Source organism: Triticum urartu, chromosome 3 (genome assembly GCF_003073215.2).
Source record: "Triticum urartu cultivar G1812 chromosome 3, Tu2.1, whole genome shotgun sequence".
NCBI classification, from domain to species: domain Eukaryota; kingdom Viridiplantae; phylum Streptophyta; class Magnoliopsida; order Poales; family Poaceae; genus Triticum; species Triticum urartu.
The window spans coordinates 1,270,716-1,342,804 of record NC_053024.1 but is presented as its reverse complement, the minus strand read 5'-3'; the positions used below and the strand labels follow the sequence as shown (position 1 = coordinate 1,342,804).

The 72,089-nt window shown below is 42.7% G+C and overlaps 2 protein-coding genes across 2 annotated transcripts; one reads left to right on the top strand and one right to left on the bottom strand.

Moving 5' to 3' along the window:
- The first annotated feature begins 20,045 nt into the window (after positions 1 to 20,045).
- LOC125542236 (RING-box protein 1) lies at positions 20,046 to 22,707 on the top strand. Its single transcript, XM_048705190.1, has 5 exons — positions 20,046 to 20,267; positions 20,364 to 20,414; positions 20,509 to 20,568; positions 22,308 to 22,379; positions 22,469 to 22,707. The coding sequence occupies exons 1-5, from the start codon at positions 20,129 to 20,131 to the stop codon at positions 22,504 to 22,506; spliced, it is 360 nt and encodes a 119-aa protein (XP_048561147.1). The 5' UTR covers positions 20,046 to 20,128; the 3' UTR covers positions 22,507 to 22,707.
- Positions 22,708 to 28,950: 6,243 nt separating this feature from the next.
- On the bottom strand, positions 28,951 to 33,954 carry LOC125542235 (1-deoxy-D-xylulose 5-phosphate reductoisomerase, chloroplastic). The gene is made up of 12 exons (XM_048705188.1): positions 33,662 to 33,954; positions 32,144 to 32,322; positions 31,924 to 32,010; positions 31,669 to 31,794; positions 31,518 to 31,580; positions 30,973 to 31,122; positions 30,795 to 30,862; positions 30,595 to 30,706; positions 30,394 to 30,498; positions 30,013 to 30,134; positions 29,767 to 29,913; positions 28,951 to 29,341 (listed from the first exon to the last, which is right to left on the bottom strand). The coding sequence occupies exons 1-12, from the start codon at positions 33,906 to 33,908 to the stop codon at positions 29,170 to 29,172; spliced, it is 1,578 nt and encodes a 525-aa protein (XP_048561145.1). The 5' UTR covers positions 33,909 to 33,954; the 3' UTR covers positions 28,951 to 29,169.
- Between the last annotated feature and the right edge of the window lie 38,135 nt (positions 33,955 to 72,089).

Below are 72,089 nucleotides of genomic sequence, written 5' to 3'. Positions count from 1 at the left end.
AAATCAACTTAGATGTCATGTCACATCTGGATGTGCCCTATACACACCCAAAGAAAAAAGGAAAAGGAAATGATATGTTTGATTCAATCCCGAGGCAGACCTTAAGATAAGTTTTAACAACACAACAGAATATTGCAGCTTCTGACGACTCAAGACAACAACAACAACAACAACAACATGTCTAGCATACTGTTGAAGCAAATGGGACAAATTCTTCTTCTTCTTCACCTTTGCCTTGAGGACTTGAATGCTCTCTCCTAGCTCACATAGCCTTTAAGCTGCAATAAAACATATATCAATGCAATCAGGGCCCCCGCAATGGATAACATGGTTTTGTAAAACCACACACACACACATAAAAAACCCTAGTAGCTTGATATACTTCACCTGAGATTGATATACTACTACAATGCAAGTACAGTACCAACAGCCACAAAGAGATAAGTAATAGCATTAGCCTCATTGAATCCACGCCGAACGGTTCCAGCTATATCCTGCAGCAGAATTGACTTGCCAAGCATCCATCCCTCGACTCCACATTTCTGGGCTGGCCCATTCATATCTTCTTCTTTTTCCTCTCGAAAAAAACTCATCAACATTTTTTTTCAAACCACAAACATTTTCTTAATTTACCAATGTTTTTAGTAATTCACTAACATTTCTTAATCCACAATATTTTCTGAATGCACCAACATTTCCTCGAATTCATGGATATTTTAAAAAATTTGTGAACGTTTTTTGAACCTCGGTTATTTTTAACATTCACGATTTTTTTTGTTGAATCGACAAACATTTTTTGAATCCACAAACATTTCTTGAATTCACAAAAAGAATTAAAATTCATGAATGTTTTTTGAATCCACAAACTTTTTTTCAAATGCGTTCAATGGCACCAACACTAGCCACTCGACCCAAACACAAACAAAAGCGTGTGAAAGGCCAACCATGGACTTGGTTGCATGAAGGAGCCCAAAGGCATGGATATATTTCATGTAGATCATTTTGATGCGCGGCAGCGGGTTAGATCCGATATCCCCGTTGTAGAACCCTATCCTCCACCCATCATATAAGGTGGAGGCTAGGGGGCTCTCAAAATCATCTACTCGTGTAGATTAGACCACCGGTAGCTCAACATACACTCCATTGTAATCCCTCACACGAGACATACCCACTATGAATAACAACAAGCACTCATCATCAGAGCCTCGAACTTTGGTAAAACCTTTGTGTGATTTCCAATCTGAGACTTGCAGCCGCGTCAGCAACCCTATCGAGGGTACTAACCGGATTATGCATCGTCAGATGGTGCTGCAACCGTGAGGCGGCAGCACAACGATCGACCACTACAGATCCTACAAAGCCAAGCCTCTAGTGACTCTGGTGCTCGGGTAAAGCGGTGTAGGGTGGTCGTGTTGCAACCTGCGCGGTACGGTATGACACCGCATCTGGCGAGGCTCCTTTGACTGCTTGACCCAAAATATTTTGCCGGTGGTTTTCTTGTTGTAACAGAAGTGGCGATACAATTGTAACCGAAACATGCGCAACACCTGGTTTTATTCTCATAAGAGATCCTGGTGTGCCCAATGCCCCAACATTTACCGCAGAATAGATAATTAGTTTTTTTTGAGGGGCGGTAATCTATACCTAGTAATAAAGTAAGGTACATTTCGCCCATTTTTTCATCCGTGCATCATCAAAAAGAATTTTTTCTATCCGAGGTGGTACTAAATTCTTATGTGTGTTCATCTGTTAGAAAAAAACGCTTCTTTAGAATTTGGTACGTGGGTGCGCGTTGTGTCCTAACGAAGCCAGCCCACTTATTTTTCTGCCCACGCAGCTATGAAATTCTATTTTCCGTATAGGGCAACAAATAGTCGGAGCTTCACACAGCACAACCAATAATGGGCTGGCCCGTTTTTTTCTATTTTTATTCTCCTTCCCTTATTTCTTTTCAAAACTCTCAAAAAACGTTCAGATTTTTTTTTAAAAAAATCAAATTATAGAAAATATTCAGAACTCCAAAATTTGTTGCTATTTCGAAAAATATTCGGAACTTGAAAAAAGTTTCCCATTTTTTGAAAACTTTTATTTTTTTCAAAATTGTTTGATATTTCTAAAAATAAAATGGCAATTTAGAAAATGCTTCAAATTCAAAAAATATTCTTGTTTTAGTGATTTTTTCACAATTCAAATAATGTTGAAAGATACACATTTTTGAAAAATGTTATGAATTTTCAACACATGTTCCTATTCTAAAAAATGTTCAAAAATTCAAATTCATGTTTTCATAAAAAAATTGATGTTTAAAAATATATTTGTGCATTTTAAAAGTTGTTCCTGTGTCAATTTTTGTTCACGTTTTTTTTTCTGAAAGTGTACATAGTTTTCAAAAAATCGTTCAGGATATAAAAAATGGTTCATGTATCCTACAATATTTAGAAAGTTTATACGTTAAAATCTCCTCGATTGAAAGGAAAAGTAGATTGAATAATTCATAGGCCTTCTCTGGCATACGATGACGTAATAAAACTCTTAAATGCCCTCGATCAATGAATGAAAATAATAGCAGATTGATTACTTCACACCCGGCGAAACGGAGAAGCTGAATGTTCATTTTTCACGCGCGCGCAGGGTATTTCTTGCACATATAATTCTCACTGATTTTAAATGCATACTAATTCTTCCCCCGTTGCAATGCATGGACATATGTGCTAGTGGATAATTAGTTGATTAGCTGGGCATAGACACTCCACATTCCACGGGATTGGGTTGCTGAGTAGGTGTTGGGTGGTCGGCCCAAGTTCCGATCCTAAATTTGAAATGCCGTTGGGCTCGGCCGATGGCGATCTGCTATGCATGGGTGTAATTCACGATCACTGCACTATGCGTGGATTTGACGATTATAGATCACAAAGGGATCGAGTTGGCCCCCTTCAAGACTTGCACATTTGTGTTGATTGCATGATGGATCATTGTGGCCTTGATCTTGAGTAGGCTCGACCTGGTCAACAGAGATTTAAATCATGATAACGTGCCTTTCTTGCAGGCCCGGACCCCCAAAATTCAGGGGCTCCTTTCTCCTAATTTCCTTCCTAATCTCAGTCGCCGGTTCGCTGTCTTCCTGATATCTATTTCCAGCGAATCAACCTGTGGTTGAGTTGGTTAGGTGGACAGTGTGTGCGTTCATAAGGGTGAGTGTATGCGCGTGTATATGAGCGATTGTGTCTGTACTGATGCTAAAAAAAAAGATATCTATTTCCAGGGTACCGGATGGCGAGACGCTAGTCAGAATAGTACGCGCCGCCGCTTTGCTCTCTGCCTTCAGGCGCTGGACATGCACACACACATGACAGATTCGCCGGCCTAATTTCAGACGAGTCCATATTGCGTCATTGGAACATCGCTCAACACCCTAGCACCAGAGCCAATCCGATCATCCAAGGTATATTATAGTAGTGTTCTCTGATCCCTACTCCGTATACGTTTACTACTGATTAAGAATTTATCCGTCACTATTTATTTATTTATTTTTCCAGCACAGTTAAAAATGATACAATGGGTGGATGATGCAATCACAGGAGCGTTCTTGATACAAAAAAACAAGTCGTTGAACCCAAATGGTAAATTGGCGAATGTTGTTGTGGAGGAAGACGAACAAATTGATGGATATTCCAAATCTGATCAAGAGGGAAATGTTAAAACTAACATCCATGATAAAAGTGTAAGTGGTTCTGAGAGTGCAATTATTTCAATAGGTTCACATTTTTTGCCGGAAATTTCAATAGGTTCACATGCACAATCTACTAGCGTCGATGATTGTTCAGTTTTGCTTTTTTTTTTCTGAATTAAAAATTATTAATTGACTTTGCCAGATGGTGTAATGTCTTCTATGATGATTTTCAGTATGTAAGGAAGTCGATTTTCAACCAATGCGATAGTTAAAAGTATTGAATAGCTATTTGAGATAAACGGTGACTCACGACAGTTTAAATGGTTTGACAACAAGATGCATTGAGCAGAAATTATCGGATAAGATTTACATCAACCCCATCATAAGTGAGTTTGCATCAAAGAATGTTATTTCTTAAACGGTAACATGTACAATTATTTCGTATGTATATTGTTTTTGATGAATTTAAATGATTATGGTAATGTTTCATATATTCATAATTATTACTATATTGTCTATATTAAGGGCCTCAAATTTTGGTTTCGCCCCGCCCCCCCAAAATCTCAGGACCGGCCCTGATTGTCGTACCTCGTCCAACTTATCTGACTGTTCTTTGGCTCGCTGAAATGGCACCTCTGCCTACCTTGCTATAAACAAATAAAGCTGTTATACCTGATTACTTAGTATCCAATACTGATCTTGACTAGCAGCCCATTAGTACCTAATCCTTTTCAATTTACGCTTAAAAACCCATTAGTACCTAATCATTTGTGCATACGGAAATAATCCATCAGTATGTAATCCTGGATTTGATTTCCGTGCCCCTGAAATTTGGAGGCCATGTGTGTGTCAAATAGTCTCTATTTCACATAGGGAAACGATCGAGGTAAAGTGAGACAGGTCGGCCTATTCTGCGTTATACAGTTCCCGGTTTTGACTCTTTAACCGGTTTTGGGAACCTTCTGGAAGGTTTTGGTTCCGTCTTTTCTTGTTTTGGGATCCATCTAAATTTCTAAAGGATTATGGTCAGGTTTTTGTGTTATTTTTCTCTTTACAGATTTTTTTGTTATTTATTTTTCGTTTTTTTCATAAATTTTCAAAATTTCATTTTTTGAAAACTTTCGGAATATAATTTGTTTTGCATTTTTAAAATTATGTTGAAAACATAAAAATTGTTTGCATTCTATTTATTTTTTCTGAAATTTTAAAACATTTTTGCAGTTGTTACAAAAATGTTCTCAACTTTTTTCAAATCGCACTTTTCCAAAAGATATTCTCGTTTTCAAAAAGATCATTTTTAAAGAAATGTCATGAAAATTCTAAAAATCTTCTTAAATTTTCAAAATATTTTTATATTTTTAAAAATTCACTTTTCCATGCCTAATAATAGTAAAGCAAGTTGGTTCTAATTTTTGTGCGTCCTCTGTTTGAAAAGCAAATAGTTTTGTCCCGAATTTTGTACGTGGGCCGCGCATGCTGCGGCCCAGCAAAGCAATCCCATTGGTTTCCTGCCCATGCATATGAGAAACATTATTTACCGCATGCACCGGCAGATAATCAAAATATCGCACATGGCAACAAAATTGGACCGGCCCGTTTCCATTTTTTTTCTATATTCTGTTTCTATTTTTGTTTTATCCTACTTTTTATTTTTTATCTTACAACTTTATTTTTCATTTTTCTTTTTCATAAAGTCTAGTATGTCTCAATTTTTCAGAGTTCCATTTTTTGTTTCCTTTTTTGAAAAATCGGCAGAATTTCAAAACAAATCCAATTGTCAAATATGTTTCAAACTTTAATTTTTTCTTCTCTTTCCAATTATTTTTCAAAACTAAAAAATGTTCTCATTTTTTAACATATGTTTATGTTTTCCAAAGGTGTTTGAGATTTTCGAAATAAATTGTATTTTATATAATGATACAAATTCTAAAAATATTCATATTTATTGAAATGTTCACAAATTTAAAGTATGGTTTGTGTTGAAAAAACACCTTAAAACTTGTTTTCAATGTTCAAAACATGTTTCCATTTTCACAAATTGTTCACAAATTAAAAAAACATGTTTTCTTAAAAAGAGGTTCATGTTTTCAAAAACCATTTGTGAATCATTAAAACAACATTTCAAATTTTGTTTGTCTTTTCCCAAAATTAATGAAATTTAAAAAAAAATGCTCGCATGTTTTAGAAAAAGAATCAGGATTTCAAAAATTGTTCACATTTTGAAGAATATTCAGAATCGTAGCCATTACTTTATTTTTTGAAAAGCTCAAAGAAAAACCAGAAAAATGATTAAAAAAATATCGAATGCTACGGTACATTATGTTCTTAAACATTCGTGTTGGCCATTTTTTAGCAGGAGTTGTTTGTTTGAATGGCTATCAGCATATGGTGGAGATATTGAGGTCATGAATCTAATCCTTCAACTGAGTGGTTGTTTTGGATTTTTATTCGTGTCTTACAAACACACGTCGTTTTGGTAACTGCGAGTGGCCTAACCCAGACGCGAACTGTTGTGCATCCCACATGCCATTTGACGATAAAATAGAATATGTTGGTTGGCTATAATTAAAAGAAATTGTAGGCACATGCCAATAAAAGAGGATATGCTGGTTTGGCTCTGATTAAAAAAATGTCGGCAAGTAAGCTCTAAAATAATTAAAGAGAATAAACCCTGGTAAAGCAGGGACTACGTGGTTATGCGCTGATTATGGCAATGAAATGAGATTCACTGAATTAGTAATCCATCGGGTTACGCCATCGTAGGAGAGAGTGGTCGAAGCAACTATGCCAACCATAACCTAGACACAGAGACGGACCCGGACAAAAGGCACGAGTTGAGTGGTGGCCACCACACCTTCCAACCCCTACAGTATCAAGATCTCGCGGGCCAAATATGACCCGTGAGAACACTGCAACTCCTCGCGCTGTCACCCACCGCTGCGGAGACCGTTTTGATGGACACATCAATTACCTCTCCCGATGCTGGTCACAAAAAAACCTCCCATTACAATGCACGGGCATATGTGCTAGTAAATACTAACTGTCCATGTTTTCCAGGAAATGGAAAAAGAAATAGAAAAACTGAAAAACGGAGTTGTTACTGTATCCCCAAGCCGAGTTGCTACAATATCCATCGCTCAGGTGCATGATAAATGGGCTAACACAGTTATGGCCTCCTCTGTTGTCCCTATTATGTGATCAGGGATGGAGACACTGCGAGGAAGGGGGGCGGGGTGGAGGATCAGGGCCTGCACCCCCCCCCCCCTTTATAGATCGAGACTTTGCTTTACCTTTTGCAAAGGTCACTCCAACCTCCTCAGGCGCTAAAAAATGGCGCACTGCATGTGCACCACTTATCTCACTGCGGGAGATCCGTTTGTTCAAAAAAAGATCATCTCTTGAACCTTGCTTCTAAATCGTGAATCGCTTTCATCATCATTTCTCGAGTCAAGATGTTCAAAATTAGATTCCATGTTAATAGGTTTCAACGAACTTTTTTGTCACAGAAATCCAAAAGAAGGGAAAAAATAATAAAATCTTATAATAAAATGAAAACCAGAAAACCAGCGATCGAAAGAAAATGAATGTAAAAAAAGTAGAGCCCAGAAGTAAGTCGCATTTTTCACTCTTTTCCCTTTTTTCCAGAAGCACAACTGTGCTCCTGGCGATAGAAAATGTGTGTTTCTTACGGAAACAAATATGTGTCTTCACAAAAAGCAAATTTGTGCTTTCCGTGGTAGCACAATTTGTTTTCCTTTCAAAGAAGAGAGCAATTCTGTGCTTCTCGGGGAAGCATAATCTATTTCCGTGCAAAAAACTAAAATTCCGTGCAATTGTTTTCTCCAAAATCTTGAGAAAACCGGAAAACCAAAAAACCTACAAAAAATCATCTAAAACCCAAAATCATGTCGAGAAAAGTAAAATAAAATAAAATCCAAAAGAAGCACGTCCAACATGCGACATGTGCCGGCAGCTAGATGCACCACTTGACGTGTTCCTAGGCCATGAAAAGTGACCCATGGAGGTTCCCCTCCAGGGGTAACATCCATTTAGTTACTCCCTATTGATTAGTGATAAATTCTGCTGGGCTGAGAAAATGGCCATACAAATGCTCACTCAAGGCCTACTCTGCTCCCAGGCCCTCATGTTAAGTGCCCTTTCCCATAATTAGGGATGAGATTAGTGAAATCACTAGTTGAGGAGTACTCGTTGCAAATATCACTTCAACTTCTCAGGTTGTGACAAGTGGCGCACATGCAGCACTCCACTTGTCGCAACCGGGAGTTTTCCCTTTTTTTTCGTAGATTCGTTTATTCAATACGTTTTATCTCTCCAACCGCGCGTCCAAATTTCGAACCACTTTCATCGTTGGATTCCTCGCGTCGAGATCTTCAAAACTAGAATACATGTTGATAAGTTTTGATGAACTTTTTTTCCACGGAAAAAACCGGACGAGAAAACCGAATCAGGAGCACGGGTTTTTTCCTTCCGCGAGAGGCATGGTCGTGATGCCTCTCGCGGAAGCAAAAGCGTGACTCTCACGGAAGAAAAAAAAAGAAGAAAAAATGCGTTTTTTCTGTTTCCGTGGAGGCACGGCTGTGACTCTCGCGAAAGCACACCCGTGCCTCTCGCAGAAGCAAAACCGTGACTCTCGCGAAAGAAAAAACAGAAGATGTGTTTTTTTTTCATTTTCGAGAGGCACAGCCGTGACTCTCGCGAAAACACAACCGTGCCTCTCGCCGAAGCAAAACCGTGACTCTCGCGAAAGGAACAAAAAAAAGCAAAAAACGCATTTTTTTTCGTTTCTGAGAGGCATGGCCGTGACTTTCGCGAAAGCACAACCATGCCTCTCGCGGAAGCAAAACCGTGACTCTCGCGAAAGGAAAAAACAAAAAATAGCATTTTTTCTATTTCCGAGAGGCACGGCCGTGACTCTTGCAAAAGCAAAACCGTGCCTCTCGCGCAAGCAAAACCGTGACTCTCGCGAAAGGAAAAAAACACGTTTTTTCACGCAAATTATTTTTTTCAATTTTTTTATGATCGAAAAGCTAAGGAAGACCGGTGGAAAACCCAAAAACCCGGAAAAATACCATTTTAAAAGCCGAAAACATGTGCGGAAAAATAAAAAAAAATCCGATGGGAGCGCCTAGAGCGTGACACATGGCGAATGGCCGAGAGCGTGTCAAGTGGTGCTGATCGTTGTGAGGCTCCCGAAGGAGCGCTCGTTAATTAGTTGCTCTCTGAGATTAGCGTTGATGGTGTCCATGTGGTTTCTCCCGATCAGTTGAGATCTGAGATGGCGCCGCCGCGACTCACCAAATCAATTCTCCAGACCGCGGTGAGCATTACTGACTGCTTACTATCCTCTAAAATTTGCTTATAAATTGGTGCTTCTTCATGGAAGCATTGTTTTATTTCAAGAAGCAGGGTTGTGCTTTGCGAAGAGAAATAATTCTTCAAAGCCTAGGGATAGCCATGGGAAAACCGAAAAGCAAAAAAAAAAAAAAATACCGACCTAACTCTCGAAAATGTTTACAGCTAAAATAAAAAGAAATTCAGAGGGAGCGCCCAGCACGTGATATTTGGCAGCGTCTGGACGCACCACTTGGCGTGCTCTAGTAATTAGTGATAAACTCTGGTACATGGGTTGATGGCCCTCCCAAGTCCCAATGTAAACTCTGTAAACAGATAGAAAATGGCCATACAAAGGCCCACTCAAGGCCTACTCTGCTCCCAGGCCCGCAGGTTAAGTGCCATTTCCCTTAATTAGGGATGAGATTTGTCTCAAAAAAAAGTAAGGATGAGATTAGCTTTGACGATATCCCGCTGTCGCCTGACCTCCATGAGATCAGATTGAGATCTGAGGCGGCGCCGCGCATTACTGACTACCAATTGAGGCCTTGTTGCTGCCTGCTGTGCATTGCGGCTGTACTGTACCATCTGATCGCTTAGTCATGAAATCACAGTAGTAGTATTGCTTGTGTGATGGACTAATGTGTGAAGCTAGCTTGTTAATTACGTACTATAGTACACTACAGTATATTCCTCAAAAGAAAAATTACTTTAGTACTACGAGCATGCATAGCTGACATTTTGACCTTGAGCATACGAGCATAGTGTACACTACAGTATATCCCTGCAAATTTTGAACTGTCTACTTCTACTTGTCAAAATTACAAATTACAACTCTTTTGATTGTATGATCTATGATGCTAAATAAGTAAATATACAAGTCTTCAAGTAAAATAGAAGACGACTTGCCTTGACATTGCATGATAATCTGCACTAAAAACGAATTGACGCCAAAGAACTCCTTGGTTGAAATTATTAATATATATGGTGTTATTGGTAATCATAGAGCAAACTAGAAATAAAAAAATTCAACTCTATTTTCATTGTATTAATATTATAATACTCCCTCCGTCCCAAAATAAGTGACTCAACTTTGTGCTAACTTTATACTAAACCTAGTACAAAGTTGAGTCACTTATTTTAGGACGGAGGGAGTAGTATTCTTTTTCACTAGAATTCTTTTAATCAACTAAGCTAGCTCCCGTCTACCCAAATCCCAGCCTCGTCACTGGTTATGATGAGTTGGACAAGAGGTGGAGTAGATAGAAGATAAGTGGGTTGGAAACCTGCAACATGAACTCCAAGAAATAACACTCTGAGAGTATGAGATTAGGCAGATATCAATGGGTTATGTATTTGTAGCTAACTATTATATGGATGTGCTTTTATTAGATTAACTATAGACGACATGACAATAAGATGCAACCAGGAGTTGGCTCTATAATCATCCTTACTTTAACTAGTAATTTCCATGAATAATGAATGATACTAGCTTCATCAAGGTTGAAGATTGCTAATGCCACCCGGTTGAGCCAACGTTAGTGGAGGAGATACCCGAGTTGCATGTTAAAAAACCTCGTATTGATTTGCTCCATGTAATGAGACACTCTGGAATTTACGAACAATAGGTCATCAGCATGAAGGTATGTATTTCTATTTCAAATATGTCAATTTGACCACCGAGGCGCCTGGGGTGTGAAGTTAAAGACAAGATCTTGATCCCCTTTTGCTAGTTGAATATTGTGGTTAGGTCTCGGCTGCTTGCTTGCTTTACCTGCTTCGTTGTCACTCGATTCGAGGCACACACATGCGAGTGCCACCCAAACGACTCGATCTATGCGATGATTGGATGCGTCCTTGTCGTTAGATGGCCAACATAAAACTAGGATTAATTAGCCTAAAGATACCTCTGGCAACTAGCAACTTAGTTTAAGAGATGTGGGTTTACACTGACTACACATGGGGAGTGTGCCTGCCAAAGAGAAGGCCTGTAAGAGATGCATCTTCCTTAATTTTGTCACTGGCAACGTCATGGATGCATCAAGTAATAAACTGGTTTAGTTGGAATCTGGATCGGAGTGGGCAGCTACACGAGGAATCCAGCAGAAACAAACAAAACTGAAAACAAAAGGCGACAGCTGCAAACGAAGCTAATGGAAATTGACAAAAGCAAATCCCATGTGGAGGAGATTGATGCTTTCCGCTGCGCAATTTGGACAAATCGCAATAAAGTTTGCTTTGAGAAAAAAAAATCAAGTAATATCCGAAATATTGGAGCAGATCAGTTTTTATATGTGCCGTTCTTCATCTTTGGGCACGTTTGCAGAAACATGTGGACAAGAGGAAGCTGCTGGAGAGATCATTTATGCTACAACGGTTGGTTCTGAGAGCACATGATGCTGCTACTGCGACGATGTAGGGAGGCTTTACCGCACGTACATGAGATTGGAGAGCCCGGGTCTGGTGAAGATCGTCGAACGTTGTCTGGGCCGTGTGAGTTAATGTTGAGCTAGTAGCATAGATACCAGTTCTTGTGTTGAATATGTACGTGATTACGCCATCTTTTGGTTTCTTTGTTATTTGGTGTTATTGTTCTACAAAGAGTAAATTATTTTAACTTAAAATGAATCATCAATGGGATATAAACATAATGAACACATAAATGCTCAAACGACTCGATCTCCTCTATGGTGATCAGATTGGAAGCAATCTTGTCATCATATTACTCGTGTAGTACACAAAATGCCTAATGCTCCTCAAACTAGCTTCTTAGTCTGATGGGTTATACATGTGGGTGCCTATGTCTTATTGGATGGAGGTTCATTTTGATTCGATTCATAATGGTGATCACTTGTAAGTACTAAATTTCGATGTCGCTCAGATTTTCGACGTGAGCTATTTTTGTTGGACAACCAATGCCTACAAGATCTCAACCCACTTTGACCAAAGTACCAGGAGCCTAAGTTCCTTTCCTTGTGCCTTGCTCGACTCTGTCGATGCTGGTGGGGGCGACATTTGCGAGCATTGCTCCCCTCCTTTGATGTGCCACCGTGTGTGCTGGCTCTGGGTGAAAACTTGGGTCTGGTCTTCTAGACAGAGCGGTGGTGGCGGCATGTTGGCATCACTCCCTTCTTGGAGGTGTCTTTCCAAGAGCGTAGGTCTATTTTTTTGACTTGTTGTGAGCGGTTTGTGGTTGGTGGCGGTGCTGCATGCTTGTGGCGTATTGTTGCCTCTTCCTAGATCAGAGAGCATTTCAATGGTCGACGGCCTCTGCGGTGTCAAGCTTGGTGCTTTTCTGTTCGTAGTCTTTGTTAGCTGTTCTACTTGGCACCTTGTATCTTGTTCACTTGTTCAGGGTTATGTCCCTGGCTCCTTCTTTGTAATGTGTGTTGTGCTTTATTATTATTTATAAAGCAAGGTGAAAGTCTATTTCAAGTAGCGGGGAGAAAACAACGGGAAGGCCGCTCGTAAGATGCGGATCGAACGGCAGACGAATAATTTGGACATATGACTAAAAACATAACATTGGCCAAATAATTCTTACCCTGAACTACTGTTCTGTTATGAAAAAAATATTGGAATCCACCTCTCATTCCGGAGGTATATGAAAGGAAACAAGTGGCATCTAGATCAAGCTTTACTCTGGAGTCTTAACGACAAGTGAGGGACATATATAGTCGGAGGCAAAAGACAAGTGGCAAGTTGGAATCTAAACCACCATTGTTTATGTGATTTCTTGTTGGAAGCCTTGTTGCATGTGATGGTTAGGTGGGCAAATTTCAATGTCCTCTGGGTTACTAAGCTACTACTTATCGATGAGGTATAAATAGGCGTGTCCTCCGAGATAGCTGGGTGTGTTTGGTTCTCTAGCTAAGCATGCCCAGCCAGTCTAGCTCACCCGAGGCATAGCTTATACAAGCAAGGCTACTGTTTTGGTTTATTTGCCTGGCCTCCACTAAAGCGAGGCTAGAGTCAGGCTTGCTTGCGATCCAAACGCACCCAGAGTATACACTGACACACTATAGCACACACTAAGCAAAACCGCCTATGGTGGCAATGCAGTCATCGAGTTCCTTGAGCAACGGCGGCAGTATGGCGGATCCATCGATGCAACATGGCATGTACTTGATGCTAACCCATCTGCAGCATATCAGCATGATAAGAATGGTTTGTTACCTGTACATGCCGCTGCCTTGATGGATAAGAAGGTCCCCATCCGTATTCTCCTCAAAGGTTGCATTGCTCTTCCTGATAGGCAGGGGAGATCCTTTCTGAATGCGGTCACGAAGTGGTTGAGGCGAGCCATAAGAAAAGAGAGAAAAAAATCTGATGCGGTGACTGAATCGAGCCGGACACTTGGAATTTTATCAGTACTCATCACAACGGTGACATTCGCTGTACCGGCGGCAGTCAAAGAAGGAGAGAATAGCAAGGGTGGCTTACCAAGAGTTTACAGTGCCTGGTATTTCAGTGTGTTGATGACCGCCAACGGGTTTGCTTTTGTCTACTCCTCAATAGCCACTCTTTTGTCTCATGATCTCCGGCACGTCCATGCTTAAACTGCATATCCGCCAAGCTTGCTTCCTGGTATCCGCGTTCCTTGCCTCACATTCGCTCACATACTTGACTATTGCATTTGCCCTTGGTGTACATATAGTACTGGTTCCAGGAGGTCGTACAATTTCCACTGGCATATACATCATGAGTTCTCTTTTGGTCCTCTGCCAGAATGCAGGTTTTGTCGGTGAAATGTTGAATACTTACAAACCGTTGTCTGTCCCTTTGTTATGCTGGTTATTTATACTTACAAAATGTTGAATACTTACAATCGGTGAAATGTCCAAAATGTTAAATTCGTATGCTGGTTATTTATACGCCGTATCTCTGTGTGGGTTATATTGTTATCTTTAGCGCGAAGTCAAGGAAACCTGTGACTTGATGAAGCAGCATCAAATAGAGATCTAGGATAGTGGTTAATTGCTGTCTGAAGCCCAATGCAGAATGGCAACTAGTTTCGAGGAGCAGGCGGGTCGTGCCTCGGGCCGTTGTAATAAGGCAGATTTGCCATATCTTCTACTCCGTATCAATCAACCATGCCTTCATATTCTCAAGTTTCTTTAGCGAACTATCTTTTCCCTTTTGATGAAAAGAAACGGCGTTGTATTTTATCCATGAATGAATGAGATGAGAACTGTTTACATAGCTCACGGCGAGCACACCTAGCAGCTAATTAACCTTCTCGAGATCGATGAGACAACAACAAGAACATATATAGAAAAAAGGGAAAAGAACCAAACGCGCAGCACAAAACGTTAGACAATATTCCCATCTTATAATTCCCAAAAAGCCATATTATCCCCATCTTACAGGACATATGGATAAAGCACAGGCTGCACACAGGTTGCTTCTTTGACCATCAATCGATAGCTATGAAGACAAACAAAAAGACAAGTGGCATGTGGATCAAACTGGAATCTAACCCACTTGATCTGTGTAGTACTATGATAATTGGTTATCTTTGTCATAGCATGAAATGTGATCGTTAGGTTGGCAATATGAAAGTCTCAGATTTTCGTTGATAAAGAGCAACTATATATTACAACAGAAAAATACATGCACGCAAGTTAGCAACAACTTATACAACAACGCATACATGTCATTTAACAGTGTGTGGGCCCCATAGTCATCCACATCTGGCGCCACGCCTCGGCCCACCTGTCAGACAATGGCTCAGAACGAGGCTGCTATGTCCCCCAAGCCCAAGGTTGGTTGGTGCATGCCTTTGTGGTGGTCGTTCTGGCGTCCTCACACATTTTTTTTAGAAAAGGAGGAGGACCCTCGGCCTCTGCATCTGGGTGATGCATACGGCCACTTTATTAATTATTCTCGTAAGACCTTACAAAGTGGTACAACAGTAAGACTAAAGCCATCGTCTATGCAACAACTAAGACCGGTTCAGGGGGCTACTGACGGTGTCCTGGACTAGGGGGTACTCACCACGTCGTCTCCCGATCTGTTAGATTGGGCCGAGGACCCCCATGGCCGTATACTCACGGGCCAGTTCGGACAGCTGCCGCATACAAGGAAGATTCCACAAGACTTGGCGATCAAGACAAGGACTCCTCCCCACCGGCGTATTCGGCTAGGACTCTTGTTATCCTAGGCCTCTGGTGCATTATATAAACCGAGGCTAGGCTAGTCGATATAACATACACATCAACTCCATATACAATAATCATACCACAGGCTAGCTTCTAGGGTTTAGCCTCCTTGATCTCGTGGTAGATCTACTCTTGTACTACCCATATCATCAATATTAATCAAGCAGGACGTAGGGTTTTACCTCCATCAAGAGGGCCCGAACCTGGGTAAAACATCGTGTCCCCTGCCTCCTGTTACCATTGATCCTAGACGCATAGTTCGGGACCCCCTACCCGAGATCCGCCGGTTTTGACACCGACATGAAGTTGGGTTATCTGCATATTTAATATCAAAAAAATGAAGATATAAAAAGATGGCATGGTGACATCTTCATTGATTGGTACCACAACATCAATTTGATACGAGAAAAAGAATGAAAATGACCAAACAAAGATGGAAAAAGGGGTGTAGTTTTCATACCAGATTGCAACATGGGTGCTCAAGGTTGCTGACGTAGTCAGGGTCGTCGCTCCTGGAGTCAAAATACATTGAATTGTTTTTGCATCAAGTTCACAACAACAACTGCCCAATGTCCATCCTTGACAATGGTGAAGAAGAGCTGCAATATTAACATTTTTTTCATAAACCCAGATGATGATGCAGTAAAAGATAGCTTTGAAAAGATAGCTTATAGCATTATAAAAAATACAGTAGCATAAAAACTATAAAAATCCATTCAGAAAGCTATGAGCTACAGAAAGCTTTAAGCTACAAAAATTCAAAAAACTTTTGAACTTGGGTTTTCTTTCCCGTGAGTGTATGACTGTATGATTTTTAATGGATTCAGTGAAAAAATTATGCTCCAATAGTTCCTGGAGCTACAACTATTCTGGGAAAAACTTGTTGTGCCTATTCTACAACTATTCCTGCTCCTCTCCAGGTGCCAAGGGGCAGTCAGGTAGGGAAAAACTTGTGGCCATTCATGCTCACAAATAGAAAACGAAAAAATTCATGCTAAAACTGCATGCTCCTCTCCGAGTGCTCCTGGACTGGGGCCTTCCTTCTCCTTCGCACGTCAGGTGATGAACCAACAAACCTGTGGCCAATCATGCTCACAAACAGAGGGCGCAAAATCCATTCCCCACCCCAAGTTCCTAGTCAATTCCCCACCCAAATACGGGGGCGCAAATCAAAAAAAGAGGGCGCCAACGCAACCCTAACCACAGCGTAGCCGCTCGCTGCGGAGCCGCCGGTGAAGCCACCGGAAGGCACGGAGCTGAACTCGACCGAAGCAACAATGTCGGCCAGAAATGGGGGGAAGGAAGGAGGAGAAATCACAGGGATCCAGAGGAGATCCGTACCTGCTTGGGTTGCCGCCGGCTGCCGGTGGTCCCGAAGACGTCGTCGTCGTCACGGCGGTGGGTTAGCCCCGGTCGCGCCGCCGCCCTCCCAGATCCAGTCGTCGCCCTCCCAGCCCTGCGAGCACACGCTGCTGCGGGAATGACCGCTTCCGGCTGTAGGGTCATTTTCCTGAAACAACGGGTATGTTTCAGAAAACATACGCGCGTGACGCGGAAGCGGGGTGGCGGTTCTTGTCCGGCCGATCAACAGATGATCCGACGGACGCGGAGCCGGCGGATGCGGCTCGCGTAATCGGTCGGGTGAACGTAAGCTTTTCCCAAAAAGAAAACTAGTGCAAAAAAAAAGATCTTGGAATCTCAATGTAATTTTATTATGTTTTAGATGCTTTATACTTTTGATGAATTTTTTGCAAAAGAAAAAGATTTGTTTGTTTGACTTTTACAGTAGTTCTTGGAGCAACAAAAAGGAAAACTAGTGCAACATGTCTAAACCTTGTAATGTCGCCCTACTTAAAAGGGAAATGTTTTTTGTCCCTCAACTCTTTTGAAAGTACATAAATGGTCCCTTCATTTGAAAACCAGTAAATACTAGTCCTTGAAGTTTAAAACCGGATAGGTTTAGTCTCTCATATCGTTTCAGGTGGTTTCGTGGACATAGTTTTGACGAAAACCAGACACATCATACCAACATACCAGACATAGTTTTGGCGACCAGGCCAACTTCGACATTGCTCCTGATACCTCCTATTCCCCCTCGCGATCCCCATGGTATGCATATGTGAGACATCTATTTTTTCTAAGTAAGCTGGTGTTCTGAACATCTTGAACTCAAATGGGACAATGCCACAATGGGTCTTGCTATCTGGAGGTTGATTGGTATATTTAAGCGCCGTTTTATTATTCACACATGAGAACGTTGGTGGAGAATTCATTTTTGCAATCAGAAGAATGCATGCCATACAATAGGTGTGCTGCTATTAATTTTTTCTGTCAATAATTTCCGGTCTACGTCTCCACCCTCGGTGGAACCTAAGACCAAAGAAGGTTTCATCGCTGTTAAAAAGCAACGGGGATTGGCCCTGCTTTTCTGGTAACATCGAGGACAAAAAATTCGATAGACAACTACTTGGCAGCTCATTTTTTGGCTTGTCTACACAAAAACATGTCAAATGTTGGCATCAAACGAAACATCTATATCCAAGTCTAGATTCCATATTTTCAACTCTAATATGATGACAAATACAAACCGATCTTTAAAAAAAAAGTTTTTTAAACCCCAAATCTAGCAAACGCCTAATTCCATGAGTCTGATACAAGCTGAGTAGGGCCCACAAAAGCAACATATATGATTGTATTATCTTGTTAGGGCATCTCTAACATAGATCATCCAACGGATGCCCAAGTACACCATTGTCGACGAGTACCTCGTCCGACTTATCTGACTGTTCTTTGGTTGGCTGGAATGGCACCCCTAACATAGTTGACCGTTCTTTGGCTGGCTGGAATGGCACCTCTCTCTCTCTGCCTGGCTATACACAAATAAAGAAGTTATATCTGATTACTTACTACCCAATACTGATCTTGACTAGTAGGCATTAGCACCTAATCCTTTGAGCAATGTACGGGCGCAATCCATTAGTACGTAATCTTGGATTTGATTTCAGTGCCTCTGAAGTTTGGAGGTCTTGTGTGCGTCAAATAGTCCGTGTTTCACATAGGAAAACGATCAAGGTAAGGTGTGATGGGTTGGCCTATCTAAGATATCCGCGTTATACAGATCCTAGTTTTGGGAATGTTCTAGAAGGTTTGGGTTCTGTCTTTTATTGTTTTGAGAACCTTCTAAGTGTCTAAAGGATTATGGTCAGCTTTTGTGTTATTTTTCACTTACCAATTTTTTTGGCTATTTATTTTTCGTTTTTTCATAAATTTTGAAAAATTCAATTTTTGCAAACTTTCAGAATATAAAAATTGTTTGCATTTTCTAAAATAATGTTTGAAAACATAAAAATTGTTTGCATTTTTTCTGAAATTTGAAAACATGTTCGCGGTTTTAAGAAATGTTCTCGATTTTTTTTACAAATGACGCTTTTCCAAAATATATTCTCGTTTTCTAAAAGACCATATTTTTAAAGAAATTTCCTATTTTTTAAAAAAATCTTCATGATTGTCAAAAAATCTTCTTAAATTTTCAAAATATTATCATATTTTTAAAATTCACTTTTAAATATTGATTTTCCATGTTTTCTAGAAAAAGGGAAAAATAGAAAAACCTGAAAAGACCGAGTAGGGACTGTATCCCCAAGCCGAGTTGCTACAATACACATCGCTCAGGTGCATGATAAATGGGCTGACCCAGTTATGGCCTCTGTTCACTGGGTCCCTATTATGTGATTAGGACGGAGACACTTCGATTTATCATTTGCAAAGGTCACTCCAACCTCCTCAGGCGCTGAAAAATGACGCACTGCATGTGCATCATTTGTCGCACACTAGGAATTTTTTTCGTAGATTCGTTTATTCAAAAAAACATCAAGTGGTTAGGAATAGCGACCATTGTTGTTAAGATGGTGGCTTCAGACAAACTGTACTACTTTGTAAGATCTTTATGAATAATTAATAAAATGGTTGTATGCATTGCCCAGATGCAGAGGCCGGGGGTAATCCTCTTTTTCAAAAAAAAAAATGAGCCCATGCTGCGAGTCGGTGCTGCGACGCCGCCACCATGCTGCGAGTGGCCATGATTGTGAGCCTTGTCGCCGTGTACCATAAAGAATAGGGTGTACCCCACGGATCGGTTGGGAGTGGTGCGAAGACCCCATAGGACGCACACACACTCTATAATCCAAATTCGTACAATATTCTTTTATGTAGCAAAGAGAACACGGCTCGGTCCGACGGACGGACTAGGTCAAGATCACAACAGACAAGTTTGCAGAAGCATAACCTTCTTTCTATCCAGCTTGTCAGGGTGGTTACTTATTGGGAGAAGCGTCGGCCTATGGTTGGATGGTTAGAAGAGCGGTTGTACGTACCTCCGACCCCACCCACGAGGGAGGGGTGCGAGAAGCGAGGTATCTTTATCTTGATACGTATTTTATCTGTTTTTATTTACTCCGATCCGTATATACACTAGCTAGCTTTGGTCAAAGTGAAGCTTTGTACAAAGTTGATTGATAGTCAAAAACATTAACATGTACGAAGAGTAAATAAAAAACAGAGGGAGTAGTTGTTTTTGAGGAAATATGAATAAATAAATCGGGAATTTAGAAAAATAGATGAGTGGGGCCTCTTTGGTTTTTGAACCGAAATCTGATTTGATTCTGAAATCAAATCAAATCAAATGTGAGTCGGTTTTGGTTTTTTTTTGAGTATCAGTACAGACACAAGCGTTTATATACACACGCATACACTCATCCCTATGAATGTACACACGTACACTCTATCCCTATAAGCATCTTCGAGAGACTGAGCCGGCGTATCATCTTGAGATAGATAGATAGATAGATAGATAGATAGATAGAGAAGAGAAAGAGGAAGCCCAACCAACCCCAGCACAGAGCAGAGAGCAGACAGACAGAGACGCAGAGAGAGAGAGAGGGAGAGGATGTCGGCCATGGAGACGGACGCCCCCGACGCCGCCCCGCCCCCCGCCGCCGACGCCGCGGCCTCCTCCTCCTCGTCCCGCAAGCCGGGCAAGCGCTTCGAGATCAAGAAGTGGAACGCCGTCGCGCTCTGGGCGTGGGGTAAGCGCCGATCCAATCCGATCCGATCCATCCCTAACCCTCCTAGATAGCTTGGGTCGGTTGATTTGATTTGATTGTATGTATCTGGAACTGCAGACATCGTGGTGGACAACTGCGCCATCTGCCGCAACCACATCATGGATCTATGTATGTAATAAGCTTTCTTGTTTTCTTCTTCTTCTTCTTGGGGAATTGCCGATCTGATCTGATCCGAATTTACTTTACTTGCTTCGTGCTGCAGGCATCGAGTGCCAGGCCAACCAGGCCAGCGCCACCAGTGAGGAGTGCACCGTCGCATGGGGTATGTACGCTTCCTTCCTTCCTTCAATATCAATATCACTGTTGCTTCCTTCACCGCCGAGTGACAAATTTAATTTATATGCCTCCTTTCTAGATTAAATTGCCTGTCTCTTACGGCTGTTTTGTGATTTGCGGCGTCCATCAAGTCATAGTCTCTTACGCCTGTTTTCTTGTGCATACATATAACCATACAGGATTCAGGATTCAGTATTCCACTGTTATGTTTATATAAGCCATACGTCTTCTCAGGACCATGTTTTATCTACTCTACTAGTTGATTCGTATTTACCTACCTCATGATTACGGGCTCTAGTTGCTGAATCAGGCAGAGCTGCAACCTCTGTTTTCTGCATGTTACACCACCTATGCTAACTCTATATGAGATAACTAGTAGTAAAACCTGTTATGTTACTCTACTATAGCTTAAAGCTGTGCATCTCATCTTGTTGCAGAGTGCAACATGATGCTAAATAAATTGCTTGTCTATCTGTCTCTTGAAATGATAAATCAACTTAGTATCTACTACCCCCTCCGTTCGGAATTACTTGTCTCGGATATGGATGTATCTAGAACTAAAATACGTCTAGATACATCCATTTTTGAGACAAGTAATTCTGAACGGAGGGAGTAGTATTTATTCGATAAAGTGCAACTCCCTCCCTCTGTCTGCGTTTATTAGGCCAGGGGGATGTTTCAGCAAATAAGGCACACCAATTAGCGTGCGCAGGACAAAAAAATCTGTTTAGAAAATGACCTATAATCCTGCTAGATTTAACTCACACAATATCCCCAAAATTGTCTGCTTTAATTAACTGCCATAATAAGCAGATTATCCCCTTGCGCGCTCGCTTGCATGCTGCCTCGTGCGCTCATCTTGCATGCCTGTAGGATATAACGGCAACCAAACGGCCTAATATGAGTGGACGCAGCTCCCCTGCTCGCTGGCCTGATTAACGTTCAGATATGCCCTATTTCTCCAATATATACCTGTCATGCATGTATACGAGTACTAGGCTTGTATCTGCAACTATTTATTACTATTGGTGAAGCCTAAGCTAGGATAACATGTCATTCTACTTATGCTAGTGTTTTATACATCCTTTCCATGTTCCTTTTGTGCAACTTGCCTTATTTATCCTACAGTTTTCTTAGCCTGATATTACCGCATTAATAGTAGGAATATAGTTTGCCCATGTGTTGAATTTGAAAATAATAATCAATGTTGATGGATCATGAGGTGTCATACAGTGCTTTTATGTTTGCACTTGACAAGTTAGTACACCTTCAAACATATTGGCTCATGTGCTACTTGTAGTTTCGATAGTCTGTCTCTTTGCTTGAGATATGATTTTTTTTATGCTATACCTCGTCGTGTTATTGTAGTCTCAAGACCCAGAAGATAGTAGGATGCCCTCATGGGGCAATTAATGGGGTGTGTGGTTAATTCGAATGTTTGATATTTGGTACTGAAGTTGTTAATACCTTTGTTGCGAGCGAGTAAATTTGTCAAGCTATATACCCCCTTGACATGTATCTGACTACTCCCTCCGTTCTGAATTACTTGTCGCAGGTATGGATGTATCTAGATGTATTTTAGTTTTAGATACATCCATTTCTGCGACGAGTAGTTTCTGGGGTCAAATATTTCCCCTGTAAATTGATCTATTATTTTATTGTAAAGCAAACTGTTTGGTCTTGAGCTTCAGTGGACCTAACATGATGTGGTCTTGTGCACTACAGGTGTCTGTAATCATGCTTTCCACTTCCACTGCATCAGCAGGTGGCTCAAGACTCGCCAAGTGTGCCCACTAGGTAAACACAGTTACTGTATGGCTCAAGTTCATCTTGTTGGAAATCTTCATATATACTGACCAGCATCTTTCTGTTGCTCCACGATGCAGACAACAGCGAATGGGAGTTCCAGAAATACGGCCACTAGACCACCCTCCTCCGCCGCGTTACTTGCCTACTACCACCCCACCAGAAGCCCAGACCTATCTCTTGTCGAAGATCGCTATCTCCGCCTACTTTAGAACATTTGCATCTACATCTCTGTGTTTGATGAGTTTGTATAAAGGATTCATGTACTTGCACATCTAATGCTATCGTATCGTCTCAAGGGATTCCCCCATTAAAATTACCCTTGCTGTGGACCTTTGGTCGGTGCCTTTTTTGAGCTTGCTGGGATAAGGAATATCGCTTTGGGAATGCTGTCCCGAGCCGGTTATCTTTTTGAGTAGAGATATGTTGAGTGTGCTAGTATTATTATGGAAGGGCATTGGTGAGTGCTTTTGATGCCATCTAAAGCTGCATGGCTTCTCCCGGAATCCGGTGGGGCGGTCGGCCTCCATGACCGCCGTGCCGCCTGTATCTAGGGTTCGTCTGCCGGCCGTGTTGACCGGCTGCCCTAGAGAGTCTTTTTCCCGAGCCTTTGCTTTGAGTTTTTTTTTACTCTCTCGCTAGTCGTTTTGATTAGCGTTTTTCTTTTTGGTTTTCCGATTTATACTTGATCGGTTTGGTCGCCCACCGCCACCGTCGACCCCCGTGTGCCTCTACTCCGACACTGGCATGACAGGCCAGCCTCTTCATCGACCCGGCAGCCTCGCTAGACAAGCAGCCCCTAACAGACGTCGCCCGCGCGTCTGCATGCCCGTCGCCCCGACCCGGCTGTTGATGCTAATCTTGTTACAAGGTCTGCCAAATGTTGCATTAGACTTTAGCTCCATGCATTAGTTCAGTATAGACTAATTTGTACCTGCATTGGCTTTCCATTTAATTAGTTTACATGTAGCAAATAACTAGGACCTGTCACGTATGTGTGCACGCACAGGATTAGATCGAGTCGTAGATGAGTTGGTCAGCCTACTGGCGATCCTCCGTGGGATGGCACGGGTGAATAGGATCGTGCGGAGACTTAGCATGTAATGGGTCACGTTCTGTTGGGCGTGCAGCCGAGAGAATGAAGGAAGAAAAAACAGAAAAAAGGATGGCAGTTGCGCCTCGCAAAATACTGGAGTCTTCGTCTACCTCTCTCTTGTTCGTCTCCCTCGTGTCCACGTGTTTACTCCGGCCGGCGATCTATCACCGGCGGCCTCGCACGACAGGCAGCCCCTAACGGCCGTCGTCCTCGCGTCTGCATGCCCGTTGTCCCGACCCGGCGGCCTCGCGCGACAGGCGGCCCCTCAAGGCCGTCGTCCGCGCGTCGACCCACTCGTCGATCTACGCTGGTCATCACCGTCATGTCCCCGAGTTCAGCGCGCCCCTCCGTCGATCGAGCAACCGGCTGCTGCTGCGTCGCTCCATCGGGCCGCAGCGCCGCCGCCCCGTGGCTGCACCGATCCGCGCCGCCGCTACGTCGCCCTTTCGGCCGTAGCGTCGCGGCACGTGGTCCCCGCCACCGCCCTGAGGTTGTTCCTGTGGTTGCACCACATCTCGCGCTACCGCTGCGTCGCCTCTTTGGGCCGTAGTGTCGCGGCCCGCGGTCAACCGCTGCACCGAAGCCGTCCGCTCCAGGCCGTCCCTGAGGCTGCACCGACCCTCGCGCTGCCGCTGCGTCGCCTCGTCGGGCCGTACCGAGCGTGGCACGCGATCCCTGCAACCGCCCTGCTTCCCCGCCGTCGCCCCGACCAGCCCGCCGCCGTTGCGTCGCCCCTTCGGGTCGTAACGCTGCGGCCCGCGGTCCACCGCCGTCCACGCGCGTTGACTTCCAGGTGATATGTGCCGCGCCGCCTTCCTTGGCGCGGGAACGTCACCGTCCGTGCCGGTCTTCGTCACGCTGTCGGGTTCATTATCGCCTACTTCGAGAACCGCCACCGTGCTCCTTCTCTAGCCGCCGCCGCCGCTGCTTTCTTCCGCGGCTCCACGGTGACTACCTTGACACCGGCGACCCCCGACTCGACACCGACCACGGCGTTCTTTGCACGGCTACCTCGACTACGGCTACACCACCTACGCTCTCAACTATCTCGACAAACGGCACAAAGGGCTACCGCCTTGCTTGAGCAACCTCGTCGGTTGCCACACCAGCCACAACTCCACGATGCATCAACCGTTACAACCGGGGGGGGGGGGGGGGGGGGGGGGGTGTCCGTCGGCTTGCCTTCGGATTCTTCTTCAATCTCACCGTCTGCGTCGCTACCGTTGTTACTGCGGGGGGATGTTGAGTATATTTATTATCAGGAAAGACGAGATAGATTAGGATTTGTTCTGTTTTGTCTTGTACTCCAAATAGATCATTGTACTCCTATATAAATGTCCACGAGGCTCAAGCAATACAACAACTATTCCACCAATCTCCCTCTCTCTACATCTAACTCCACCGACACAGCGACCCACGAAATATTCTAGCCGTCCACGAGCATCAAGCCGAACATGCCATCTACTCCTACATCAAGCCGAACGACCACACCACCGATCTGCAACTACACCGACACCTCTACATCAAGCCGAACATCAACAGCAAACCGGTACGACTACATCGCCCCAATGAAAAAAAAATCTTCGTCGAGCAGATCTACTTGAAGCTACCACTACATGCACCATCCACGCGCCAAGCCAGTGTGGAAAGCGTGCAGTTCTTCATCGTCTTCTTCAGCATGACACGGCATCGACACCTGTCGCCACGAGCAAGCGACACATCATTGTCGACACGCCGCTGCATCACCGAAACTTCATTGCCAAGGTCTTCATCACCATCATCGTTAACACAATGCCGCCGCCTCGTCCACAAGATGGACATTTAGCGTCCTCTGACAGACTATTCTGCAAGATGTCACCTCGACGACGGCAATGACCGCGTCACGACGACGGCATCGACCGCGTCACCCGCGACGGCACGACTGCATCGACACGGCGTCACTATAGTGACAACCCTACACGACCACATGGTTCTGGCAAAACAGATGTGTGCTCGATGGGTTTCCCCCGGTCTTGGCAAAACTGGTGGACTCATCGCTGATGGCACCCTCTGACATTCGCAAGGTGCATTGTCCACGTCTGCAGCTCCGTCTTAACGCAATTTTTTGCGCCTTCGGCTTTGTGAGGCTTCATCATTCACGACGATTACATCATCGACCACGACTACATCGACCGCGGCTACATCACCATGATCGGCTACCTTGACATCGACGTTAATGGCTTGTTCTACAGTAACACATCAGCAACAACTCCAGTCAACAGCGTCTGTGTCGTCATCAACGTTCACGCCACTCCCGCTGTGACTGCGGGAGGGAATAGAGGAGAAGGCAGGAAGGCAACAGAAGGGGACGCAGTCACCACCCTAGATGCCGACCCATCAAAAACGCACTTGATGATGGCACAACGGAGAAGACGGCAGAAGCACAAGAGTTCAAATTCAGTCGTCATCGTCCGCTTCACTCCCGCTACGACTGAGGGGGAATGTTAGAAGTATAATTATGTTTAAGTTAGAGATTAGGAGTTGGAGATAGGATTGGTTTAAACCATGTACGACTTGTCCCCTACTCCAAATCTCTCTCCCTCATATTGTACTCTATATATACCCCATACCTGTGTCAGATCAATACAACATACAACAACAATATTAGTCATCCTACAATTTCCACACTGCCTACACGGTGAGAGTGATCGATGATCCGACAACTCCGAACAAGATCCTGTACATGAGGCCGCCAGAGAACATGGTGTCGCACAACGAGCTCATCGCAATGTGGGAGAGGAAAACAGGAAGGGCTCTCCAGGTGAAGTTGATCAAGTGTAGGGTACATCATCAATCATCCTGCACCCAAACAGACATATGATCGAGTGTCTGTAGACCGTTGTTACAGTCGCATCTCTGACCACTCTTTCTTGACATGTGCCTGCAGAGGCAGCATACCCTCTGAAAATGTTGTTGTCCCTCTCACTCTCCATCTTCGTTAGGGGCGACCATGCCATCCCCAATCAGCTCATGCTACAATCCCCAAATCAGCTCAAATTCTCGCTACAATCCTCCTCCTACTCGTGCTAATCCTGCATAACCGAAAGAAGAAATGGATCCTGCATAACAGACAGAAGAAATATAGTTCAGAAAGTCTCAAAGCTGATAGACCTAGTAACAGGTGAGTGTCCGCTGGTCGTCGCCGCCGGCGTGGACGCGTCTTCGTCTACCTCTCCTCTTCACCACGTGACTTCGTCTGCCTCAGACCACGCGCCTGCGCCTCCATCGGAGCCATCTGTCAACCGTACCCAGCTCAATGACGACCTCAAGAAGACGAAGGCACCTATTCCTCTTCCTTGTGCCCTCCTCTCTAATTTCTTTTCAACCCTCCTCTCTAATTTCTTAATGCAGCTGGCAGAAATAGGCGACATCTCGCTGGGGGCGCTCACCATCATGGCCGGCGTCGTGGTGGTGTGGTTGACCATGCGCTCCGCCCGTGCTCCGCCGCCGCCGCAGCAGCAGCAACAGCAGCAGCAGCAGCAGCAACACCTGGTCCGATCGAGATCTCACGCCGTTCGGGGTTCTGCAGATGTAAGTGAAATCCCTGCTTGTGTTTCTAGTTATGCATCAGTTTGACAATAATCCCTCCCTCGTCTTTCACAAACAATGCACTGTTAGTGGTTAATTATCCTTCATGCATATACTACTTGCCAAAGGCGTTTTTTCACTAGTAGTAACCGAAAGCGTTTCATTCAGTCACCAAAGTTGATGCATTTTCTGGTGTCCGCCTGGATGAAAATTTGCACCGGATTTAGGTTAAGACAGACATATTTTGGGGTTTCGGGCTGCCACATTTGTCCGATTCAGCCCAAACAAACCCACACGGACCTAACAAGTGATTTTGGGGACGAAAAAGAAGCAAGAAGGCAGCAGCTTTACTACTAGGCCTCCATCCAGAATTAATTGTCGCTCAAACTGATGAGTTTATAGCAAAATATATTAAGAAATAAAAAATAAAAAAATTATCATTACATTGATAATTTTCCTGTATAAACTTTGTCACATTTGCATTTTCGCACACCTTATATTTTGGACCAAATGGGGAGCCCAGTGAATTTAATTAAGTAGACAAAGGCAAAACTTGTGTGGCAAGCTGCTATTTGCAGTGCGTAAAAATTAAAAAGGAGCACACTTGACAATTCCATCTCCCTTCCATCCTTGGCAGCACATTTAAGTAAATAATACATTGCTTTTTGTGAGGCACAAACAGAATCAGCCTGATTAGAATGAATTGCGGTTAAAAATGACAAAACTGGGATGCTCGGAGACAATAATCAGGAGCGATTAGCCTGGTAAAAATCGCCAGCCCAGCGCTAAGAAAAACATGCTTCCCTAGCTGCAGATCAATTGGGGGACCGTAATCTGCCGCAAGAACAAAGTGAGAACATATAAGAGTCAAATGATACACATCATCAACGTCGTTACAGCGCTGCCATTTCCAGTCTGGAATTCGTTCTTCAATCTGGAAATGGACCTTGACAGACAGCAAATACACTCTTAACGCCTCAACATGGTCACTGTTGCCTGTTCCGTTCAAAGTCACACATACATCACTCGCATGATTTCTCAGACAATGCCAGGTATATATGAAACACCAAAAAATACCAAGTACGTACATGCATGACTGCTTTGGAACTGCACCCTTGAAAAGAAACAGGGGTATTTATTTACCCGAGGCATGTGAAAGGAGATGAGCATGTGAAAAGAAACAAGCACCAGGGGTATTTATTTCATCTTGTTGGAAATCGTGCATCTACATCCATCCATCCTTGTTATCAATGTTTAAGGACCGTGCTTGTGTGTTTGAGTTTGTTTGTATAAAGGACCCGTGTGCTTGCACGTGTGTTTGAGTTTGTTTGTATAAAGGACCCGTGTGCTTGCACGTGTGTTTGAGTTTGTTTGTATAAAGGACCCGTGCGCTTGCACGCTATCGTATTAAGGGATGGATTCCCCATTGAATTTGAATTTGCCCGTGCCTTTTCTGAGTTTGCTGGGATAAGGAATCTAGCTTTGGGAATGCTGTCGCGGGTCGGTTATCTTTTTGACTAGAGATATGTTAAGTGCCTGTGCTAGTATTATGATGGAAGGGCATCAGATTCTGGTGACTGCTTTTGTTTTTCAGAAGCTGCATGCATGGCTTCTCCTGAAATCCAGTGGGAACTGTCTCAGGTCGGTCGTGTGCTTCCTTTTGTCGGTGCTTATCTTTGTTGCAATTCAATTCTTGTGAATTGTAATGTGGATGATGATCTGGGGAGCACCGCCTAGCGAAAAAGGAAGAAAAAATACTACCATGGAGTCTTGGCTAGGTTCATCCTCTTGACACAATTGTGGCTCCACCTTTGGATGCTGTTGGATTCTTTTCTCAACTTTGAACTTGGATCGGTTCTGAAAATGAATTCTCTACCATGGTAGCCAAAACTGGAGGGATGCATGTGTTTGATTCTTGCCTATTTCATCCATCCATCCATCCATCCATCAAAACTTACATGATTTATTCGTGCCAACACATGATTTACATTTCTGGAAGGCAACCTATGTGTGCCTTGTTGAAATATCTAAGCTTGGTTTCCACATGGCCAGTTTTAGCAAGGCCAGGCCATGGCTACATCTTCTGTGCTTCATCGGCCAGCTCCAGGAAGAAGGGCCTTAGGCGAGCACAGGGCTCCGTCCAGACGACGATGGCTGTAGGTTGGCGGCGAACTTCCTTGCCCACTGGTCGTAATGTATGATCTCCTCGAGCGACGGCCTTGTCACCAGCTCGTTGCGGTGCGCGTCGCACGTCATCTCCACCACCTTGAAGATGTCCAGGTAGCTGATCCTGCAAAAACAACAACAGGGGAGATGGATGAGGACTTGGGCTTTTTTATGTCCATGTTCATAGAAACAGTTTTCATCGCAGCAAATATGAGATATGCAACAACAGGCAGGCCAAACTTAAGCTAAACTTATATCAAGTGCTCATGAAATCAAGGTTCCACAGGTTATGGTCGAAAGTGCCTGAGCATATTATTAGCTTTCAGGACATACATTCTCCTTTCAAGTCAGACTACGCAAAGAATCTTTTGTTTACTTTGGTTGATACCAAAGGATTTTGTATATCATGATGCTGCTATCAGCAGAACAGACACGCGGAACATAGTTACGTCAACAAAATCAGAACAATGGCATCCACTATGCAATGCTTTGTCTAAAAAACAAGACAGAAGAAAAGGATGATAGCATTCAGAAAAGAAAGAATCATACTTTTCGTCGATGAACAGCTCCACCGCCTTCTCATTAGCAGCACTCAAAACTCCCGTCATGGTGCCCCCGGCCCGCCCTGCCGCATACGCGAGATCCACCGATGGGTATTTCACGTTGTCGGGAGCTTTAAATGTCAGCGAACCCAGCCTGCATTATCCAGTTGCAATCAATTAGCTAAGAAATTAATCTGGAAATTCTTAGAGGACATTTTAGAACAAAATTGTGGAGCTGGGAGAGTGCTTTTACTTGCAAAGGTCTAGCCGGGGCCAGGTGACCTCGGAGCAGTAGACTCGGTCTGGCCAAGACAAGGTGTATAGGATCGGTAGCCGCATGTCTGGCCATCCCAGCTGAGCCAGGACAGATGAATCCTGAGGAAACAATACAACTTCATGAACACTTGAAGTCAAGATAGCATTAAGCCAGATGTAAATGATTTAGCATATCAGCCTCAAGGATCTGAAGGAACATAAACCTCAGATTCTGCCGGTCTGATGCGCTAAATGTACTACCAGAGAAAGCAAGAATAAATGATATGCACCGCATCGGCATGACGTGTGCGTGCGTTACAGTGTCCATAAGAATATATGCTTCTTGAAAAAAGGGGATAACTATGTTGTAGGGCCTCACCTGGGTTTCAATCATAGAGTGTATGATGGACTGTGGGTGAATCACAATCTCAATGTCATCATATTCAGCACCAAACAAATAATGCGCCTCGATAACTTCTAACCCCTGCAAGAATCAAGTTGTCGCTATAGTGATTAAACAGACACACAAAAAAGAAGAAGAAGAAAGTTTTAACATAAAGTTGAGGAAATTTCTAAGCACCTTGTTGAACAAAGTAGCAGAATCTACTGTGATTTTCTTCCCCATGCTCCAGTTTGGGTGCTTCAAAGCATCGGCAACCTTTACATCTTTCAGCTTCTCAACTGGCCAGTCCCTGTCATCATCAATTGATATAAGATGGAGTTCGATGCTTCTAGAAGTAAAACAGGTACCACAATACACATGAAAACAAACGGACTTACCTGAAAGCACCGCCAGACGCAGTCAGAATAACGCGACGAAGTGATCCTTCAGACAAGCCTTGTATACACTATAGCATAGGAGCAGAAAACTTAAATTCACAGATTCCTAACTATGCTAAACTTGCAGCATGGTGAAAAATATAACTGCAGTAAGAACCAACTGTTTTATGGTATGTACCTGAAATATTGCAGAGTGCTCTGAATCAGCAGGAAGTATTTTCACATTGTGCTTGTGCGCAAGGGGAAGCACGAACGGACCGCCTGCGATAAGTGTCTCTTTGTTCGCCAACGCAATATCTTTCCCAGCTTCAATTGCTGCAACTGTAGGCTGTCATACAGAAAGAAAATAATGGATATTTTAGTTGGCCTTTATAGTAGCTTCAGCAAGCATACATAATCAGATCTGTCATCCATCCAAAGTGGAGGAGAGAAAATTTAACAATAGCATGATAATGTTGAGTTCTCCGGAAACACGAAGATAAGATAAGATACTAAGCAGAGTCTGAAAGTAGCACCACTGAGGCATGCATGATGGGCCTACTGATATGCAGTTTCATAAAGGGGCCATGGACCAAGGCTCTAAACTGTTAAGGATAGGATATTGGTTGCACCACTACGGCACTATCAATTAGGTTGTCCCATACCGACTTTTCTTAACATCTTAAAAGCTATTAAAAATAAAAGATGAAGGAAAAAAATGCAACAAAGAAGAACATAAATTACCTTGAGTCCTGCACACCCTACTATGCCCGTAACGACTGTAACTGCATCCGGGTGGCGAGCGACCTATTATTGAAGAGTTGAATATCAGTGAAAATTCAGTATAAAGCATTGATTCCTTATGCATATAGGATCAGAAGAAATGTCTTGTTACCTCTATGACACCTTGCTCCCCAGGAATAATTTCCGGCATTTCTTCACAACCAGCTAACGCTTCCTTTAGCTCGTTAAGTAATGACTCGTTTCTTACAGCCACCAGCTTTGGCTTGAACGTTTTCACCTGTTAAATTCAGCAGTAACTCTCATAGGGTTAATACTACGATATGCACGCAGTTTTGCTCTGACAATTCACAACAAGGGGTGAAAGTGAAACTGAATAAATATACACTCTGAAGATAGATGATTGTACCTGATCAGCTAGAAGAGTGACATTGGAGCCAGCAGCAAGAGCGACAACCCGGAACTTGTCAGGATTCTCCGCAACGATGTCCAATGTCTTTTCAGTTACACAAACAAAAAAGAAAAACTGTTAATTATCAGCGGATCCACCAAGTTGAACAAAAAGAAGCACTATTGTCTGAACATGTAACATTGCAACGGTGCGGATTATAAGCTTCCATTTGTCTTACCTGTGTTCCTATGGAACCGGTTGAGCCGACGATCGAGATGGGCTTGGGGCCCTCCCACGACCTCCTCTCGGGTTCCGCGACGGCTCGGCCAGGCCAGGCGGGCGGTGGGCCCTGCTGCATCGAGCAGCATGTCCTCAGGTAGGCTGCTCTTTTGTCCCTCCTTTGAAACGTGAAGTCCACTGGAATGGGGGCACAAGTCAAGTCAAACTAAGATTAGTTGAAAGCAACACCACTAACCAACCAAAGTTGCAGACTTCCACTATAATTAGGCCACTATGCTAAAGGAAGTTTATAAATTCAAGCCCTGAATTATTGCACCCAGTTCATGTTTGGTCACTCATGTAAACTCCCACCCAGTTCATGTCTAGTGCACCAACCAACCAACCAGTCAGCCTAAAAGGATATGTTAAGAAAATAAAATTCAAAAAATCGGCTTAAAAGTAAGCAAGGCACTGAACAGAGGCACATAGTAGAGCAGAGCAGAGCAGTGAAAGTTGGTGTGAATGAAAATATCATGTCACTGGAAAGTAGGAGGTGGAATGGGATCAGAGCCAGGCACAAGAGAATAAGTTCTTGGAACTTTGGAAGGAAGGAACATATTAGATATTCCACGCAGTGCAGGGGGGTGGAATTGGCAAACGGCCCCCCCGGACGATATTTCAGAATTTGATGCAGCCGGTTAGTGGATTGCAAAAGAAAAGAGGGGATTCTCTTCTTTCTACACTGACTGACAGGTAACTGATAACTGCTGCCTAGACAAAAAAGTAAGTAAGATGCATCAAATTCTGAAATTGTTTTACTACTCCCTCTGTAAACTAATATAAGAGTGTTTAGATAACTAAAATAGTAATCTAAATGCTCTTATATTGGTTTACGGAGGGAGTATAATATAATATGTTTTTTGAAATGATGAAAGCAAAGGAAAGGAAATCGTGGCTTTTGAAGGACGTCCAAATCAAAACGGTTAGGCATCATGAGAATATGAGATCACAAGTGAGCGTGCGTGCGTGCAACTTTACACTGACAGACAGACAGACAGACTGTATTTACTATGCTTATTCTCTCTGAGAAGGCGCGGCTGCCATGCGCCGCGAAAACAAGAAATGATTTCGGAGCAAAGCTCAAACCTTTTCTTTTCTTTTCTTTCTTGCCAAAGCAAAGCAGAGGCAGAAGTGGCCGAATTCGTGATACACAATATATATATATAGCAGTAGAGGTGCAGCATACATAGGTGCAGGGAGGAGAACATACATAATCTTGATTCACTCATGTTTGCAGCAAGAGTGGGATTCTAAAAACAATTATATCTAGTTAGCTAGTAGGAGTACACCACCACCACATGCTACCTTGGAACTGACGACTAATTGCTTTAAAAATGAAGCACACAATTATTAAGTACTACTGTAGTAGACAAAAAATCCTATTCCTAGGGGTGGAAAACTGGCAGTTGGATCCGGGAAATAAGCGTCCGGCGAGGAGGGGGAAAGAAAGAGTCCGGCGAGGAGGGAAAGGCCCTACCTTTGCGCTGGTGCTGGCGGGGGCGGAAGGCGGCTCCCCTCCTGCTGCTGCTGGTGGTGCCGGAGGAGAGCTCGCCGGGGAAGGAGGCCACCTTGAGCGCCATCGCCGACGACCTCTGCTCTACCAAAAATGAGTGGAGATAGTGGAGGTGGATGGGTGGAGACGATGAGCCCTTGAGCGTTCTCTCTCTCTTTATATAAACTGAAAAACAACATGTGGATGGATGGAGATAAGACGAGGGGAGCATCTGAGACTCCCATGGCCTTCACTCACCCTCTCCTGATGCTCTTTTCAGTTATTCACTTTGTTTATTGCACAGCCGGACCGGCCACGTCACCCGCCGCCCGGTCCCACGTGTCATCCTCCTCTTCGTCATCATCATGCTTAAAGCATGCAAGGTTGGACGGCAGAATATTTATTTATATTCGTGTATTATACTCCCTCCGTTTCTAAATACTTGTCTTTCTAGGCATTTCAACAAGCAGAGGAAGTAGATAGATAGACTGACCTATGCGCGTGTGGGACCCACCAGCGTCCTCATGCCTAGCTTGCAGGGAAGGGATTACAGGCATCCCAAATCTGTGTCTCCATTTTCCCTTTCCAGGCATCTTTTGCCGTGTCGCTTTCTATTGTACTCCCTCCGTAAACTAATATAAGAACGTTTAAAATACTAAATAGTGATCTAAACACTCTTATATTAATTTACAGAGGGAGTATTATTTAGTGAGCAATAAAAGTAAATTTATACAACTTATAACCAGATTAGCTCACAAAGGGTTTTGACATTTTCTTTTGAGGTAAACTCCTTTAAAAAAACTTATCCTTGTATTCCTTAGAACTGGTGGGCTAGCCGATTTTTTCATCACCCATCTTCTCTCCCTCTCGCTGGTGCTTGACGGCGGCACTGCCGAAGCTAGTGGCGGCCAGAGGGATCCGGTGTGGCAATATTTAAGGTAGCGAGCTAAATATCATATCCGGAGGGATCCAGAGGCGCACTAGCCTGGAAGGCGGCGAGCTCGATATCATACCCGGACATGTCGTGCAGCGGCATGGGTAATTTTTCTTCTGGTTTTCTATACGGAGTCTTCGCGTTTGGTTTGAGGCGGCGAGGTGGCTGCGCTGCTCAATTGTAGGAATAGTGTTCTCCCCGCCATTTCTCCTTTCCATTGGTGGGCTTATCGCCGGCGGGGAGTGCGGTGTTGTCTCTCTAGCGGCTCTTCCGGGATCAAGTTGGTTTAGGTTTCCGGCGAATCCATCTGGATTCAGCCAGTGTTGATGGTCATCGGAGTTTTTACATGCCCTTATCGGCATTTTATTCTTCGGGGGTGGCGATTTTCTTCGCAGATCGTGGTCGTTGTCGTCTCCTGGTCTGCATCGATGACTTCCTAGCCGCTGCTTGTACAAGCTCTTGGTTTTATAAAAGCCTGCTCCACCTCCTGGCAGGGATGGCTCCACCTCGGTCATCACTCACGATGTCCTGATGACTCCCATTATCGAGCCGAGTCCCTAGTGGGCCTGACTCAAGGCAATGAATCTCCGCCTTGTGGCCAAACAATTAAGAAAAGCTCAAACGCTCGAGGAATGTGCGCCAAATTTCATGTTTTCCTAAGGTTTAGAGCAAATTTGATCCCCTTTTGAACGTTTTTCACCGTGTATTCTCAATTAAAGGCTTATTATCTAGAGGCTCATTTTGGCGACACACTTGACTTATTATGGTACGTTTGGTGAGACCTTGGGTTAGCGACTAGCCTCTATGCGGGTTCCTATATGGCGCATAGGGCGCCGCCGAGCAACCTGGCACGTAGCCCCCCCCCCCCCCCCCCCCCCCCCCCCCCCCCCCCCCCCCCCCCCCCCCCCCCCCCGGCGCGCTGGCCGTTTGTATGGGCCGACCCATATCCCATTTATTTTTCATTTTGCTTTTTATTTAGTTCTCCTTTTTCTTTTTCTTTTCTACTTTTCTTTTATGTTTCCTTTTTCCTTTTCTTTTTTCTTTTTATTTTCTTTCCAAATTCGTGAACATTTTTTAGTATCAAATTCAAAAAATGCACGACAATGTGTAAAAATGCTCAACAATTCAAAAAATATTCATCAAAATTCCTTTTGTGATCATCGGATTGAAAAAATGTTCATCAAAATTCAAAATTTGTTCATCAAATTCAAAAAATGCTCATAGATTTAAAAAAGTGTTCAACAAATTCAAAACAATTTCATCGATTTTTTAAATTTGTTCAAGATTTAAGAGAATGTTAACAAATTTGTAAAAAATTCAAAATTTCGAAAAAATGTTCATGATTTCGAAATAATGTTCGTGATCTTTAAAAGTTATTCAAAATTTTGAAAAAAATGTTCATGATTTAGAAAAATATGTTCATGGTTCTGAAAAAAATGTTCACGATTTCTAAAAATTGTTCATGAGTTTTAAAGAATGTTAACGGTTCCAAAAAATATTTATGATTAAATAGAAATGTGCACGAATTTGCAAAAGCAAAACCTAATTTTTTTAAAACACATATTCTAAAAAAATTCATTATTAAAAAATCGTGAATTTAAAATATTTTTCAAATTGAAAAATAATAATAAACTGATAACAAAAAAGGAAAAAACTTCATCAATTTCAAAAATTGTTCACCAAATTCAAAATTTGTTCGTTCGTTTCAAAATTTGTTCAATGAATTCAAAATTTGTTCATCCATTTTGTCAAAAAAATATTCATTAATACAAGTTTTGTTCATCAAGTTTAAAAAATGTTCATCATATTCGAATTGTGTTCGTCACATATAAAAAAATGTTTATTACTATTAAAAATGTTTATATAAATTTGTTCGTCAAAATAAATAAATTTTCATTGAAATTCAAAAAATATTCAATATTTTGAAATCACAAACATCCTTTTTTTTTTTACAAAAATCACTTTCGTTGAAATTTGGAAATTTTATAAATTACGAATTATGTTGAAGAAAAGCGAAACGCCAAAATAATAATAAAACGAATTAAAATACTGGGGTGTACAGGAGCGGAGGGGTACGCGCTGGCATGTTCGCCAGCACGTCACGCGCCATATAGGAGCACTCAGCCTCTATAGCATGAATTAATATCCATTATATTTCAGCGTTCCTAATGTTTAGAGCATTTTGGCCTCTTTTTTTAAAAAGAGAGCATTATAGGTGGATTTCATATGGGCCTGCGTACGTGGAGTTGGGCTGGCCTTCCTCTTTAGTTGTTGCTAGGCCCGCCTTGGTTCTTGTGACAGACAAGTCTGAAGATAGTCAAGCATGCATATGCATGGCGTGGACTGGAGAAACACGAGTCTGAAGTTTGAATTTCTACTTCACGACAGCACATGACCGAAACGAATATACTCACTAATTTATTAATTTTGTTGAAAAGGTCACACTTATCCTTGGTCGCTACCAACCAAAAATTCCACATCGGTCCTGCTGCTTCCCGGCCGGCATCCAGACTAGACTAAGTCGTACCATTATCCAGTAAAACAGTTTTTTTTAAATGAATCAAAAGATTTGTCATTTTCACTAATTAATTCCACTCTGTAGACAAGTGAACTGGACAACAACATGATTTGATGATTGCACTAGAACAAGGCATACAAACTTCATTGTGTTATGTGTTCCTCGCGCTAAGATCAACAATGACAATTCAATTCAAGCTTTTCGAGATCCTTATCTTTCCTTCATCCCGTTGTCTCATGTTCCCAAGGTTTCCTACATCTCTTCTCTTCAACTCGATCTCAGCCCCTCCTCGTCTTTGTAATTATATGTACATGAGGTTCACCTACTTGGTGTACTAAGCTTACTTGTGCTGCAGACATGTAAAACTCAAGTGGCTTAGTGGACTTTCCTATCTAGCCAGGTGAAGGTGCATGGTGGCTGTGGAATTTGTGCCCACCCTAGCTTATTCTAGAAGCCCAGCCTAAAATATCATTTTAGAAGCCTACTAGTTAACCCTTAATAAGGAGGCTTCTAAAATAAAATTTTATGTTGGGCTTCTATAATAATTAAGTTGGGGAGAGAGTAGCTTATTTTCATAGCCAGCCATAAGCCCCCCAAAAGAACTAGCCCTTAGGTTTCCGATGAATTCATCTGGATTCAGCTAGTGTTCATTGTCATCGAAGTTTTTACACGCCCTTATCGGCGTTTTTTTCACCAGGGCAGCGATTTGCTTCACGGATCGTGGCCGTCGTCGTCACATGGTCTGCATCGATGACTTCTTGCACTGGTAGAAAAAGGGCCTATAGTCCCGGTTCGTAAGAGCCTTTAGTCCTGGTTCCTGAACCGGGACTAAAGTGTCGGTACTAATACCCTGTACTTTTAGTCCCGGTTCAATCCAGAACCGGGACTGATGGGCCTCCACGTGGGCAGTGCACAGAGCCCAGGCAGGAGACCCTTTGGTCCCGGTTGGTGGCACCAACCGGGACCAATAGGCATCCACGCGTCAGCATTTCTGTGGCTGGGGTTTTTATTTTTTTTTGAGGGGGGGGGGGGGTTTGGGGGGTTTTGGGGGGTTAATTTAGGTGTTTCATATATTGTGTTAGCTAGCTATAATTAATAGAGAGAAGTGTCCTCTCTTACGTCCGTGCTTGGTCGACGCTACGTACTATACATACGTATAGAGAGGACTAGACACGCTAGTTAGCTAGTAAGCAAACGAAGGAAACAGAAGATCGTCATGAACATATATGCATACAGAAAGAAGTGATATCGACCACCTCTCCTTCTCCGAGAGATTGGTCAAACAACAAGTTCTCGTATATCTATCCGACACTACCGGCTACATATATACAAAATTATCTCTTACAAATATAATCATACGGACTCATGGTCCACATAGTATTCTCCGTCTTCAGCGATCACTTGGTCAAGAAAGAATGCCGCCAATTCCTCTTGAATTTCTCGCATGCGAGCTGGTGCTAGGAGTTCATCCCGCTTCCGAAACATCTAATTTGAAGAAGGGGGTCAATACATATATATATGAATGAATGAAACTCAATACAAATGATGGTAATAAAATAAAATTGTGAATATTGTTATTTACGTACTTCATATTGTTCGTCAGAGTACCCGCCCCGCTCACAGGTCGTGTGGCGGATGGACTCGCAGATGTAGTATCCACCGAAATTATTCCCTTTTTCCTGGCACAACCACTTTACAAGAAATAGAGGTCAATCAAACTGATAAGCAAGAATGCTAAATGGTATTGATGAAACTAGCGCTTGAATCACTAGGAGATGCGCGGAACATGCTACTATAGTACTTACTTTCGGGTGTCTAAATTCCAACTCCTTCGGCAGTCCCGGAACTGTTTTGGTGAATTTTCTCCAAACCCTGCCGGACAAAGAAAACAATTACTTGATATCAGGAAATGAACAAAGTTGCTGATATGGTGGATAATGATCGATTTAACTTACTTCTTGAGGATTTCAGTCATCTCCGCATACTCCTGGGGATCTTTTCGTTTAGAGTCCAAGACGGTTACTACTCCCTGCTCAAGCCTAATCTCTAGGAGAATATAGTGGAAACTGCACACGCATGCATAACTCATCAATTACATTACTATAACCTGGACTAATATATAAGGGAAACCGAATATGCACAAGACAGTAACACTCACTCGAAGTTGTAAGGAAAGAGTATTATATCTTTGTTTTCATTTTTTTTGAATGATCGTAGCAAGTTGGCCTCGGTATCTACGGCATGAAATTTAACCTGAGTTGCATTTATGAGATATGTGTTAATGAACCCAATATCACCGATTTGTCTTTTCTTCAATTCGGCGATCTTCATTCTGCATAATATAGTGAGGATAATTATAAATACATGCAATGAAAGAGATGAGCTATATAGAGAGACTTAATGACAGAAGTAGTAGTACTTACAGACAGTAGCAGGTGATCGTTGTTTTATCGAGGGCCAATTGATTGAAAAACTGATAGAACTCCTCAAATGGAATAGGCAACAGTTCAATTCCAACGAGGTCATGCTCCGGTTTAACTCTCGCATACAAAGTACTCCTCCCCTAGACTCTCTGCAGATTTTCAAGTACCAATCATGTAATCTTCGCATCATCGTTGTTACAGATTTTTCATCTTTGACGAGAGGCTTCCCGTACTCGTATCTGTGTATCTGCACCTCCATGGTATCATAATGTACATCGTCGGGCAGGTAATCGTCAACATTGCCATAACCGGGCACCATCCTCAGATCGACGATGTCGCTAGGCACCTTGAGGGGGGGGCACGATTGCTTCGCTTGTTCGCCGAGCTGGGCAATTTGTTTCCCAGCTGCTCGTTGTTCTTTCAGCCTTTAATCACTGACTGTACTTCCCGACCGCTCCGCTTCGGCCCATGTCTTTGCAATAATGCGCTCATAGTTGCCTTTCGGCGGAGACTTGGGTGGTTTTGCCAGGGCAGCCAGAGTGCGCTTCACTTTCACTGGATCTACCTTCTCCTCCGGAGGTGGATGTATCTTTGCTCTCAACCCTTGAAACCAGTCATCCACTTCGGTTCGCACGATCTCGGCATTCTCCTCCGGGGTCTTCTCATATGGTAACTTCTCTGGAGTCTTCAGAGAAGAACCGAATCTGTATGTCCACCCGCCTCTGGTTGTACTACTAGACGCCGACCGAGCAGACGGAGCGGTTGTCTTCTTTACTTGCTTACGAGGCGGAGGAGAAGGACTACGACGCGCCGGAGCAGCTGAAGCGGCGGCAGGTCTCTTCCGCCCTTGCTGACGAGGCGGAGAAGGAGGAGGCTGGCTGCTCGGGCGCATCGGTGCAGGCGGAGAAGGAGGCGGAGTGCCACCACGCGCCGGAGAAGGAGCCGGCTGAGGGCCCTGATCGTCACTCGCCAGAGGAGGAGGAGGCGGAGGCGTCCAGTTCGGAAGGTTGATGAGCTCCTTCCGCCATAGGCATGGAGTCTTCAGAGCAGACCCCAGCTGAGTCTCCCCTTCACTGGTAGGGTGGTCAAGCTGGAGGTCATCAAATCCCTCCGTTATTTCATCCACCATCACCCTAGCATATCCTTCTGGAATCGGCCGGCAGTGAAAAGTTACGCCGGGTTCAGTAGGATAAACAGAGCCAATAGCTGCCTTGACCTTCCAATTCATCCATTGCGTCATAAGGTGGCAATTTTGAAACTCCGTGATAGCATCCACGGGATAGCTGGCAGGAGCCATCAAGGCATGCTCCGGCTGAAGCAGCTCGGTGGAAGCCACGCTGCTTCTGCGCTGAGATGCGGGGTAGCTTCGGGGGAGGCTTCGGCAGTACGTTTGCTGCGATTTGCTTCTCGTTCCTCTATCGCGTCTACCCTTGCTTGCAGCGCCTGCATTTGGGTCTGCTGCACTTTTTTCCTCCTCTCATGGGATTTGTAACCGCCTGCGTCCGGAAACCCAACCTTTCACGGAATGGAGCTTGGCGTGCCTCGTGTCCATCCAGGGTGCTCAGGATTCCCGAGGGCCATTGTGAGCTCGTCGTTCTCTCTGTCTGGAAAGAACTTCCCTTGCTGCGCTGCTTCGATATACTGCTTAAGCTTCCTGACTGGTATGTCCATTTGATCGTTCGTCCAAATGCACTTCCCTGTTACAGGGTCCAAGGTTCCGCCAGCCCCGAAGAACCAAGTCCGGCAACGGTCTGACCAGCTAATTGTCTCTGGTTCGATCCCTTTATCAACTAGATCATTCTCAGTCTTGGCCCACTTAGGCCGGGCTACGAGGTAGCCACCTGACCCCGTGCGATGGTGAAGCTTCTTCTTCGCAGCATTTTGCTTGTTTGTCGCCGACATCTTCTTACTCTTTTCCGATGTCTTGTGGGCCACAAATGCGGGCCAGTGATCTCTGATCCTCTCATATCTGCCCTTGAATTCTGGTGTCTCATTATTTTCGACAAACTTATTCAGCTCTTTCTTCCACCTCCTGAATAGTTCTGCCATCCTCTTAAGAGCAAAAGACTTAATTAATTTCTCTTTAACTGGGTTCTCTGGATTATCCTCTGGCGGTAGGGTGAAATTTGACTTCAGCTCAGTCCAAAGATCATTTTTCTGCATATCATTGACATAAGACACCTCAGGGTCTTCTGTAGCCGGCTTAAACCATTGCTGGATGCTTATCGGGATCTTGTCCCTAACCAGAACCCCGCACTGAGCAACAAATGCGTTCTTTGTTCGGATGGGTTCAATCGGTTGGCCGTCGGGCGCGATTGCTATGATCTCAAACTTTTCATCCGAGCTCAACTTTTTCTTCGGGCCTCGTCTCTTTACCGAAGTTGTGCTCGATCCGGAGGGCTAGAAAAAAGAACAAAGACTTAATTAATATGTGCACATACCAAAACAATGAATGCATCAATCAGCTAGTCAGCACAGGCTTAACTAATATATATACCTGGCCGGACTCGGTTCGGTCACCGGAGCCGTCATCACGGTCTCCTTCTTGCACCGGCATTGGGTCACCGGAGCCGTCCTCATGTTCTTCTTCTTGCACCGGCATTAGGTCACCGTAGCTAGCTTGTTCACCCTCTCCTTCCAGACCATCGGTTTCGTTGAGAAACAACGAGACGACATCACTTCCTTCTGCGATTATGTCCCTCAACAACGCTTCTTTTGCTTCGTCTAGGGCGGTGTCCATAGTTTCTACAAATATTTACAACATGGCAATTATTATTCAAACATGACAGATGGATATATCATTTGCTTATTGCGCCGTAACCATGGATAATCTTCATTGTTTATCAGGATGCTTGGGTCAGCCTTGACATTGAAGGGAGGAATTTCATGAAACTTTTCATAATCTTCAGACATGTCTGTCTTGCCGTCCACTCCCAGGATGTCCCTTTTTCCTGAAAGAACTATGTGGCGCTTTGGCTCATCGTATGATGTATTCGCTTCCTTATCTTTTCTTTTTCTCGGTTTGGTAGACATGTCCTTCACATAGATAACCTGTGCCACATCATTGGCTAGGACGAACGGTTCGTCAGTGTACCCAAGATTTTTCAGATCCACTGTTGTCATTCCGTACTGTGGATCTACCTGTACTTCCCCGCCTAACAAATTGACCCATTTGCACTTAAACAAAGGGACCTTAAAATCAGGTCCGTGGTCAAGTTCCCATATGTCCACTATGTAACCATAATATGTATCCTTTTCACTCTCGGTTGCTGCATCAAAGAGGACACCGCTGTTTTGGTTGGTGCTCTTTTGATCTTGGGCGATCGTGTAAAATGTATTCCCATTTATCTCGTATCCTTTGTAAGTCAATACAGTCAAAGATGGTCCCTTGGACAACAAGTACAACTCATCACAAACAGTGTTGTCACCTCTGAGACGTGTTTCCAACCAACTGCTGAAAGTCCTGATGTGTTCACATGTAATCCAGTCGTCGCACTGCTCCAGGTGTTTGGAGCGCAGACTGTTCTTGTGTTCATCGACATACGGGGTCACCAAGGTAGAGTTCTGTAGAACTGTGTAGTGTGCTTGAGACCAAGAATATCCGTCCCTGCATATTATTGAGTCTCTTCCAAGAGTGCCTTTTCCAGTCAGTCTCCCCTCATACCGCGATTTAGGGAGACCTATCTTGTTAAGGCCATGAATGAAGTCAACACAAAACCCGATAACATCCTCTGTTTGATGGCCCATGGAGATGCTTCCTTCTGGCCTAGCGCGATTACAGACATATTTCTTTAGGACTCCCATGAACCTCTCAAAGGGGAACATATTGTGTAGAAATACGGGCCCCAGGATGACAATCTTGTCGACTAGATGAACTAGGACGTGCGTCATGATATTGAAGAAGGATGGTGGGAACACCAGCTCGAAACTGACAAGACATTGCGCCACATCACTCCTTAGCCTTGGTACGATTTCTGGATCGATCACCTTCTGAGAGATTGCATTGAGGAATGCACATAGCTTCACAATGGCTAATCGGACGTTTTCCGGTAGAAGCCCCCTCAATGCAACCGGAAGCAGTTGCGTCATAATCACGTGGCAGTCATGAGACTTTATGTTCTGAAACTTTTTCTCTGGCATATTTATTATTCCCTTTATATTCGACGAGAAGCCAGTCGTGACCTTCATACTGAGCAGGCATTCAAAGAAGATTTCTTTCTCTTCTTTCGTAAGAGCGTAGCTGGCAGGACCTTTATACTGCTTCGGAGGCATGCCGTCTTTTTCGTGCAAACGTTGCAGGTCCTCCCGTGCCTCAGGTGTATCTTTTGTCTTCCCATACACGCCCAAGAAGCCTAGCAGGTTCACGCAAAGGTTCTTCGTCACGTGCATCACGTCGATTGAGGAGCGGACCTCTAGGTCTTTCCAGTAGGGTAGGTCCCAAAATATAGATTTTTTCTTCCACATGGGTGCGTGTCCCTCAGCATCATTCAGAACAGCTAGTCCACTAGTACCCTTTCCAAAGATTACGTAGTGTAAATCATTGACCATAGCAAGCACGTGATCACCGGTGCGCATGGCGGGCTTCTTCCGGTGATCTGCCTCGTCTTTGAAATGCTTGCCTTTCTTTCGACATTGATGGTTGGTCGGAAGAAATCGACGATGGCCCAGGTACACATTCTTCCTGCATTTGTCCAGGTATATACTTTTAGTGTCATCTAAACAGTGCGTGCATGCGTGGTATCCTTTGTTTGTCTGTCCTGAAAGGTTACTGAGAGCGGGCCAATCGTTGATGGTCACGAACAGCAACGCCTTAAGGTTAAATTCCTCCTGTCTGTGCTCATCCCATGTACGTACACCATTTTCATTCCACAGCTGTAAAAATTCTTCAACTAATGGCCTTAGGTACACATCAATTTCGTTGCCGGGTTGCTTAGGGCCTTGGATGAGAACTGGCATCATAATGAACTTCCGCTTCATGCACATCCAAGGAGGAAGGTTATACATACATAGAGTCACGGGCCAGGTGCTGTGATTGCTGCTCTGCTCCCCGAAAGGATTAATGCCATCCGCGCTTAAAGCAAACCATACATTCCTTGGGTCCTTTGCAAACTCATTCCAGTACTTTCTCTCGATTTTTGTCCACTGCGACCCGTCAGCGGGTGCTCTCAACTTCCCATCTTTCTTTCGGTTCTCACTGTGCCATCGCATCAACTTGGCATGCTCTTCGTTTCTGAACAGACGTTTCAACCGTGGTATTATAGGAGCATACCACATCACCTTCGCAGGAACCCTCTTCCTGGGGGGCTCGCCGTCAACATCACCAGGGTCATCTCGTCTGATCTTATACCGCAATGCACCGCATACCGGGCATGCGTTCAGATCCTTGTATGCACCGCGGTAGAGGATGCAGTCATTAGGGCATGCATGTATCTTCTCCACCTCCAATCCTAGAGCGCATACGACCTTCTTTGCTGCGTATGTACTGTCGGGCAATTCGTTATCCTTTGGAAGCTTCTTCTTCAATATTTTCAGTAGCTTCTCAAATCCTTTGTCAGCCACAGCATTCTCTGCCTTCCACTGCAGCAATTTCAGTACGGTACCGAGCTTTGTGTTGCCATCTTCTCAATTGGGGTATAACCCTTTTTTGTGATCCTCTAACATGCGATCGAACTTCAGCTTCTCCTTTTGACTAATGCATTGCGTCCTTGCATCGACAATGACCCGGCGGAGATCATCATCATCGGGCACATCGTCTGGTTCCTCTTGATCTTCAGCAGCTTCACCCGTTGCAGCATCATTGGGCACATCGTCTGGTTCCTCTTGATCTTCACCAGCTCCCCCCGTTGCAGCATCACCGTATTCATGGGGCACATAGTTGTCATCGTAGTCTTCTTCTTCGCCGTCTTCCATCATAACCCCTATTTCTCCGTGCCTCGTCCAAACATTATAGTGTGGCATGAAACCCTTGTAAAGCAGGTGGGAGTGAAGGATTTTTCGGTTAGAGTAAGACCTCGTATTCTCACATCCAGTGCATGGACAACACATAAAACCATTCTGCTTGTTTGCCTCAGCCGCATCGAGAAACTCATGCACGCCCTTAATGTACTCGCGGGTGTGTCTGTCACCGTACATCCATTGCCGGTTCATCTGCGTGCATTATATACAATTAAGTGTCCAAATTAATAGAAGTTCATCATCACATTAAAACCAAAGTGCATACATAGTTCTCATCTAACAACATATAGCTCTTCAGAGCATCTAATTAATTAAATCATACATTGAAACTATGTAAAACATTTCAATGCGAAAACAAATGCGATCATAATCGCAACTAAGGTAACAATTGATCCAACGGCATAATGATACCAAGCCTCGGTATGAATGGCATATTTTCTAATCTTTCTCATCTTCAAGCGCATTGCATCCATCTTGATCTTGTGATCATCGACGACATCCGCAACATGCAACTCCAATATCATCTTCTCCTCCTCAATTTTTTTTATTTTTTCCTTCAACAAATTGTTTTCTTCTTCAACTAAATTTAACCTCTCGACAATAGGGTCGGTTGGCATTTCCGATTCACATACATCCTAGATAAATAAAATCCATGTCACGTTGGTTGGCATAATTTTCATAAACAATAAATGAACCAATAGTTATAAAGATAATATACATACCACATCCGAATCATAGACAGGACGAGGGCCGACGGGGGCGGATACCAAAACCATCGCACTATATAAGATACAATAATAAATGTAAGAAAATGATACAAGTATCTATCTAAACATACAAGTAAGAATATTTTTCCTTTCAGAAAGAAGATAAGAACAAGAGGCTCACCACGGTGGTGTCGATGATGAGATCGGCGCGGGTGATCGACGGCGGTGAAGACGGGGACGGGGCGTGACGGACTGCTAAATCTAGACAAATCTCGAGGAAGATAGAGCTTGGAGGTCGAGTTTCGAGAGGAGAAAGCTTAAGTAGTGTGGCTCGGGCATTCCATCGAACACCTCATGTGCATAGGAGGTGAGCTAGAGCACCACAAAGCCCTCTCCCCCTCGGCCAGAAAAAATAGAGCACTGTGCTCTGCTCTTGCGCGAGGGGGTATATATAGGCACCTCATTGGTCCCGGTTGGTGACATAAGCCGGGACTAAAGAGGAGCCTTTGGTCCCGGTTCAAGCCACCAACCGGGACCAATGGTGGTGGGCCAGGAGCGAGGCCCATTGGTCCCGGTTCATCCCACCAACCAGGACCAAAAGGTCCAGATGAACCGGGACCAATGGCCCACGTGGCCCGGCCGGCCCCCTGGGCTCACAAACCGGGACCAATGCCCACATTGGTCCCGGTTCTAGACTGAACCGGGACTAATGGGCTGACCCGGCCTGGACCATAGCCCTGTTTTCTACTAGTGTTGGCCACTCCTTCTGCAAGCTCCTGGGTTTATATAAGTCTGTTCCGTCGAGGCAGTGGCCCAGAGACGGCCTCAAGCTATGCTCACGGTGCGTCCCGCTAGATGGAAGAGGAAGAAGACTTTGGCATTCCCAAGAAGACTTCGTGGCGGGGATGGATCCACCTCGGTCATCACTCACGATGTCCCTATGACCCCCATGATCGAGCCGAGTCCCTAGGGGGCGTGACTTGAGGCAATGCATATCCGCCTTGTGGCAAACGAGAAAAGCTCAAATGCTCGAGGAATGCGCGCCAAATTTGATGTTTCCCTAAGGTTTAGAGCAAATCCAATCCCCTTTTCAACTTTTTTTTGCCGTGTATGTAGATTCTCAGTTAAAGCCTTATGATCTAGAGGCTCATTTTGGCGACACACTTGACCTCTATAGATTATGGTATGCTTGGTGAGACCTTGGGTTAGCGACTATTGCATCAATGTCCTTTATATTTCAGCTTTCCTAATGTTAGCATTTTCGCCTCTTTAAAAAATATTAGATTTTTTTAGAAACACCTGCAATTTTATTCATACTCATAGCAATTACATGTACATTGATTCGGATCTAAAATCTCAAAAAACACAAAGTAACTCCTATGACTAAGAATTACAATGAAATTTCTTGGAAACACCTTGTTTGCGGCATCAACCTTTGTTAGAAGAAATACTCCAAAGACTTTGGTAAAAAGGCTGCAATTGGACTGGAGCAACGAGGTTGTCACTCTTTCACCCGCACGAATATTGCCAATAATGATTTTTGAGAACACATCGAGTCGCCCATCCAAAAAGACGGGAAGCCTTGATCGGTGAACGTACTTGGTCGGGGATAATCCCCTAGAAGTGCAGGACGTCGGATCACAAAACCTTCACCATGATGTCGATGAAACACTTCAACTTCACAAAGAATCAGACCAACAGAAAAAGTTTGACACACCAACCTAAACTCATCAGAAAAATATATATTAGATTTTCATATGGGCCCTGCGTTGGTGGAGTTGGGCTGGCCTCCACGCATTGACCACCCTTGGGCTGGGTTGGGCCTTCCTCTTTATTTAGGTGTTGCCGCCTTTTATTAGTTGGTGTGACAGTTGCAGATGCAGACGGTGAAGCATGCATATGCATGGCGTGGACCGGAGAAACACGAGTCTGAATTCCTAGCCACGAGTTTGAATTTCTAGTACTAGTAGTACATGGCAGGTCCAACAAATATATTAATTGTTTCGTATTTGTAGAAAAAGTCACGAGCTACAGCTATACATGTACTACTAGTACGTCTCTGTCACACTTATCCTTGGTTGCGTCGCTACCAACCAAAAATTCAGCATCGGTCGGCCCCTTGGGCTCTTCCCGGCCGGCCGGCATCCAGATCCAGACTAGACTAAGTCATACCATTACCCGGTAAAACGATGGATACAAAACCAAGCTCATAAGTCGCCAAGGTACACACACAGGTGGGAGCAGGAAGCTCATCAAAAGTTAGTTACTACAATACTCCCAGTATTATCTATCCAAGTTTCACCTTTTGCACGACCAATTTAATTCCAGTCGGCACCCATGATTTGATGATTGCACTGGAACACAATGGCGGAGCCAGGAAATTTGTATCACTGGGGCCGAAGGCTGTTAAAATGGGCTGGGGATGGCCAAACCAATGAAAAATAGGCTTTTAACAGTAGATAATCACTGGTTTTTGCACTGTTCATCAACTAATTAGCACTATGTTCACATTATTAGGGGGGGGGGGGCCAGGGCCCCTGCTGGTCCCCCTGCCTCCGCCACTGCTGGAACATGACATACAAACTGCACTGTGTTCCTCGCGCAAAGAGCAACAATGGCAATTCAATTCAAGCTTTTCGAGATCCCTATCTTTCGTTCATCCCGTTGTCTCCTGTTCCCAATGTTCCCTACATCCATTCTATTCAACTTTCGGCCCCCCTCTTCTTCGTATACAGGAGTTTCACCTACTTGGCGTACTAATAAGCTTACTTGTGCTGCCGGCCGACATGTCAATGTGAAGTGGCTCAGTGGACTTTCCTATCTACCCAGGTGAAGATGTATGGTGGTATATATAAAGGAACATCCATTATTCAAGCAAGTGAAGGTTGGTGTGCATTAACTTTTTTCACCATCATAGGATGAGTGTTCGTGCGTTGTGATCTCAGAACCCCAAAAGCACACCAGTTTGATCATTGATTAAAAACCAAATAGTATTTTATCATTCGTCCCTTGAACAATTTCAAGGAGATTCTAGATGACTAGAAGGCAGTTTCACACATGTAACAACCAATCAACATTAAAAAAATCAGAAAAAAAATCAAAATAAGTTGGAATTTTAAGAAGAGAAAAATGGAAGTACGTCTACAGAAAAAGGGGGGAGTGGTAGTGAGATAGTTTCGCTCTCTCTCTCTCACACACACACACACACACGCGCGCACACACACATAGTAATACTATTCATCATCCAGGGTGCAGAATACGTTATTCTTCACCCGAGGTAATCTTACAATCGTTTCATATATAAATTACATTTCGTATACAAAAAGTTACTACCACTTTGATTTTACTACGTAAAATTTAGCATAAGAAAACAAAAATATGGGTCTTAAGTCTAGAAAATTTGCATTTTATGTACATTTTACACTATATTTTTACGTTTTGTAATTTTAGGTAACACAAAATATATCAACAACAGAGTCTAATATGCTGCTTTCTACTATTACGGGTGTTCATCAACATATACTCTTCTTTTGCGGGTGTTATTTTATAGCATACTTATGATTTGTTTTGTTTTGATCTAAGAAAAAGTTTGTTCTGTTTACTTTCATTTTTTAATTATTATTTTGGTTTACTTTCTAACCCTTTTAGGTCTTCTAAATGCTAAGGTCAAAGCCATGTCATTCAAAATTGTACATCTTGCATTGTCCATTAACAACATCCTATGGTTTTTAGTTTCAATAGTTAACTGTTAAACTTGTTTCAGGGTGGCACCATCGGCGGGTGGTTGGTTGGCAACTAGATCATTCACCTCTCCAGCGTCAGCGAGTGGTCGTTTGGCGCTTGACTTCCTCTGGTGAGTTCCTCGTCTGTTGTTTTGATGATTTCTCTACCACAGGTAGCAAAGTCATGCCGGCTCCGGGAGTAGATCGGAAGTGGCAGTGTGCCACCGGCTCATTTGGGAAGTAGAAGATTATTGGTCCCTAAGGACTTGGATGTAATTATTATTATTATTTATGATGCTTTGTAACGCTGGACTTTGGGTAATGCTTCTGATGTCTCTCGCAAAAAAAGGAAAAAACCTAGAGTCCGATAACAAAGAGGGGCAAAAGTATACTTTCCCATAATATTAAATTGTGTTACCAACCAGGTTGTCCAAGAAGTTGAGTTGATACGGAAAATATGGCTATTGATTGGACGTAAGCATGCTCTGTATCAGTATCAGTACATCGTATAATCAAGGGAGAGGAGGATATATTTCAACTTTGCTAAGCGACATGACACAACAAATGTCAATATATTAGCAAAATGAGACATGCATGATGTTGATCGTGGTCAGCCTTGGCTAACTGCTTGTGGACAAACGTTTAAGGTCAAGGTGATAACCATGTGGTTTGAACGGGAAACATGAGTCTGGATTTTATGGGGACGCTCATGGGCATGCAACACCTTCTTTGAAACGAAAGGCATGATCAGAAAATATAATTTGATAATTTGAGTCCTCCAAAACCATGAAACATGTGAGCAATTAAAGAAGGCCACAACCTATAGTTTGAAACTCCTAGGCTCGAATGAAGGTCAGTGATGAATTTTTTCTTTTAATATGGGGAGGGACCAATGGTCTGACATTTATATCAACACTTCTTCTTGGGCATACACCCCCTAAACATATCAACGACTGAGATACTCTATACCACTTCATAATAAAGGGATTGATGATCTTTTCTAGAAGTACGCCACGAGAAAAGGGAGTACTCCCGAGGGCTCGAACTCAAGACCTCACACTTAAAGGCGCGCGTTACTAGCAACTGCACCCATAGTTGCTTGTTGTATTTTGTAGTGCGAAATATATAAGAAAACATAACATCGTTCACATACATGAAATATTTTTGGCAAAAATAGGAATTTTTATTGAGAAAAATGTGAAATTTTTTCTAGTGCTGAATAGTTTTTGTATTTAACAAAATTTTAGCAAACATTTTTTGGAAATTTGAACAAAATTTTGAAACATGAACAATTTTTAAAATTTGTGGTTTTTTTCAGTTTTTGTTTGTCCGATTTTCCTTTGGTTTTTTAGTTACTATATTTTTTAATTTAATTTAATTTTTTTAAATTCACAAAATATTTTTAAATAATGATACTTTTATTAAATCCGTGAACTTTTCAAATTCGTGAATATTTTCCTAAATTCGTGAACTTTGTTTTCAAATGCATGATTTTTCAAATCTGCGAACACTTTTCAACTTTTAGGAACTTTTTCCAAAGCCTGCGATTTTTTTTTCAAATGCATGAACATTTGTTTTCAAAATTGATAAACTTTTTTTTAAATCTGCGAACGCTTGGGCTGGCCCAACAGGGACCCAGTGGAAGCGTTGCAGTCCTAAGCGTATTATTTTATTTTCTATTTTTCGTTTTTTTCTTATTTCCTTAATCATCTTTCTCACTTTTGAAATTTATTATTCTTACTGAAACCTATTTTTAATTTTAAATATTTTTGGAATAGCAATAAATGTTCTTGTTTCAAATATTGTTTACAATTTTAAAAAATGTTCTGGAATTTCATACAATATTCATGTTTTGGAATTATTTTGCTCACAAATTTAAGAAATGCTTACATTTGAGTTTTTTTGATATTTTTTAATAATTATGTGGTTTTATAAGTTGTGTACAACATCAATTGTTGGGTATTTGTTCACAAATTTGTAAAAAGTGTTCAAGTTTATGACATTTTCGTACACAATTTGAAACTCCAAAATTATTAACAAATTTTAAGAAAATTTTAGGATATAAGAAAATGTTCATGTTGATTGATAATGATGAAAATTGCAAATAACAGGGGTATTAAAATCAGGAAAAGTTACATTGCAAATAACAGGGGTATTAAAATCAGGAAAAGTTACATTGCAAATAATAGGGCAGCTATGTAAATACGTCTCTGTCACACTTAATTCCATTGGGCTCTTCTGTCATGGTACAAATGAGTTGGAGTAGGAAGCTAATCACAAGTTAATCAGTACTCTGTCAAGTGGGACCAGGAAGTACAGTACAAGACAGAAACTTCAGTTTGATTCTCAAGCGAAGATCAACAATGACAATTCAGTTGTAGTTTGTCAAGATCATTGGATCTTTCAATCATCCCGTTGTCTCGTGTTCCCAAGGTTTTCTACGCCCGTTCTTTGGTTTTCTAGTCAGGTCGCAGGTGAAGATAGTGGCATATATGAGTGGAGGAAGTTAATCACCACTAGTTTACTAAAACTAACGACAGTGTGAGCTAACTAATTTAGCCACATCTCTGGCCCACTTCTTAATTCTACCACAAGATCATCGTTGCCCCTTGATGCACAGGCGTGATTGCCATACTCCTCGAGTGAAGATCAATGATGGCAGTTCAATTCTACATTTTTCATGATTATTAGATATTCCGTTCTTCCCGTTGTCTCCTGTTCCCGTGGTTTCCTATACTGGTCCCATTGTTCACCTTTCATCTCTCCTCATTTTTGCATGCGAGTTTTGCCTACTTGACATACTGAGCTAGTGTTGCCAACCCTGACCAAATTCTTCAAAGCTTGCCGGCTACGAAAACCTCCTTCCAATGAGATGCCCCCCCTCTCAGTGTGGCAACTTAAGAAGGTGGATCTCCAATTTCTCGAGGACAAAGTGGCGGCGAAGCTTACCCCTTTGGAGAGCAACAACATCACCACTATTGGGCGTACTAGTCTTGTCAAATCGGTCATCTCCTCGCAAGTGGTGTACTACATCACACCATTGGTTGCCCCCCTCCGAGCATCCTCCACAACACAAACTAAATCGAGTGGGCCTTCCTTTGATCCGGTCCGGGTCAGACCACCGGTGCTAATTAAATGCAAGGTAAATTGAAACATGGTGTGTCTGCCTTTCGAGCGTGATGGCCTTGGAGTCCTAACCAAGTCAAAATTCGCGAGAGCTCTAAGACTTGAGATTGGCTTGGTTTGAATTGAAGGAGCCCACAAAAATGTGGGTTCGCATGGGAAACCCATGTGCAAGATGGACCTTGACCTCTTCTGCAGCTCCACCACAATCATCATCGGCAACGAAGACAAAAACCCTTTTTGGGTTGCACCTTGGGTGCAAGATCGGAAACCCAAAGAGATCACACACCTTATTTATGAGGCATCCACGAGGAAAAAAAATGGAAGGTTAAGGATGCACTCCACAACGATGCATGAATATCTAAGATAAAATCTCTGTAAACTTCACCTTCGAGCATGTAAGACAATTCATATACCTATGGACTCTTCTCCAAGGGTTCCATCTTGAGGAGCATGCTGAAGATGATATCGTTTGGAAACACATGGATAATGGTCATTACTCCGTGACCACCACATACTTGGCTTAATTCATGGGCACTATCTACTCTCCAATTCCACGCACACGGTTGGCGATTAAAGAGAGGATTTGGACCGTTGATAGGTTGCGTGGTTGGTCAAATCGCGATCTTTTCCCCCTTCACAAGGGAGAACAAGAATATGATGCTCACCTCTTCTACAAGTGTGGATTCACTCTTCATGTGTGGAACTTTGTCAATGAGTGGTTAAATCTTGAGCACCTCGACACCTCTTCATGACATCTCATGAAAACGGTCAAAGTTGGTGGATCAACCACTCCGGCAAGAACATTCAAAATCGCAAAGCATGCGCTTCCCTCACCGTTCTCGGAGCATCTCCAACCGTTCGGACCCCCAGGACACCAAAAAAACGCGTCCTGGGGGCGAGCCGACGAGATTTTTGGCGTGGGGGCAACTACGTTCCCAGTCGTCGCCCCCATGTCGGCCCCAGGGCTAAACGAATTCGGCGTTTTTTGGGCACAAACTTGTCGAAATTCATCCAAACTCGGCGACATTCATTCAAATTTGTACAAAATATAAATAAAAAAAACAAACACGGCCTAGCTACGCCGTCCTCGCCGCGCCTCGCCGCCGTCCGACTTCTACATGCCTAGGCGCTTGTAGAAGTCGGTGTAGTCTCCGTCGTCGTCCTCGTCCTCGTCGTGGTATTGATTCCCGCGGGAAACGAGGCGATGTGGACGACGAAGCGGCGCGTCGCTGATAGGGCGGGCCCATCACAGTTCGTGCCAAAAACGGTCCGTCCGGCGCCCCCAGGCGACCCCCAGCGCGCCGGGTTCGAGTTGGGTACGCCGGCGTCAATTTCGGCCCAATCCGGCGGAAAACGGACTTCTGGGGGCGCGACTGGGCCATTTTTTCGGCGCCGGCGCCGAAAAAGGGGTCTGGGGGGGGGGGCTGTTGGGGGCGCGGCTGGAGATGCTCTCATTTCTTGGGCTATATGGAATGGAAAAACCGTGTGTGTGGTTTGCATCAAGTGTTCACCACCAACAAGTTTGCTCAATAACATCAGACTTGAAGCATCTCTTTAGTTGGCCGTGGGAGCCAAAAAATTAGGGACCATCATTCCGGGAGACAACCCTAAAGCCGCTTGTATAATAAACCAAATGGCCCGTGCAAAGAAACATTCAAAGAAAAGGTGTCGAATAGTCTCATCTTTGTAACAAAAGCACCAATTTTTACTGCCTTGCCAGTTCAGTTTAACCAAGTTATCCCTGGTTAGAACTACTCCGAGTTGTAAGTACCAAAGGAATATCTTAACTATTTGAGTGGCCCCTTATTTTCCACAGGACTTTGTTGATTTTGGGAACATCACAGTGCACAAGAGCAAGATAATGAGACTTCACTGAGAACCCCCCATCAGGAGTTAAGCTCGACTGAAAACGTCTTGCTCATGTATAAGAACAATATTAGCAACTCGAGGAAGTAAATTAGTCCAAGCTACTAATTTTGGCCCCACAAGGTCTCTCCTCCATTGCAACATCGGAGGGGAAGTTTGGAGGACGTCTGCCATAGTAGATTGTTTGTTTCCACAGCGGGATATTACCCAACCACTTGTCCTCCCAAAACCTGGTTTGGGAGCCATCCTTCACGTGGAAGTCCCAAAACGGAGAAAAATCTCCCTTCACTTTGATGATGGTGAACTAATTAGCAGCCACTCGGTAGTGGTGAACTAATTAAACATCCTAGGTCGGTTGTGTACACTCGGTAGTTGTGTATACTAGGAATCTACACAGTGGCGCTTCTACAAAGATCCATGATGGTAGTCTGGTTCTATATTTTCATGATCATTAGATCTTCCATTTTTTCCTGGTGTCTCCTGTTCCCTCGGTCACCTGTATCCCTGTTGTTCAACTTGCACTCCACTAGGCATACTATATATGCTAGCTAGTCCTGCTAACCTGTCAAAGTTAAGTGGGTCAGTGGAGTTTCATATCTAGTCGGGTGAAGATACTGGTATATATAAAAGGGTAAATCATTATTCAAACAAACAAAGGTTGTTGGAGCATTTGTTTGGCAAGTAGTATTTCAACTATTCAATTCTGAAGAAGATAAATGATAGCACTTCAACTCAAGATATTTGCCATCAATTATCTCCCTAGTCTAAATCTCCGAACTCCAAATTCAGACAAGAGTTTAGCCTTTAATTCAAGAGAAAGCTGTTAATGAGCTCACATACAGGGACACTCCTTATCTCAGCCATTCTTGTGCTATGGGATATGTGTCGCTGGCAGTGCTTCACCAGAGGTTAGCATTGCTATTACCAGAACCGAGGGGGAATAATGCAGCACAAGTGGCCTGCAGTTATATATAGTCACCTTCGTGGGTACTGATGTAATTTCAATATCCAAATGTTTGAATTTCTACTGTAAATTCCTAGTCATAGCCATATGCTCTGGACGGGCATGCATGAGAAAAACAACACTATTTTGGTCTATCCAAATCCGCAGGATAGCTTTGAGCCTTTGAGCTTGGAAAACCATCCGGCATCCAGACAGTAAAGTAATACACTTGCCGACGAACACAAAAACAGATAATTTCGGCATGAAAGTTGCTAGGAGCATCATCACGGATCCTCGGTAAGAACTTGAGATGAAGCCACACAAGAAGGCTAAGAGCATATCTAGCAGATCCAGCAAACGGCCGGGCCGAAAGAATTGTTTGAGGGCTCCCGCAAAAAGATCCGGCAAACGGCCGAGCCGAAAGAATTATTTGAGGGCTCCCGCAAAAATTATTTACAAGATGGCGAGCCCTCCGGCGGAACAGTTTCTGTAAACCTGTCCCGCAAATGTTTTGCGGGACGCGTTTGCAGGATCTATTCCATGCTGGAGGGCTAGCCGTCCCGCAAATACAATAATAAACAAATATTTATCAAGTTCATCACCATATATATACATCACTAGTTGATCATCATACTAGTACATCACATCCAAAATCATGCACAACAAATGAGGTATCAAGTTTACCACCCGGCCAAAGCTCAATCAAGTGTTCCGAAAGGCCGGAACGGAAGATGGCCGGTGCAAAGCAAGCAATGGATTTTTTTACCTCCCAGCCGTTTCATCGAACACGTTGTGGGCGTGGCCGGCGGCTTGCCGTCAATGTGGATGCCGGGGATGGCCAGAGGCAGAGGAGTAGCCCGACCCCTTGACGCGATCCCCTTCTTCCTTGGAGGCTTCGCCGGCACGCCGGCTGGGCCGGTCGAGGTGGTCTGCTTCCTCTTGGGCGTGGCACGTAAAACCGAGGCGGCGCATAGGGTGGCCGGAGTCCAAGGCGACGCTGACGGTCAACGTGATGACTGCGGGTGGGGATGATTCAGTGGAGCGGTTGGGGCTCGCACGACAACATTTTGGTTTTGCGGCTGCAGCTATGGGTGATATAAAATTTGAAACACGCGTAGCCAAAAATTGAGGTAGCTACAATTTTCTTTGGGCAGTGCTAGCCGCCGGTCGACCGACCCAAATTTCGGCCCGTCGCCGCGCAGCCACCCTATCTGCCCAGCACCTACTGTTGGATTTGCTTTGTGCGTCGTCTTCCCCATGCATCTCATACACATGCAGTGGCAGCTTTTCCCCCACGCACGCACTTGCATTGCAGGGCGCTGCATGCCACCAAATCATGAGCTCGCGCCTGCCTCCCACCATGGCAGACCTTCTAATTGCTATAGCGCGCTATTTAAAATGTTTGCTTATATGTTTGCAGCTGTTTCTTGTTCTATGTCTTTGATGACCTCTTGACTATCAGCTGCTAAAACAACATTTCTCAGTGTTAGGTCTTCGGCTAGTGCTATACCCTCTCGGGAAGCTAGAGCTTCCATTATAGCCGGATTTGATATATTCTCCACAACAATCGCTGAAGCTCCAATGTATGTTCCTTGCCCCGTCCTGCAGATCGCAGCAGCTGCTGCCCTTCTGCCAAATCTACTGAAAGCTCCATTCACGTTTATTTTTGAACACCCCCCAGAAGGCGGGATCCATCTCCGGAGTCCTGTCATGAGGCGGGACTGGGCCTGTGAGCCTTGGAGTCTTGATTGACTCAAGCTCTGCTATAAAGGATAACACAAACTGTTGGACGGAGCGTGGACGCTGAAAAATGCTTTCGAGGATAGCTTTCCTTCTCGCGTACGGGCATACGTTGGAGATCCTCTGCTGTAACGGCTGCCGCCAGGAATAATCCTATGGGCCCTGTAGCCCTTAAATACCACCACTCACTTGGTACCTGGTCTCCATGCTTTGACCGCCTTGGCTGGGTTGTTGCCTCCTTGGTTCTTGTGACAGTTGCAGACTTGCAGGTGGTCAAGCATGCATGGCGTGAACTCAAGAAAAATGAGTCTGAATTGGATCAACACATTCCTAGGCCTGCAATGGCACGAGTTTGAATTTTCACTCCAGGTCATGAGTAAAGTGAAGGCCCTATTGAGACTAACAAATATAATTTATTTCGTATTTGTAGAAAAGGTCATGAGCTACAGCTTGGGAAACCTGTTCCAGCTATATATATGGCTCTGTCACACAAAAAATTGAGCATCCAGAGTAGACTAAGTAGTACCATTATCCAGAGTAGACTAATTAAATCAGCCACAACAGTGACCCTTTGGAGACTAATTACTTCCACTCGGCAGCCAAATGAACTAGACACCCATGACTTGATGATTGCACTAGAACAAGACATACAAGCTTCACTGTGTCCCTCACGCAAAGATCAACAATGGCAATTCGATTCAAGCTCTTCATCCCGTTGTCTCCTGTTACCAATGTTTCCTACATCCATTCTATTCAACTTTCAGCCCCTCCCCGTCTTTGTATACATGAGTTTCACCTACTTGGCATACTAAGCTTACTTGTGCTGCAGACGTGTAAGAGTGAAGTGGGTCAGTGGACTTTCCTACCTAGCCAGGTGAAGATGGTGGTATATATAAGGGAACATCCATTATTCAAGCAAGTGAAGGTTGGTGTGCATTAACTTTTTTCATCATCATAGGATAAATGCTCCTGAGTTGTGATCTCGGAACCCCAAAAGCACACCAGTTTGATCATTGATTAAAAACCAAATAGTATTTTATCATTCGTCCCTTGAACAATTTAAGTAGATTCTGGATGACTAGAAGGCAGTTAGAATTGTAAGTAAACAAAAAACAGAAGTACATCTATGGGAAAAGGGGGGAGTGGTGGGGGGATAGTTCATAAGTGTGGGCACGTCGATATATATCCACAACAGAGTCTATTATGGTGCTTTCTACTATTACATTTGTCTAAACGTACACACTTCTTTCGCGGGTGCTCATGAACTATTCGCGGCCTGCCTCGATTTTCTTATTTTATAGGATACTTATGATTTGTTTTATTTTGATCTAAGATAAAGTTTGTCTTATTTACTTTAATATTTTCATTATTATTTTGGTTTCCTTTCTAACCCTTTTAGGCCTTTTAAATGGGAAACTCAAAGCCATGTCATTCAAAATTGTACGTCTTGCACTGTCTATTGACAACATCCATATGGTTTTGAGTTTTAATAGTTAACTATTAAACTTGTTTCACGGTGGCACCATTGGCGGGTGGTTGGTTGGCGACTAGATCATTCACCTCTCAAGTATCGGCGAGTGGTCGTTTGGCGCTTGACTTCCTCTGGTGAGTTGCTGCTCCGTTGTTTTGATGACTTCTCAACCACAGGTAGCAAAGTCATGCCAGCTCCGGGAGTGGATCGGAAGCAGCAGTGCGCCACCGGCTCGTTTGGGAAGTAGACGGTTATAGGTCCCTAAGGACATGGATGTAGTTATTACTCCCTCTAGTTCAAAATAAGTGTCGCAGTTTGGAAATAAGGCTAGTTCAACCTTTCTTCAAAACTGCGATAGAGGGAGTATTATTCAGGGGGATTTGTAATGCTGGACTTTGGGTAATACATCTAGTGTCTCTCGCAAAAATAACGGCGAAACCTAGAGTCAAAGAACAACCAGGGACACAAGTATTAATTTCCCATAATATTAAAATTTTATTATCAACCAGGTTGTGCTAGAGAGCTACGGCTGATGTGGAAATTCTGTCCATTGCTTTGAGGTGAGCAGGTTCTTTATGATCACTCCACCGTATAATCACGGGAGAGGAGGATATATATAAATGTTGCTAAGCGGCATGACACAACACACATGTCGATATATAAGCAAAATAAGGCATAAAGAATATTGATCGTGGTCAGCCTCAGCAAACTGCTTGTTGACAAACCTTTATGATCAAGGTAATAGCCATGTGGTTCGAACAGGAAACATGAGTCTGAATTTTATGATGACGCTCATGGCCAGCAACACCTTCTTTGGAACGGAAGACCGGGGCAAGACCATTGAGTCCATAATGTTGAAAATATTGTATTAGTTCATGCATATAGTCATATTAGGAAAGGTTTTGTAAACCGGTGTTGTACCAGGTCGCGTCAAGTTAGGCATGTGTTGTCTTGAATGCAAATTATATCCTTATATATAGCAATGGAAAGGACATTGAAAAGTAGCTCATATTGTTGCACCAAGTTATCTTCTTTCTTGTTTTCTTGTCTAGGGTTTTCTTGGCTAGAGATTATTGAGTTTTGCAGATTAGTTTTCGCCCTAAGATCAACAGTTGGTATTCAGAGACTGGCTGCATACTAATCTAGTAACCGGAAGGCATGGGCGAAAACGATAAGGAGACATGGGCGTGTATAGGTGTATTATTTCAGCATATTAAAGGTAAAATTAAACACTTCTGCTTCGGTACACCCCCCTAAACATATAGGCGGCTAAGAATACCTCATACCCCTTCATAATAAAGGGCATGATGATCTTTTTTGATAGTAGGATTGTCTGTGCAAAGCGTGCCGATATGCAACATTTCCATCTCCGCCATGGGTCGGCCCATTTATGCCCTTTTTACTCTTATGTTAAAATTCAAAAAATCCACGCCCAACATGATTAAAAGTCCAGACCCCTAGGAAGCGTACGAACATCGGTAACCAACGGGACACCTTAGTTGTTGTGACTTTTATACTTCCTTTTCTCCTTCAATAACACTAAAAAAACACAGTGATTTCACATATTTTTGGTTTTATTTTAGTTTTTTGGTTTCTGTTTGGCCGGTTTTTCCTCTTGTTTTCCGTTTTCTCTTTCTACTTCTCTATTTTTTTTTCATTTTTAAAATTCATGAAATTTTCTTCAAAATCGTGAAATTTTCTTAAATTTGTGAACATTTTCAAACCAAGAATTTTTCTTCAAATTCGTGAACTTTTCTTAAAAATCATGAACTTTTTTTGAATTAACACATCTCTTTTTTCAAAACACGTGATTTTTTTTCCAAATTCATGAACTTTTCTCAAATCAGTGTTTTTTAAATAGATGAACATTTGTTTCAGAAACAATGAACATTTTTCAAAATCGATGAATTTTTTCAAGATTAATAAACTTTTTTAAAATCGATGAACTTTTTTCCAATTTAGGATCTTTTTACAACCACAATCACTACAATCAGACATGCAGGACCTGGGTAAAATCCACGTCCCGTTTGTACCCTAATCTATCCTCTATGCGTGCTCCACCCCTGGAGGAACCCTGTCCAGACATGCAGAGATCAATCAGTTTTCGGTACCATCAATTTCCTCACAATCAACAAAGCCACACAGTGCTAGTCCCATCGTTACAAAATCACAACTAGAAAATGTACGTGGTCATTATTACTTTTAAAAATGAAGCCTATATTGACCAGAAAGATGTCGTCATTATTAACTTTTAACAACCAGATTCTAACTTTAACAATCACTTATCTTTTCATTCAAAATTAGTTTCCTACTAGGGGTTGTGTCCATCGTGGTGTATGGCCTCGTCCTCTTCCTCAACAACGTTCCCTTCATTTGCCATGGTATGATCCCCGCGACAGCTTCATCCTCGCTGTCACTGTCTCGACATCCACAATGGTGTCACTCGTGGTGCGGCCCCACATACGACCCCGTCCTTTGCGATCCTCCGGTCATCCACATCGGCCCTGCTTGATGTACACCTCCCATGTACTGCCTCGTTACCCACAGCACACCCAGCACACATAAAACAAATCTAGGACATGAATGATGTGTGAGTTTACAATAAAAACGAATATATGAATACAAGGCCCGAGAATATTGCCAGAGCCAAAGATATCTCTTATTCAGAGGATTTTTACATCAATTTATAAGCATTGTAATCTTAGGGAATTCATCAGGGTGTTAGATTTGTAGGATTAAATAGTCTCATGAAATAAGGGATTTTTCTTCTCTATATGTTATCAAAATTTTCATCTAGTCGTAAATTTTCAAAATTTTGTATATTTTTCAATTCGGGTAATCAATTTTTGGACATAATTCGGCCATATAGAATTCAAGTGGACATGATAACTTGTATTTGGTGTTTGTACATTACTGCATTTTTAGGATTATGTGAATCAAAGAATCCTTGAATCTTTTACAGCTCCACAACAGAAAGGAAGTTGCTAGATCCAGTATTTATATGTCATATAACTTTCGTCAATTATTCTTTCTTGCAATCTATTGGCAGGCAATAATTAGAATTCAAGTTTTATTGGCAGGAAGCGTCTCATGGATTGCGAAGCCCTTCAAGCTTGCCCCCCATAATATCCTTTGGTTTGGCTGAAGGTATCAGAGCATAATTAGATTTCCTACAACAGGCTTTTGACCTGCCACATGAGATCCACTATGTCCTTGAGGGAGGAAACATGTGCAACGGTACTTTGGCTTCTTTGTATGATTGATGCAAGGGCATTGTGGCTATCTCCAACCCGTCCCAAGGCCGGAGCATTGTTCTAGTTAACGCTGGATGCTAGGTCACTGACATTATCACCAGAACATGACTACCTTCCAAGGTCAGGCGAACCAGAGACACACGATATTTCGCAGTCTCTTTCCCAGTGCCTCCTTTTCCCCATATATATAAATGCACAATTATTGTACATGCATATATGCAATCTCATATGGTTTGGTTTTGGCTTTTCGACATGCTTGACAAACACATAAGTGCATAAAGATTGGGTTATGGAAAGAGAAGTTGTCTATGAGTATTTATGTAGGGAGAGATGTGGTCCGTAAGATGGATATCTATCGACCCTTATCATTACTTTCAATGGTCATAATGTGTTGTGGCCTGCAAATAATTAGGAATGTGAGGACAGACAAACCAACAACTGGCTGCCATATATTAAATATCTCATATTATTATGTGGGAAATAGGACAATCTTCAGCGTAATTGCATGGTAAACATATTTAATTGTAAGATTTACATTATTGTCCATTTTACAATACCTTTAGTGGCATACACGTGCATACAATGTTTTCTAGAACATAGTGTCCATTTAATTGCAGATACCGAATATAACAATAGTGAACAATGTATTGTCGAGGAACAGGCTGGAGGTGGCCGTCCAGAGGGTTTAGGCAGTGGGCATGCATTGTGGAAACCATCCCTTACAACCAGCAGCCATTCACTAGTCAACTTGAGTCCAAGTAACATCAGAGAGGTGTAGTTTGGCATTGTACGTGCCGTCAATCTAGTCAGAGATGCCGAACGACTTGTTGCAAATGTCGTAGTTGGGTGGTGACATGCTTAGTTTGATGGGGATCTGGTCGTGGCTGTTGGTGTAGTAAGAATGGTGGTTAGAGGGACGGCGAAGAGGTCGGCCATCGAAGGCGGGAGAAGCCAGGTCGGAGCAATACATGAGAGGAGAAAGAATCATGAGTCAAAGAAGATACGCCGACGGCGCGGTGGGACGATCATCTACACATTATGGTCAATCTGGAAAGAACGAAATAGGTGCGTTTTCACAAGACTACGGTTGACACACCATGAGGTTGCAATGTTGGCCTTCGAGGCAATTAAACAACGTGAAGTTGGCTTTTGCTGCTGCCATGCCAACGTTGGGTATTGGCTAAGCTAGCATTGGGTGTGTAGCGGTTTAGGCGGTTTTTGCCACGTTCCAAAAAACGTGCGCCACTCTGTACATCGAGTTTTTTTGCTCTCCTGCTATAAGAAAAGGCAGTTCTCCTGCCGGTTCCTAAAAAAAGAATCATGCTAGGGACGTCGGAGGTAGTCATGTATGAGCTGCATGTCCATAGGCATGATTGCAACACATCCATCTGTTTTCCGCCGGCCACACCTTGATAAATCGACACACGTTTCTACCCCGGTTTTTACACCGTTGTAGTGTTAGATTTATCGTTGACAATGTGTCGGTGATGTCCCCTACTGAATAAATTTTCATTAGTTTCTTACCCAGCAGGGCAGGAAGATCTGTTCATTCAGGTGTGGCCAGTGAGATGCCGATGCTGACCCCTTGTTAGGATGTTCTATGCCACAACTGCGTAGAAGCAGATTCAAATAGTGATAATGGTTTTATTCTTCATCGTAATAGCTTGTGCTCCGGACTGGGAGCTTTTTCCTCTTATGTCCTCTCCTATTTTTGTTATTTGTAACTTTCTCAACTTCTCCCATGGATCCTCATTAGATCACATATTAGCACAAGTGCTTATAAGCATTTTATCTTATAAATTTGCACCTGCTATTTTCCAACTAGCTGGTTTTCATTTTTGGCATCATTCAAATTTGTTGTCGGTTTTATCCGCTCAATATGACAAGCACCAAAATGATTTTGTACCAAATTGGAAATCTGGGCGCTCGTGTGTGGTTTCGTTTCTCCATGAGGAATACAAATTAATAGATGATGATTTGCACCGTGTTGGTATAAATATTTGTAGCACAGGGAACGTAATTTGTGTCAAGAATTACACAAAACAAAATCGGAAGGGTGACGAATAAATGAAACTGCAATTACGAATGCAAGACCATTGAATGATTATCGGGAGCATCCACTTTTTAATTAGATCATAATTGGCCATTGCATTATATGATCGTACTAACAGATCATATGATCGTAGTTGGCCATTGCATTATATGATCGTACTAACAGATCATATGATCGTAGTTGGCCATTGCATTATATGCAAGACCATTATGATGGTATTTTTCCTTGTTAAACCATGATTTTGATAGTTTTTGCCTCTTCACTAATGGATATATTTATCAAAAGAAGAGAAATCTTGTATTCTTGATTGATTTTTGAGGATCAAACACTTTCGTAAGGACATAAAACCATATTTGGGTCATTGAGGGGAAATGGACAACTTTCACTTCGAAAGAAATTATATGTGGCGTCCACAGAAGAGAAGACGACGCTGGTACGAGCGATCACTCATCTATTCCAACAACTTTTTTAACAAGTGACACACAAAAGAGCGATGGAGGAGGAAGACCCATATACTAGAGCACATGAAAAGAGATCCGTAGGAGAATTGCTTTACTTAGATCCATTTGGGGTTCCTCTGAAGTGAGATCCTCCATTCCACCATTGAAAACACCTCCATCAGGGAGAGGTTCCAACTTGTAAGGCTAGAATTTGTAAAATCTATTCGTAATTTGACTCGGAGATCACAATTTGGTCAACCATTCATCTTATTTGCCCAAGCCGTGATATGTACACATGCCACCAACACCGCCCCAGCCGCACCAATGGGCTATCGCCGTCACCTTCGTGGTTCAGGCACCTTTGGAACTGGCCCCACCAGTGCCCGGTGGCAGCGGCGGTAAGGGAGCCGCTTGGGTTGGGATGGCTGCGCTAAGGATCACCACAGTGTCGCCCTAGGGAACGACATGGGAGACTTCTCAGATTGCCTTATTTCTACTTGGTTGGTTTAAGCAGCTATGTTGCGTCATCCAGGAATGGTCACTCTCTAGTTTATATCTGGCAATGATGACGACTAGGCAGAAATGCAAAAGGAGGCGGCACCACCGGCGTGAACGCTTGGTGTATGGCTATATATACACGCTATATGAAAAAAATGTAGTAATGAAATAACAAGTCAAAAAATTGTGAAAATATTTTGGAAATAAAGTAGATCTTCCATTATACTCGTAAAAAAGATTCCACAAAAGAAAAACCCACGTTGACTTCAAAGCAAAAATATATTTTTCGGCCAAAATAGTGTGAATAGTGACTTCTTTATAGCAATATTTTTTTGGCCTGAGGTCAGTGTTGGTTTTTATTCGCGAAATTAATATACTAGTATAAAGGATAGTCGAATTTATTCCAGAAAAACTTCTGAACTTGTTTGAATCCCTTCTGTTCATCTCTCAGCCCCTCCACTTCTTTGTATACATGACTTTTACCTACTTGGCGTACTAAACTTACTTGTGCTGCCGACATGTCAATGTGAAGTGGGTCAGTGGACTTTCCTACCAAGCCAGGTGAAGATGGTGGTATATATTTGGGAACATCCATTATTCAAGCAAGTGAAGGTTGTTGTGCATTAACTTTTTTTCATCATCATAGGATAAATGCTCATGCGTTGTGATCTCAGAACCCCCAAAGCACACCCGTTTGATCCCTTGAACAATTTCAAGAAATTCCAGATGACTAGAAGGCAGTTTCACACATATAACAACTAATCGACATGAACAAAATCAGAAAAAATCAAAATAAGTTAGAATTCTAAGTAAACAAAAAACAGAAGAAAAACCAGAAGTACGTCTACAGAAAAAGGGGGGAGTGGTGGGGGGATAGTTCATGAGTGTGGGCACGTCTATATATATCCAGAACAGAGTCTATATGGTGCTTTCTACCATTACATTTGTCTAAATGTATACACTTCTTTTGCAGGTGTTCATGAACTATTCGTGGCCTGCCTCGATTTTCTTAATTTATAGGATACTTATGATTTGTTTTATTTTGATCTAAGAAAATTTCTTTTTATTTACTTTCATTTTTTCATTATTATTTTGGTTTCCTTTCTGACCCTTTTGGTCTTTTTAATGCGGAAGTCAAAGCCGTGTCATTCAAAATTGTACGTCTTGCACTGTCTATTGACAACATCCATATGGTTTTGAGTTTCAATAGTTAACTATTAAACTTGTTTCAGGGTGGCATCATTGGCGGGTGGTTGGTTGGCGACTAGATCGTTCATCTCTCCAGCATCGGCGACTAGTCATTTGACGCTTGACTTCCTCGAGTGAAAATCAGTGATGAATTTTTTCTTTTAATACCGGGAGGGACCCATTGGTCCGAGAATCGGTATTTATATAAACACTGCTGCTTCGGCACATTATTTAGACAAACGTAGTTGGTAACATTATTTCCTCAGGTCTAGTGATGATTTTTTTTGCGGGATCCGAACTCGAAACCAGACAAGTTATAATGTTTTCAGGGAAAAGTTTCATTATTGATTAAAAGCCACAAATTTTAGCCCTCATCCCTCGATTAATTGCACGTAGATTCTGGGTGGCATGGAATCAGCTTCACACATGTATCAACAGAATAAGCATGAAAAAATCAGAAAAATTCAAAATAAGCATAGTGTTTAGAAAATAATAGGAAAATATCAGAAGCACATCTACAACAAAAGGGGAAATGGTCCATACATGTGATGTGGATACATTGGTACATATTGACGGTCATGGTCATAGCCATGTGCTTTGAATGGGAAACATGAGTCTGAATTTATGGAGTACTTTGAAAGGGAAAGCCGGTGCATGACTAGAAAATATAATTTTGGTACTAATTTAAAGTACGGCTCTATCGGTTATATTGGATTCTCATTGCTGGCCAGCACCCACGTCTACAGCAGTACTGTTACACACCAATGTGATCTAAGTAATTTGGCCGCAGCTCTGGCGCATTACCAGCTGGCCTCGACGCATAGGCATGATGGCCATAGGGCTCGAGCCAAGATCAATAATGGCAGTTGGATTCGAAATTTTCATGATTATTATTGGACATTCGGTTCTTCGCGCTATCTCATGTTCCCATAGTTTCTAGTGCCGAGCGTATTGTTTACTCTCATCCTCTCATCATTTTTGCAAGAGAGTTTCTCCTACTTGACATACCGAGCTAGTGTTGCACGCTATGGAAGACCATCAGTAGTTCCGATAGGGTGGAGCGTGAAGCCACAAATACAAAAATGGACCGCACACGAAGAGTTTACCCATGTTCGGACCCTCATCATGCAGGAAATACCATACTCCTATTTTCGGTTTCATTAATGGGGCAAAATGGCTTGCTAACCGACCCAGAGCTGGAAGGTTGCGGAGGCCTTAGTCTTGTTTTATAAAGGGGACGAGTCCTAGGGTTGCACGTTATGCTAAACGACCTAGAGCCCTTATCGGATGAGGGGTTCTTGACTTACGCGCCGAGATGACGATCTTTCTAGAAGGAAGGCTTCTCGTATGATGAAGAGCCTGACCACGCCTTGGCCTGTTGGCTCCTAAGCAGGCCCAACGACAGGTCCCCCAGCCAACGAGGGAGGCAAGGTGCGCGGGGGGGGGGGGGGGGGCCCCCGGGCCCCCCCCCATGCTATATTATCAACGCAAAATACTCTTAATTACTTCTTGTGTTTACCCCCTCCAACATATCATACTTCCCAATGGCCTCCCTTATATAGGAATCCTGGCTCCATCTCTGCTTCCAGCAAACTGGCCACCCCCGGTTCAGTACAAACACACCAGCGGGATCACCTTGATGCCAACATGGCCCCAGCCAAGAACAACTCTTGTTGGGTTTGTAAATACGGGGTAGGCCCGTGTATACAGATGACCCATTAGCAGGCCCATGAACCGTACAAGATACGGCTCAGAAGATCATGGGGCCAAGGGCATCGTTATAAGCCCATCAAGGATAGGGAGGGTGGCTCAGAACCGCGCTAAGTCCTTATAGTCGGATACTAAGCCGGACGACAGCCAAGCGCTAGCAGTCGGCTAGAGAGACGAAGGGAATAGTTCCCTAGACCATCAGTCGACAGCTACATAGGAGTACCTTCTCGCCGCCACCAGAAAGAGCGGCTGACGCGCCTGTGCCACCGCTAACCATAGTTAGAAAAATGTCAACATTCACAATACAAAATCAATATCATTAGATGTACATAAAATTAATTTTCATACTGTATAACTTTAGTATTCTAGATATTGATACTTTTTAATATTATAAATTGGTCAAACTTTACATAGTTTGACTTTAAACAAATTTTATGCACGGAGTAAACATAAATGGAGGGAGTACTAAGTTGGCGTTGTCAACATATGTCAAAATGAAGTGTCTTTTGAGAAATATGTAAAAATGAAGTGAAACCTATCTAGTTAGGTGAAGATAGTTGTATAATAACCTGGGAATGGGCAGCCCTTCCCAATCCCGTCCAAAGAATTGTAGTTTCATTTGATATGTACGTCTCCTAGCCTTCTTCTTTTCGGCTAGAAGGCCCATTCCAACAAATAGCCGCACCGAACTACTGAACTTCGTGTGAGCTATATCTCGCTTATAGCGAGATGTATGTTCCCCTCGCTTCAAGCGTTTCTCATCTCACTACAGTACTGTGCTTGCCCAGTACTCTAGCATGTTTTCCCTGTTTTGCAACAATTTTCTTCTATTTTGTTTGGTTTCTTTGATTTTTATTTGGTTTTGAATGTTTCCACTGTTTTGCTTTAGTTTTCTTCGGTTTTTTCGATTCTCAATAGTTTCAACTTTTTCATTGTATGCCGGGGTTTTAGTTTGATTTCTGTATTTTTCTTTTTTCTTATTTTCTTTGTTTCAGTATCAGTTTTTTTACAACACAAGTGCTTTTTTCTATACACGCAATGTACATTTTCATATACATAAGGAACATTTTTTCATACAGGACATTTTTAATACATGTTTTTTTTCAATACATGCTTTTAGGTCTACTTGTTATTACACACTGTATATTTTCTGCATAAATCTGAAACATTATTTTTATGCACGCTCACATTTGAAATGAATGATTAATTTTTTTGCAAATACATATTTTATGTCTATTCTTTGTTATACACATTCTACATTTTTGAATACATCTGAAACGTTATTTTTGTAGAGGCTTAGCATTTTTCAAATACATTATTAACATTATTTTCAAATAACTGTTCTGGTGTCTACTTTGTTCATAAACATTGTAAATTTTTTGTATACATTCAAAACGTTATTTTCATACATATTTAACACTTCTCAAATACATATCTAACATTTTTCAAGCGGATAGTGTTTAAAATACAAGATGAGAATATTATAAAACACAAATGTGTATTTTGTAAACATGATCATTTTTTATAATACTAGTAAATACTTAGAAAAATTACTGCATATATTACTTGGAGAAAAGAGGGAACAAACTTCCGCAGGTAGAATTCGATCCCACACTGCCGATGTTGCATTAAACCATTCCAGCCACTGCGATGCATGTGTGTGCTTAGGATAATGAGCAGTGCAGCTTTACTTGAGGCACATAACTACACATACAAAATAGTTGTGGCCCGCCTGGCCCATGTACAAGGCGCTTCAAGGGCGGGTGTTTCTGATAACTCGCTATAAGCAATATATAGATGTGCCCACTCAACCACCCTTTGCCATCCAGTCTCCATTTCCACTTGATTGAGTCATATGCATGTGTGGGTGAATATTGTTGATCTCTAAACTTGTATGCTTATGTGTTTCAATCTGTGGTTCTAGATCGATGATGATGTGCAGTGTGAGCTTGTACTAGCTAGTATCTTTCTTTACCTTAAAAAGCTAGTATCTTTCTCTCGTTTTCGTAGGTGGTTGATGCTTAGCTTGTAATTTTTAGATGGATATATTCTCTTAAACTAATCTGGGCATATTGGAAGAACAATAAGGGCATCTCCAATGGCATACCTCATATTTGGTGTTATTGATGTGTAATATTTTTCTCTATATCTTTTGAAAAGAACTACACACACTACACTTTGTAACAAGTGGAGTATAATTTACTTAGATTCCAAAAAAATAACGACCTGGAGGAAAGAAAAGTCACAAGCTACAACCACAAAATTCTTTGCTAGGCCTGAAGGTCTCTGTCACTCGTTCGCCGTTGCTTCAAATAATAAAGATAAATTATGATGCTTTTTGTTGGCCTAATACAGACTTGATTTACAAAATAAATCACTTATAGGAAATAAACGTTGATTGCAATTATAATTTTTTCCTTAAGGTACACATTGGTGCGAGAAGAAGTCCAACCGGTTATTTTCTCAATGTGATCCAGTTAACTTAGCAACAACAACGATCCTTGGTGTGACCTAATTAATTCCACCACGAGGTTGGTGATGCACCCGCCTTTTGAACATTGGTGACCTAAACGCACAAGGAGGTTTGATAGTAAAAACTAAGGATAGTGCACGGTGCAGTTATGATTAAGATCAGTAATAGCAGGTCAGTTTTAACTTTTTGCAACCATAGAGTATTCCATTCAGCCCGTTGCCTCCTACTACCATAATTTCTTGTATCTTTTGTTCCTCTTTCATCCTCTACATATTTATACCTAAGTTCAACTATCTCATGAAATACTAAGATGGTGTTGCAAGATGTAAAAGCCAAATAGAGCACTAGAGCTTGGTATCTATTCATCCAAAGATAGAGTTATATATAGGGGGTAAATCATTATTTAAACAGGCGAAGGTTGGTAGAGCATTTGTTTCTTTTTATCATGAGATGAATTGCCATTTAGTTATGTCAATTGATTGACAACTGATATTTAGAAAAGTACCATTCAATTATCGTCCTAGTTTCATCCAATTACAAAAGCAAAGGACATTGCCTTTACTTCAAAACCATATATATTTTGTTTGTAAGCCCTCAAATTATTCCAAGTAGATTTTGGAAGACTTGAGGGAGATTTCACATAGTCATGAGTTACAACCAGTAGATTGTGTTACTATGGCTTTAATTCAAAATTGTAGAATTTTTATCCGTCGCCCCTTGGATCATTACAAGTATTGTTTTGGATAACTTGAAGGAAATCTCACACGCGTTACAACAAGTCAACAAGCATTAAAAACTGATTTTTTATAAAAATAAGAAAAAAAGTCTATGACAAAATGGAGTTTTAATATATATATGTGGAAACATTCATACATCCAAACCAAGCTTTAACATGGTGCCTTTTATTGTAAATTTTAAAACATTTTTTCATTTTTCATGAATTACTCTTTGGCTGTCTCTATTTTTATATTCCTTTACAATACTTAACATTTTATTTTTCCAGCTTTTGTAATATTTATTTAATTTTCCTCTTACCTTTCTCACTATGTTCACTTCTCCACGAGAAAAGGTTAACCTAATGATTTTGTAATAATATTATATAACACGGATTTGAGTTGTACGTTTTTGTGGCATTCTTATAATTTTTCTAAGAGCACGGGAAGGGACAACTTTATTTCAAAGATACCTCTATTTTCAGTGTGAAATGGCTTTGAAACCCTAAAAATGTATTTACAGTAAATAATAGTCAGATGTGTTTATTTATAAAGAGCTGTATGGGAGCGTGGTTTATCCTAATTAGCCCAATAGTATGAGCCTCTAATTTTATGCCAATATGCCATCAAATATAATTGACTGTTATATCCTTCACTGTGTAAGAGGAATTGAATATGA

What these genes read in the sequence shown, in the direction of transcription:
- LOC125542236 (XM_048705190.1), top strand. Translation starts at nt 20,129, where the DNA reads ATGTCGGCCATGGAGACGGACGCCCCCGACGCCGCCCCGCCCCCCGCC. An exon ending in CAACCACATCATGGATCTAT is followed by an intron (nt 20,415 to 20,508) that starts GTATGTAATAAG and finishes TTCGTGCTGCAG; the next exon opens with GCATCGAGTGCCAGGCCAAC. An exon ending in GGAGTGCACCGTCGCATGGG is followed by an intron (nt 20,569 to 22,307) that starts GTATGTACGCTT and finishes TGTGCACTACAG; the next exon opens with GTGTCTGTAATCATGCTTTC.
- LOC125542235 (XM_048705188.1), bottom strand. Translation starts at nt 33,908, where the DNA reads ATGCTCCCCTCGTCTTATCTCCATCCATCCACATGTTGTTTTTCAGTT. An exon ending in CTGCTACTTTGTTCAACAAG is followed by an intron (nt 30,499 to 30,594) that starts GTGCTTAGAAAT and finishes TGATTCTTGCAG; the next exon opens with GGGTTAGAAGTTATCGAGGC. An exon ending in ACTCTATGATTGAAACCCAG is followed by an intron (nt 30,135 to 30,393) that starts GTGAGGCCCTAC and finishes TTGTTTCCTCAG; the next exon opens with GATTCATCTGTCCTGGCTCA.